The sequence below is a fragment of the Malaclemys terrapin genome, chromosome 1, assembly GCF_027887155.1.
Source record: "Malaclemys terrapin pileata isolate rMalTer1 chromosome 1, rMalTer1.hap1, whole genome shotgun sequence".
Classification (NCBI taxonomy): domain Eukaryota; kingdom Metazoa; phylum Chordata; order Testudines; family Emydidae; genus Malaclemys; species Malaclemys terrapin.
Genome location: NC_071505.1, coordinates 331,112,389 through 331,170,797, shown reverse-complemented (window position 1 = coordinate 331,170,797; position 58,409 = coordinate 331,112,389). Strand labels below are relative to the sequence as shown.

At 46.8% G+C, this 58,409-nt stretch overlaps 1 protein-coding gene across 5 annotated transcripts; it reads left to right on the top strand.

The window, feature by feature from the left end:
* Positions 1-14,770: 14,770 nt before the first annotated feature.
* Positions 14,771-58,043, top strand: CCDC83 (coiled-coil domain containing 83). 5 transcript variants are annotated; one of them, XM_054015715.1, is made up of 11 exons: positions 14,771-14,849; positions 27,676-27,798; positions 37,365-37,449; positions 40,999-41,167; positions 43,211-43,378; positions 46,676-46,767; positions 52,481-52,549; positions 53,905-54,026; positions 55,110-55,204; positions 55,903-56,090; positions 57,622-58,043. In XM_054015715.1, exons 2-11 carry the CDS (start codon positions 27,713-27,715, stop codon positions 57,796-57,798), a joined length of 1,251 nt encoding a protein of 416 aa, XP_053871690.1. In that variant the 5' UTR covers positions 14,771-14,849; positions 27,676-27,712; the 3' UTR covers positions 57,799-58,043. The 5 variants fall into 5 exon arrangements, with proteins under 5 accessions (XP_053871690.1, XP_053871694.1, XP_053871693.1 ...); XM_054015716.1 differs by lacking the exon at positions 14,771-14,849 and adding an exon at positions 14,926-14,956; XM_054015717.1 differs by lacking the exon at positions 14,771-14,849 and adding an exon at positions 26,856-27,411.
* The last annotated feature ends 366 nt before the right edge of the window (positions 58,044-58,409 follow it).

Genomic DNA, 58,409 nt, shown 5'->3' with positions numbered 1-58,409 from the left:
CCTCTTCCCTGCCTATCCCTCCATTCCCTTCCCCAGTCACTCTCCCCCTTTCCTTCCCTCTCCCCCTCCCTATCCCTCCCTTCCCTTGTCACCCTCCTACTGCCCTTCTTCCTTCCCCTTGTTCTCTCCATTTGCACAGGGCAGACCCCAAACTCTCTGCACAGGATGCGGGGGGGAAGAGCTCCCTTCAGTGTGTCCTTCTCCTGGAGGGCAGGCCCCAGGATACCAGAGTGGGGGCACTCTGTAGGAGATCAGTGTGGTGCCCTCCTTCTCCATGGGTGTTTCACTGCCCTGTGGCATCCAACTTCTGTAACTAGAAGCGTGGATTGGGGGGAGATCTTGTGTGAGGTGGGTTCTAGGGGTTTCTTCTTTCACTCAGGAATTTTGTTATTTAAAACACCCGCCCTTTGGTGCCATGGCTTATATAGTCCAAAGGCAAGAGATTAGCTTCTCAGATGCATCTTTATGAGCCATGGGGATGATCTGACTGCTCCAGCAGTAGGAGGAATATCCGTTGGGTGTCAGGATTTCAACATGAGCTCTTTTGGCCTGGCCTTCATTAGAGATGTTCAGCTTGGTTCCCACTTCTCAGGGCTAGAACATGCCCATTTTATGCACAGGAGCTCCTCAGTGGCCTTCCAACCATGCTGCTAGTCATGCTGTTATAGGGGTCAACAGCAACTGAGCCTGAGGCTGTGTTTTTCACTCTAGATAACTAGCACGATGTAAAATCTGAGGGGAGATGAGGCACTGTGCTTTTACCTCTTTATAGCTAGTTGAGTTAAACCACAGAATACAGGAAATAGGGTTGATCTTGACTAGCTATATCAAGGTAAAACTGACTTGTGCCTTTTCTCCCCTGAGATTTTACAGCAAGATAGCGATCTCAGTGTAAAAACAGTGAAGACATAGCCAGTGACAACTGAGGCTCAATGACTGTGTACACCTGTGTACTGAGCTCATTAGTGCACACAGTTAAAATAGTCCTCCCACCAAATGTAAGCAGAGCTCCTCTCTCTTCTCTTCCAAGAGCTACTCAGCCAGGAAACTTTCTATCATTTGCTGGCTGAGAGTCCTTTGCCTTCCCACCCTGCTCCCTCCATGGCATCCATAGTACATCTGCCATCCCATTATACTTCCCCAGCCATGCTCTCCAGGGAGTTCTCCCATCCCACCATAAGTGCCTTCCCAGGATCCACAAATAGGTTGCCACCAGTTCTCCTTCCCTAATTTTCACCACCACTGCATTACTTCAGGTAGCAAGGCAAGATGAGCAGCTGAGTCTTTGGGCATTGTGAATGCTGCTGTGCATGCTTAACAGGTGTCATTCAACAGGCATGCAGCTGCATGACTGGCATGTTTCTCTTGGTGCTCAGGGAATCTCATTTATAACATCACAACTGAAGGTCATTCCTGAACGTGTAGTCTCCCACATGGGCTGCGCAACAGCACTGGCCCTTTGCCCCATAGAGAGTTTTCAGGTGGCATGTTCAGGTTATGTACATTCTTCTCTGGAGTTTATAATAATTCAATGATTTTATTTAACCTTATATTTTAATTTTCTGTACAGTGCCCAAAACAGCTTATGCGAGTATTCTTATAGTCAAATGTTAGCAGGAGTGAGGCCAAAATTTTTAACTAGGTGAATTAATTCACAGTGTTTAAGTGCAGAAGGGACCATTAGATCATCTAGTCTGACCTCTATATCACAGGCCAGAGAATTTCACCCCATTATCCCTGTATTGAGACCAATAACTTGTGATGGGCTAAAGCAGGGATCGGCAACCTTTGGCACGCGACCTGTCAGGGAAATCTGCTGGCAGGCCGGGCCATTTTGTTTACCTGCAGCGTCCGCAGTTTCGGCCGATCGCAGCTCCCACTGCCCCGGTTTGCTGTTCCAGGCCAATGTGGGCTGCGGGAAGCGGCGGCCAACACATCCCTCAGCCCGTGCTTGATTAAGCACTGAAATGTGTCCTTAAAAACAATGAGAACATTTTCAATTTGTTTATCTGTGTTGCATTCTGGAAGGATGAGAGCTAACAGTATTAAGAAGAGAATTTTTCTCTACCCAGACTAGATATGATCAATGCAGCTACAATTTTCATTTTCTATTCCTTTAACACCACCCTCATTCTTGACTCATTCAAAGCAAATTTTTGAATGAGTTCATTTTGTTTAGATGAACAAAAGAGAACTGATTTCACCTCTGTGCTATGTCCCTGTTGGACTTTCCTTTGAACAAAGAGAGTGAATCTTGGTGAAACATTGCAAAGCTAGGTTTGGCTGTGTGACATGGTCAGATGATTCCTATCAGAACACACCAAATTTCAACTGTAAATCAGGCAGAATTAGGTCACCTAATATGAATGTAAGATATATTATGCTATTCAGTACACAAAACCATTCACTTTAATAATTTGTAAAGAGGGATTGTAATCTGAAAAGTTATTTTGTAGAAACATATATTATTTGTTTAGCACCAACAGTGTATTTGGTCTTTAAATAACCAGAAATTGACTCCTGGGATCTAATTGTAATCTAAATTACATTAGTCTAAATAAGAAATAATCTCAACGAAGCCTGCAGTGTAACCAAGATTAGAATTTGGCCCTCTGTATTTAATACATTATTTGCAGAGTTGAGAAGCTATGGATTTGTGTGCATAGTATATAATGTTTTGTTACACATGGAGGACCCAAATGGATTCTCCATCTCTAGCAATTTTAAAATGAAGATTAGATATTTTTCTAAAATATATGCACTAATTCAAATACAAATTAATTCAGGGAAGTCCTATGGCCTGTGCTATAAAGGTCAAACTAGATGATCACAGTGTTCCTTTCTGGTTTTATAATCTAGGAATCTCTGAAAAGCAACACCTTTTAGGAAGGGGGAATTGTTTTTCTTTAACTCTGTGTGTGGGGGCACATTATTATGGTAGATAAATGAGTGCTATGGTATGGTTACAGATCAGCTGGAAGGAGAAGAACAAACTCATAACTCCCTCAGAAGCAAATAAAGCTATCGGAAGTAGCTTCCTGTGCTCCAGCTTGATGAAGAAAAAATTGGGATCTCCTTTTAAACTTACTTCCTGGTAAGTGCTGACATTAGGCTCTAGTTAGCCCAGCTGCTACTAATTTCACCATGGTAAAGAATTTTTCTGGCTCATCACTTTGACCACAAAGGGTCCTGTGGCACCTTTAAGACTAACAGAAGTATTGGGAGCATAAGCTTTCGTGGGTAAGAACCTCACTTCTTGCATCTGAAGAAGTGAGGTTCTTACCCACGAAAGCTTATGGTCCCAATACTTCTGTTAGTCCTAAAGGTGCCACAGGACCCTCTGTTGCTTTTTACAGATTCAGACTAACACGGCTACCCCTCTGATACTTGACACTTTGACCACATCACCCTCACTTTGCATCCCTTCTTCACAGCAAACACAAGTACTTGTCTTCTCTTTTAAGGCCCTTCATGGCCTATCACTGTGTCGACAAGTCCCAGGGTCTGATCTATGCCACATCCTTTAACCAGTCTCCTGGGTGCTGGACCCCAACAATTCCCACTGTTTTACAGGAGCAGGCCTGTGGCCTCCATAACTCTCAGGCCTTCAGGCCCCAGCAATCCCTGTTGCTCGCCTTGGCTCTCTGCAGCTGGTCCAGCCAAGCCAGACTCCTGTGATAGAATTTTTCCTCCCTTCGGGGCACGGTGTTCTTCAGTCTGTAACTGCAGTGACACAGGCAGCCCTTTAAAACAAGGGAACAATTTATTAACCACCTGGAATACAAAATCTGAAAGCCTTTGGGTTAGTGTGAGAAAGGCAGACTTCAGATAGAGTTCCTGTGGGTGGAAGCCAGGGCTTCGCTATGCCCTACTTTCCTGAGCTCCATCCTCACTCTACATCCCCCCACAAGTCTCTCAGTCCCCAGAGAGCTGCAGTGAGTCTGCAAACTCTGTTTTTATCACAGGTTCCTGACACCTCCAATCCATTTTCCTCCCACTGCAAAACCATGCTGAGTTCACATGTTCAGCCTGCCTGAACAGCCCCTGCTAATCATTTGATCATTGGGGTTCCTATTGTCTTCTGATCCTCCACTGATTTGACAGCTCACATTCATACCACCCCAGACAGCTATGTGACCCAAACATCTCATGCCTTCCCTCTGTCCTAGAAGAAGGATTTTAACCCATCTGCACCCACTGGGTAGCACTACCAAGCCAAATGGGTCAAGTAACATATTGTCAAATATCAGGGGGTAGCTGTGTTAGTCTGTATCCACAAATACAACAAGGAGTCTGGTGGCACATTAAAGACTAACCGATTTATTTGGGCATAAGCTTTCGTGGGTAAAAAACCCACTTCTTCAGATGCATGGAGACATTCATATTGTTCATAAAAATGTTACCAAAAATGTCCTCTTTCATCGAACCCCACCCTACCTTTCCTATAATTTCGAATAAGCTATAGAGACATAGACTTCTGCTTCGGTTGTGCCAGTGATGCCAATCTTTCTCACCGCTTTGTGAAATTCTGGAACAAGCACCTTCATACTTTCTTCAGTGCTGCCCCACTCGCTTTGGAGGAGCTGCCTGTAAATCCCTGCCAAGTCACCACATTGTCCTCCTTCAAATTTCTCCTTAAGACTCTCTTCTGTTGTTATACCTACCAAAAATAAAATCAGAAAAACCTAGCCAGTGGTTAGGCAGCTTATCATGCTGACTACAGTTGGTCAGAATTTTTTACCACAAAATGTTCCAGTTAAAAATGTGGTTTTGCCATTTTGATTAAGTGTTTTGATTTTCCAACTGGAACATTTAAAATGGAAAAAATTGTTTCTGATCAACATGTTGAAATGAAGTGCAATTGTCCATTTCACTTCTACTTAAAATTGTGGTTTTGGAAAAGGAAAAATTGTTTTTGATTTTCTTGTTTCTGGATTTCTTCATCTCTCTCTTTTTTTACTTCCTCCTCTGCACCTATTGTAAAAAAAGGAATTGGTATAGTGTGGGTAATTTTGTTGCATGATAGGGAAGAGATAAGACTGGATAATGAATATAAAAGGGATTCTTTATTGAATGTACCGAACACAGACAAGGGACAGGGCCTTATACTTTTCCCTGACTCTCTTGCTCCCATATAAGCCAAACATATAGTACCTATTGCCAACACGCAGGGTTTCTCTACATTTTGGCTTTAATTCAGCAGTCCTGGGAAGGACTATTGAATATACAGTAGTGCTTTGTGTAAAAGACCCGAAGCCCTAACTTTATGCTGACATTTGCTAGGAGCTGAAGAGGAATATGAGGAAAAAGCCCTAGTGTTGCCTCAAGGGCAAATCAAATGTCCTAGATTCTGGTTGCTCTTGTGATTTCTAGGAGGCTGTAACTCATGTTTAATTTATCATTTCTTTGTCAGTAAATGTTTTATTTTTACACCTTGAATCAACTTGTTCTGAGTCATCTGTTTCTAGGCCCTACCCAAATCACCTGGCTGGTGACACATGCTGTTGTGTCAGTAGCGCTGCAATTATGGTGCTTCCTCACTTGCATTTGTTAGGAATTCAGATCTTTTCAGATAAATTTTTATGTTGTCAAAAATGGTGTGTGTGTGTGTGTTTGTATAATGATTTATTCTGAAGTGCTCAGAATATGGCAGAATAAAGAGTGGTGGGGAATGATACACATTAAAATTGTTTCAATTTTTTTTTTTTGCACTCATACTTTCAAACTTTCTATAGTATCAATCCTCAGTTAGGATGGTAGGGAACTTTAAAGAAATGTGATTTTAAAAATCACTGTACAGGTTGTAGCTCAGAACAGTGACACCTCTTGTTTTCTGTATACTGTATCTTTATATTTCTAAGCCATGCCTGTCTGCAGAGACAGCCACCATTTTATTCTTTTACAGTTGCTAAATTACATAGGAAACAGGGTCACTGTGCTATATGATAGAGACTTTTCTTTTATTCTTTCTTGTTGATATTTTTCTTAATCTAAAAGGAAGTCTCTAGACTGAAATGCCTGTTTTGCTATTTTTGTATGAAAACATAACAGAAATAACTAACCATTTTCAAGCACAACTTTGTGTACTTGGTAAAGAGTTCCTGACTCTGTTACAGGTATAGAAGCAAGATCCAAAAATAGGTCATTTGTCTATCATACCTTAGACCAGATAAAAAGTAGATTGGCTACTTATCTAGCCCCTACTTATATTGTAAGCAAGTACCCCATCATGCTTAATGTATCTCTTGTCACAACACCCCTGTGAGGTAGGGAAGACCCCATTTTTCAGATGGGGCAGTGATACACAGAAAGGTTAAGTGACTTGCCTAAGGTCACACAGCAAGTCTGTGGCAGAACAGGGACTTGAAACCAGGTATCTTAAGTCCTAAGCTAGTGCCTTAATCACAGGACCATCCTTTCTCTGGCTTTCTGGAAGTACTCACTTACTGGAAGGTGAGACAATCCTACCGAAAGCAGAACATGCTCCTTAACAGGTGTTAGCTTTGGATAGCTAGGGGTTTTCCAGTTTGGCACAGGAAGGTGGAGTTTATTGGGAATCAACTCCATTAAGACCTTGTTATTTAAATTATGACACATGACATAGTTATTTTTAAGGGTGAGGAAAGAGAAATAATTTATGTACAGTTTTTATGGGCCCTAACTTATAAAAGCCAATAAAAATTAATAGCATTATTCCACAATTCTTAGTGTTGCAATGCAACAGAAGGAGAGTGGCTCTGATATGCTGTTGACACTACTGTATTTATCTATATATTTTATTCTGTCTAGGGCTGCTTCCCCTGCTGGTATTCTTCCCCCATCTCTTCAAAGGGACGCTCAGCACTTTTAAAAAACAGGTTACTTACTCAGGTCCTAAATATGGATTTAGGAGTCTAACTTTAGGCACCCATTCTTGGAAATCATGGCCTGTATCTTTGGTCTACTACATGGGCACTCACCTGAATAACTTAGCAGGGTATCCCCAGTTGAAACCTAGTCAGACTAAACACACGCTTTGAACTAACATCAGCCTGAACAACCATCTGAAAACTCACAGGGCTCTGTTTTCTCTGAAAAAACAAACAAACAAACTTGGATACTCTGTTAAACCTACTGCACGAGCTTCTGGCTCTCCACTCAGACACAGAATTCCATCCTGAAGAAAAAGAAACCCCACACCTCCTCAAATAGAACAAAAGGCCTCATGCCAGAGGAGTGTGGACTAACCTCCACCCTCATCTGTGCATTGGGGCACTTCAGAACAAAACTCAATTCAGGGAAAGAGAGTGGTCTGTGTTAGACTGCCTGCATAGGACATAAATACTCCCCTGTGACTCTAAGGGGAGGAGGAGAGGGAGAGAGACCTTGGGTATCATGCTGTTAATACCTTCACTTCCCCACAGGGGCAGCTCTATGTTTTTTGCTGCCCCAAGCACAGCAGTCAGGCAGCCTTCGGCGGCGTTTCTGCGGGTGGTCCGCTGGTCACGCGGATTCAGCGGTGTTTCTGCGGGTGATCTGCTGGTCCCGCGCCTTTGGCATACCCACTGCCAAATTGCCGCCAAAGCCGCGGGACCGGCGGACCTCCCAAAGGATGCCGCCGAACACTGCCGGACTGCTGCCCTCACAGCGACTGGCACGCCATCCCCTGCGGCTTGCCGCCCCAGGCATGCGCTTGCTGTGCTGGTGCCTGGAGCCGCCCCTGCTTCCCCAGCACACATGAAAGGACCAAGTCTGCCCTGACTTAAACTCTTGAAATCATGTTAAAATCAGTGGGGTTGCTGGGGGTGGTGTTACATCAGGGGCAGAACTTGGCTCTGGTTCTTGCGGGCTGACACTGCGTTCCCCTCTACTCAATCTTCTTGCACCCAGTGTGGGAAAGAGGGTATCCATAGGGAAAATGCCAAGTTCTTAACCCTGATGCCCAGTCTCTGGAGGCATTGAGGGCTGAGGGCAAGATAGAACCTCAAAACATCCATCCCATTGTTAGCTTAAGAGACATACTTTCATGGAAACCACAATAGCCCAATTAATGGCAAATATATTAATTCTTTCAAGGCTCTGCCCATCCTCAGTTCTGAGAGGCTGTATAAATAGTTTCCCTCTGTACGACTAAAGTGTAATTAACCCTTGGCAAATATTGATATTGTAGGAGTGGAACCTTGTAGAGAATGCGGCAGTGCTAGCCAAGATGCAATGCAGATTTTTAAATGAATGGGCAGCTTAAATAAATAGCAAGCAAACATTCAAACTGGGAGAAAAGGAGCCAAAGCCATCCCATGGATTATGCAATTTTAATTTTTTTAAATTAAGCAATAGAGCAAATTTCTACATCATAGTAAATGTTTTCACTGGCTTCTTATGGCTGCTTTTCAAGTAATCAAGCTTGCAATTATACTATATTATCTAAGTTAGCCACATAGGCCTTTGTAGCAGGCCCTTCAGTATAGTATCTAGAACAGGGGTCGGCAATGTTCGGCACGCGGCTCGCCAGGGTAAGCACCCTAGCGGGCCGGGCCAGTTTATTTACCTGCTGACGTGGCAGGTTTGGCCGATCACGGCCCCCACTTGCCGTGGTTCGCCGTCCTGGGCCAATGGGAGCGGCAGGAAGCGGCGCGGGCCGAGGGATGTGCTGGCCGCGGCTTCCCGCCGCCCCCATTGGCCCAGGATGGCGAACCGCGGCAAGTGGGGGCCACGATCCGCCGAACCTGCCGCGTCAGCAGGTAAATAAACTGGCCCGGCCCGCTAGGGTGCTTACCCTGGCGAGCTGCGTGCCGAACGTTGCCGACCCCTGATCTAGAATCAGGCCAGGCCAGAACTTGGAAGTGAGACCACCAACGAAAACTTAGCTGCTGCAGACAATGGTGCTGGAGATATAGGAAATGACCCTGTGCCCCACATGCTGTGAGGGGGCTCTGTGACGTTTTTCAAAAGGGATGTGAAACAGAGGTTCTGATCTCTTGTGGTCATTAAAAATACTAGAGCACTTTGCGCAAGAGTAGTGTTCTGCTCTCCAGGTCCCATTGTAATTTGGATGACTACATTTGACCCACCTAAATCTCCTCTGGAGTCTCACTTGCTTATGTGGCATTCTTCTCTACTTCCTGTCCTAAATTGTTGGGTAGTTTTGCTCCTGCGCTTCATGCCAGAAGCACTTGCATTTCAGAGGTGAGTGAAACCATTTTAAAAAGTATATTAGGAACAAAAAGAATTTTAACAATGGTATTGCTCCATTACTAGGTAGAAATGGTAGAATTGTCAAAAATAATTGAAAAAAGGCGGAAGTGTTCAATAAATATTTCTGTTCTGTATTTGGAAAAAATTAGATGATGTACTCATATCGTATGATGATAAAACACTTTCCATTACACTAGTATCTCAGGAGGCTATTAAACAGGAGTTACTCAAGTTAGACATTTTAAAATCAACAAGTCTAGGTAACTTGCATCCAAGAGTTTTAAAAGAAATGGTGATGAGCTTGCTGGACTGTTAATGTTGATTTTCAATAACTCTTGGAACATGGGGCAAGTTCCAGAGGACTGGAAGAAAGCTAATGTTGTACCTATATTTTAAAAAGGCAAACAGAATGATCTGGGTAATTATAGGCCTGTCATACTGTCATTGATCCCAGACAAAAAAAATTCATGGTTGGTACATGATTTGATTAATAAAGAACTAAAGGAGGCTATATAATGAATGCCAATCAACATGGGCTTATAGATAGATCCTGTCAAACTAACACAATATCTTTTTTTTATAAGATTACAAGTTTGGTTGATAAAGATAATAGTGTTGATACTTAGACTTCTGTAAGGTGTTTGATTTGGTACCTCATGACATTTTGATTAAGAAACTAAAATGATATAAAATTCATGATATGGATTAAGAACTGGTTAAATAATAGGCCTCAAAATGTAATTGTGAATCAGAATCAAATGGGTGTGTTTCTAGTGGGATCTCACAGGGATATTATTGGCCCTCGGCTATTTAACATTTTCATCAATGAGCTGGAAAAGAGCATATAATCAGTGATGAAGTTTGCAGATGACACAAAGAATGGGAGAGTGGTAAATAATGAAGAGGACAGGTCACTGATACAGAATAATTTGGATCTCTTGGTAAAATGGGTGCAAGCAACCAATATGTGTTCTAATATTGCCAAATGGAAAGTTATATATCTAGGAACAAAGAATGTAGGCCATACTTACAAAATGGAGGACTGTATCCAGGAAGGCAGCAACTCCAAAAAAGATTTGGGGGTTGTGGTGGATAATCAACTGAACACGAGTTCCCAGTGTGATGCTATGGCCAGAAGGGTTAATGGGATCTTTGGATGTGTAAACAAGGGGATATTAAGTAGGAGCAGAGGCATTATATTACCTCTGTATTTGGCACTGGCACAACTGCTGCTGGAATATTGTATCCAGTTCTGGTGCCCACAATTCAAGAAGGATGTTGATAAATTGGAAAGGATTCAGAGAAGAGCCACAAGAATGACTAAAGAATTGGAAAATATGCCTTATAGTGATAGACTCAAGGAGTTCAATCTAATTATCTTCATGAAGAGAAGGTTAAGGGGTGACTTAATTACAGTCTACACGTATATACATGGGGAACAAATATTTAATAATGGGCTCTTCAGTCTAGCAGAGAATAGTAACTTCCAATGGCTGGAAGTTGAAGCTAGACAAATACAAACAGGAAATAAGGGTAAGTTTATAAAAGTGAGGATAATTAACCCTTGGAACAACGTATCAAGGGCTATGGTGAGAAAAGGTGGGTGAGGTAATATCTTTTATCGGACCAACTTCTGGTGGTGAGGGAGACAATCTTTCAAGCCACACAGAGCTCTTCTTCATGTCTGGTAAAAGAACTCCCAGTGTCACAGCAAAATGCAAGGTAGAACAGATTGTTTAGCATAAGTAATTAGCACATATTGTAAGGGAACATTCAAGGTAGAGTGACCTGTTAACACCTCTAAAGTCATAGGACAAAAAGAGGAGGGTTACAGATTTTTGTAATAAACCATAAATCCAGTGTCTCTGTTTAGCCTAGCAGAGTAATTAATTTAAGTTCCCAGGCTCACCTTTTGAAAGTGTTGTGCAGGTTTCATTTGAGGATGAGGAATGAAAGGTCAGATATAGAGTGATTGCTTTCAGGGGTGCTGAAACAATTTTTATAGTGGGGGTGCTGAACCACACTGTAAACCCTGTATATAATGGAAACCCCTTCAAGCCAGGAGGTCCAGCAGCACTTTGTGAAAAGTGTTCACAATGATAGAGGTATTTTTGTCTTTTGTCATTTTCCTGTGTGAGTTCATTCAATAGCATAGTGATTGTCTGGTTTCACCCACATAATTCAAGTATCAGAGGGGTAGCCGTGTTAGTCTGAATCTGTAAAAAGCAACAGAGGGTCCTGTGGCACCTTTGAGACTAACAGAAGTACTGGGAGCATAAGCTTTCGTGGGTAAGAACCTCACTTCTTCTTCTACCCACGAAAGCTTATGCTCCCAGTACTTCTGTTAGTCTCAAAGGTGCCACAGGACCCTCTGTTGCCACCCACATAATTGTTATTGGGGCATTTAGTGCACTGGATGAGGTACACCACATGTTGTGGTAGGTATGTGTAGGATCAATGGATCTTGAAAGGTGTGTTGTGGGAGGTGTTGATCGTTGTAGCAGTGGAGAGATGTCTGCAAGTTTTGCATCTGTTATTCTGGCAGGGTCTGATGCCACTTTGAGTTTGTGTGTCCTGGTCAGTGAGAAGCTTGCTTCTGATTATGACTATGAGGTTGGGGGGTTGTTTGAAGGCCAGAAATGGGGAGTTGGGAAAGATTTATTTCAGAATGGGGTCCCCATCGACTATGGGTTGTAGTTGTTTGATGATACCCTATATGGGTCCCAATGTGGGCTGGGAGATGACAACTAGGGGTGTGTGGTTGAAGGAGGTTTTATTTCTGTATTGAAGCAGGTTCTGTTGGGTTATTTTGGTGGCTCATTTCATTATGTGATCTACTTCTCTAGTGGACTGTCTTTGGTGAAGGTGGTTTTGAGTGTGTTAAGGTTTATATCCTGGACTTTCTCCTTAGAGCATATTCTGTGGTATCTGAGTGCCTGGCTGCCGATAACAGATTTCTTGATGTGTTTGGGGTGGTTACTGGATCTGTGAAGGTAGGTGTGGTGAGCCATGCGTTTCTTGTATATGGCTGTCTGTAAGGTTCCATTATTGAAGCTGATTGTGGTGTCTAGGAAGTTCAGGCTGGTGTGGGAGTGTTCCAGAGAGAGTTTAATGGAGGGGTGGTGGTTATTGAAGTTGTGGTGGAACTCTATGAGGAAGTTTAAGCTGTCTGTCCAGCTTCAAGGTGGCCCATGAAGAGGTTGGCATGTTAGGAAGCCATCCTAGTACTTATGGCTGTTCCCATGGTTTGGACAAAGTGTTTGTTGTTGAACGTAAATTGTTATGGGTGAGGATGAAATGGATGAGTTTGGCGATGTGTTTAGGGTAGATATCTGAGAGTTGTCCATTGACTTGTAAATATTTGAGGCAGGCAGCTATGCCGTCATTGTGAAGGATGTTGGTGTCTAGGGAAGTGACATCCATGGTGGCGAGGATGGTGTTCTGAGGGAAGTTGTTAGTATCATGGAGTTTGTGGAGGAAGTCATTTGTGTCCTGGAGGAAGCTGGCCCTTTTTGTGGTGAGTGGTTTGAGGATGGTTTCTATGAGTCCCCATATTCCTTCAGTAAGAGTGCTGTGGCCAGATATGATGGGTCTGCCTGGGTTCCCTTGCTTGTGTATCTTGGGAATCATGTCCCTGTGTGGTGGGTTCATGAGGAATGAGTTTGTAGACAAAAACACCCCATCACCTGTGTGTGTAAACACTTTTCACAAAATGATCACTCTATATGTGATCTTTCAGTCCTCATCCTTAGGGCCTGATCTATACTACAGTTATGCTGACGCAAGGCAATTTCCGTTGACCTAACTGTGTAAATGTCTCCACTAAAATTTCGCACATGCTGCCATAACTGCCCCACTACACCGACTTAATAACTCCATCTTCACATGAGGCATAGAATCAATGTTGATGTAGTTAGGTCAACACAGTGTCAGTGTAGACACCACATTCCTCACATCAAATGTTACTGACTTTGAGAAGCTGTCCCACAATGCCCCAAACTGACAGTGCAATCGGTACAAATGCTCCTGGTGAGGACACGCACCGCCGACACAAGAAGCATAGAGTGCACATGCAAAAGCGATTTAATTACTCAAGCGTCTATATGGCAATGTAACTTAGTTGATACAATTTTGTAGTGTAGACATGCACAAAGGAAACCTGCACAACACTTTCAAAAGATGAGCCTGGGAACATATTTGTTCTATGACTGTAGAAGTGTTAACGGGCCACTCTATCTTGAATGGTCTCTTACAATATGTGCCAATGACTTATGCTAAACAATCTGTTCCACCTGGTATTTTGCTGTGATGTTGGGAGTTCTTTCCCCAGAATTGAAGAAGAGCTTTTTTTGGCTCAAAAGCTTGTCTCCCTCACCAACAAAAGTTGGTCCAAAAAAAGATATCACCTCATCCACCTCCTCTCTAATAATATCCTGAGACCAACACAGCTACAAGTACGCTGCATACAAGGGTTGTGGTGTGGTGGATTTTCTATCATGACTGGATGTTTTTCTCATAGATTTGCTCTAGTTCAAACAGGAATTAATTCAGCACAGCCCTATGGCCTGTGTTATACAGGAGGGCAGACTACATGGTAACAAAGCCCTTCTGACTTTGTAATCTATTAATTTGTTAGTGTGAATCCAAAGAGAGTTTGTAAAGCACTTTGGGATCATTTGAACTGAAAGGTGCTACCAGAATCTATCATCTATGTAGATAGAAGGTATAAAAGTATAATTCTCTCATTATAAACGAGGCCTTTACGTGTCTAAATATTTGCCATTCAACTTTACCATTTGTCCATTTTGTGTTTCATCTCATATGTATTATATTATTAATCATGTGTGTTACAGTAGTGGCTAGGGGCCAGCTGAGAACAGCCCCCCATTGTGCTAAGCAGTGTACAAACACAGAATAGAAGCTCTTTGGGGCAGGGACTGTCTTTTTGTTCTGTGTTTGTACAGCAGTAACGACAGTGGGACCCTGCTTTGTGCCCTGGGGCTACTAGGCACGACAACAATACAAATAATAAAAAGTTCCAACGCTCCAATACTGGCACAAGAGTTGGGTTGGGTCTTCCCTCACCCTCACCAATTCCTCTTGAGCATCTCGGCTTTGAACTTGGCCAAGAGATTCCTACCCAGGGGACAATTCTTCCTTCCTGAGAGGTGTCTGCAGCCCTTTCTGTTGCTGACCTTCAGCAAATCACAGAAGAGTCTGAAAGCAATTTTGGCAGGGGCTCCTTTTTGGCCCCAACCCTGCTGCCTCCTTGATGGGTACAGAGGGCCCTTCCCAGGGAGCAGGTACTGAGGTAGGGATTTGGAGAGATGCATGCTCCATGCACAGCAAGGTAGACACCCCTGCAGATGCCATTGTCCTCCATACAAAGAGTGTGTGTGGGTGTGTGTGGGTGGCCGGGGTGCTGCAGAGCTGCCTAGGGCCCGGCTACTCCAATGCGGAGGGGATTGTCCCCCCGCTTTGCGCTGGAAGCTGCAACTCCCACACGGGCCCACCAGGGGGCGCTGCTTGAACGCGGACACCAGAGCAGCGCCGCCGCAAAGGGCGGGGAGGGGCTGAGGTTGCCGGAGTTACGGGAGGAAGTTTGGGCTGAGAAGCCCGAGCGAGGCCGGCCGCGGAGCGCGGGAAGTGGGGGCGTCACAGCCGGCCAGGCCCTGGTAACAGCCCCGCCGCCCGCCTGGGCCCGCGGCAGCTGGGGAGGGGGCGGGAGTCGGAGGGTCGGGAAGCGCCAGGGTGGTAGTGGCGATAGTGGCTGAGGGTGCAGGTGAGTGACAGCATTGATGGTGGGGGTGCAGGTGGGTGTTGGTGATAGTGGCTGAGGGTGACAGCATTGATGGTGGGGGTGCAGGTGGTTGTTGGTGACAGTGGCTGGGTGTGCAGGTGGGTGACAACAATGATGGTGGGGGTGCAGGTGGGTGTTGGTGACAGTGGCTGGGGGTGCAGGTGGGTGACAGCAGTGATGGCGGGGGTGCAGGTGGGTGTTGGCAACAGTGGCTGGGTGACAACAATGATGGTGGGGGTGCAGGTGGGTGTTGGTGATAGTGGCTGAGGGTGACAGCATTGATGGTGGGGGTGCAGGTGGGTGTTGGTGACAGTGGCTGAGGGTGCAGGAGGGTGACAACAGTGATGGTGGGGGTGCAGGTGGGTGTTGGTGATAGTGGCTGAGGGTGCAGGTGGGTGACAGCAGTGATGGCGGGGGTGCAGGTGGGTGTTGGCAACAGTGGCTGGGTGACAACAATGATGGTGGGGGTGCAGGTGGGTGTTGGTGATAGTGGCTGAGGGTGACAGCATTGATGGTGGGGGTGCAGATGGTTGTTGGTGACAGTGGCTGGGTGTGCAGGTGGGTGACAACAATGATGGTGGGGGCGCAGGTGGGTGTTGGTGATAGTGGCTGAGGGTGCAGGAGGGTGACAACAGTGATGGTGGGGGTGCAGGTGGGTGTTGGTGACAGTGGCTGGGGGTGCAGGTGGGTGACAGCAGTGATGGCGGGGGTGCAGGTGGGTGATGGCAACAGTGGCTGGGGGTGTGGGTGGGTGACAACAATGATGGTGGGGTGCAGGTGGGTGTTGGTGATAGTGGCTGAGGGTGACAGCATTGATGGTGGGGGTGCAGGTGGTTGTTGGTGACAGTGGCTGGGTGTGCAGGTGGGTGACAACAATGATGGTGGGGGTGCAGGTGGGTGTTGGTGACAGTGGCTGGGGGTGCAGGAGGGTGACAACAGTGATGGTGGGGGTGCAGGTGGGTGTTGGTGATAGTGGCTGAGGGTGCAGGTGGGTGACAGCAGTGATGGCGGGGGTGCAGGTGGGTGTTGGCAACAGTGGCTGGGTGACAACAATGATGGTGGGGGTGCAGGTGGGTGTTGGTGATAGTGGCTGAGGGTGACAGCATTGATGGTGGGGGTGCAGGTGGTTGTTGGTGACAGTGGCTGGGTGTGCAGGTGGGTGACAACAATGATGGTGGGGGTGCAGGTGGGTGTTGGTGATAGTGGCTGAGGGTGCAGGAGGGTGACAACAGTGATGGCGGGGGTGCAGGTGGGTGTTGGCAACAGTGGCTGGGGGTGTGGGTGGGTGACAACAATGATGGTGGGGGTGCAGGTGGGTGTTGGTGATAGTGGCTGAGGGTGACAGCATTGATGGTGGGGGTGCAGGTGGTTGTTGGTGACAGTGGCTGGGTGTGCAGGTGGGTGACAACAATGATGGTGGGGGCGCAGGTGGGTGTTGGTGATAGTGGCTGAGGGTGCAGGAGGGTGACAACAGTGATGGTGGGGGTGCAGGTGGGTGTTGGTGACAGTGGCTGGGGGTGCAGGTGGGTGACAGCAGTGATGGCGGGGGTGCAGGTGGGTGTTGGCAACAGTGGCTGGGGGTGTGGGTGGGTGACAGCATTGATGGTGGGGGTGCAGGTGGGTGTTGGTGATAGTGGCTGAGGGTAACAGCATTGATGGTGGGGGTGCAGGTGGGTGTTGGTGATAGTGGCTGAGGGTGCAGGAGGGTGACAGCATTGATGGTGGGGGTGCAGGTGGGTGTTGGTGATAGTGGCTGGGTGTGCAGGTGAGTGACAACAATGATGGTGGGGGTGCAGGTAGGTGTTGGTGATAGTGGCTGAGGGTGCAGGAGGGTGACAACAATGATGGTGGGGGTGCAGGTGGGTGTTGGTGATAGTGGCTGAGGGTGACAGCATTGATGGTGGGTGTGCAGGTGGTTGTTGGTGACAGTGGCTGGGTGTGCAGGTGGGTGACAACAATGATGGTGGGGGTGCAGGTGGGTGTTGGTGATAGTGGCTGAGGGTGCAGGAGGGTGACAACAGTGATGGTGGGGGTGCAGGTGGGTGTTGGTGACAGTGGCTGGGGGTGCAGGTGGGTGACAGCAGTGATGGCGGGGGTGCAGGTGGGTGTTGGCAACAGTGGCTGGGGGTGTGGGTGGGTGACAACAATGATGGTGGGGTGCAGGTGGGTGTTGGTGATAGTGGCTGAGGGTGACAGCATTGATGGTGGGGGTGCAGGTGGTTGTTGGTGACAGTGGCTGGGTGTGCAGGTGGGTGACAACAATGATGGTGGGGGTGCAGGTGGGTGTTGGTGACAGTGGCTGGGGGTGCAGGAGGGTGACAACAGTGATGGTGGGGGTGCAGGTGGGTGTTGGTGATAGTGGCTGAGGGTGCAGGTGGGTGACAGCAGTGATGGCGGGGGTGCAGGTGGGTGTTGGCAACAGTGGCTGGGTGACAACAATGATGGTGGGGGTGCAGGTGGGTGTTGGTGATAGTGGCTGAGGGTGACAGCATTGATGGTGGGTGTGCAGGTGGTTGTTGGTGACAGTGGCTGGGTGTGCAGGTGGGTGACAACAATGATGGTGGGGGTGCAGGTGGGTGTTGGTGATAGTGGCTGAGGGTGCAGGAGGGTGACAACAGTGATGGTGGGGGTGCAGGTGGGTGTTGGTGACAGTGGCTGGGGGTGCAGGTGGGTGACAGCAGTGATGGCGGGGGTGCAGGTGGGTGTTGGCAACAGTGGCTGGGGGTGTGGGTGGGTGACAACAATGATGGTGGGGTGCAGGTGGGTGTTGGTGATAGTGGCTGAGGGTGACAGCATTGATGGTGGGGGTGCAGGTGGTTGTTGGTGACAGTGGCTGGGTGTGCAGGTGGGTGACAACAATGATGGTGGGGGTGCAGGTGGGTGTTGGTGACAGTGGCTGGGGGTGCAGGAGGGTGACAACAGTGATGGTGGGGGTGCAGGTGGGTGTTGGTGATAGTGGCTGAGGGTGCAGGTGGGTGACAGCAGTGATGGCGGGGGTGCAGGTGGGTGTTGGCAACAGTGGCTGGGTGACAACAATGATGGTGGGGGTGCAGGTGGGTGTTGGTGATAGTGGCTGAGGGTGACAGCATTGATGGTGGGGGTGCAGGTGGTTGTTGGTGACAGTGGCTGGGTGTGCAGGTGGGTGACAACAGTGATGGTGGGGGTGCAGGTGGGTGTTGGTGACAGTGGCTGGGGGTGCAGGTGGGTGACAGCAGTGATGGCGGGGGTGCAGGTGGGTGTTGGCAACAGTGGCTGGGGGTGTGGGTGGGTGACAACAATGATGGTGGGGGTGCAGGTGGGTGTTGGTGATAGTGGCTGAGGGTGACAGCATTGATGGTGGGGGTGCAGGTGGGTGTTGGTGATAGTGGCTGGGTGTGCAGGTGAGTGACAACAATGATGGTGGGGGTGCAGGTAGGTGTTGGTGATAGTGGCTGAGGGTGCAGGTGGGTGACAACAGTGATGGTGGGGGTGCAGGTGGTTGTTGGTGACAGTGGCTGAGGGTGCAGGTGGGTGACAACAGTGATGGTGGGGGTGCAGGTGGGTGTTGGTGATAGTGGCTGAGGGTGCAGGAGGGTGACAACAGTGATGGTGGGGGTGCAGGTGGGTGTTGGTGACAGTGGCTGGGGGTGCAGGTGGGTGACAGCAGTGATGGAGGGGGTGCAGGTGGGTGTTGGCAACAGTGGCTGGGGGTGTGGGTGGGTGACAACAATGATGGTGGGGGTGCAGGTGGTTGTTGGTGACAGTGGCTGGGTGTGCAGGTGAGTGACAGCATTGATGGTGGGGATGCAGGTGGGTGTTGGTGATAGTGGCTGAGGGTGCAGGTGGGTGACAACAGTGATGGTGGGGGTGCAGGTGGTTGTTGGTGACAGTGGCTGAGGGTGCAGGTGGGTGACAACAGTGATGGTGGGGGTGCAGGTGGTTGTTGGTGACAGTGGCTGGGTGTGCAGGTGGGTGACAACAATGATGGTGGGGGTGCAGGTGGGTGTTGGTGACAGTGGCTGAGGGTGCAGGAGGGTGACAACAGTGATGGTGGGGGTGCAGGTGGGTGTTGGTGATAGTGGCTGAGGGTGCAGGTGGGTGACAGCAGTGATGGCGGGGGTGCAGGTGGGTGTTGGCAACAGTGGCTGGGTGACAACAATGATGGTGGGGGTGCAGGTGGGTGTTGGTGATAGTGGCTGAGGGTGACAGCATTGATGGTGGGGGTGCAGGTGGTTGTTGGTGACAGTGGCTGGGTGTGCAGGTGGGTGACAACAATGATGGTGGGGGTGCAGGTGGGTGTTGGTGATAGTGGCTGAGGGTGCAGGAGGGTGACAACAGTGATGGTGGGGGTGCAGGTGGGTGTTGGTGACAGTGGCTGGGGGTGCAGGTGGGTGACAGCAGTGATGGCGGGGGTGCAGGTGGGTGTTGGCAACAGTGGCTGGGGGTGTGGGTGGGTGACAACAATGATGGTGGGGGTGCAGGTGGGTGTTGGTGATAGTGGCTGAGGGTGACAGCATTGATGGTGGGGGTGCAGGTGGTTGTTGGTGACAGTGGCTGGGTGTGCAGGTGGGTGACAACAATGATGGTGGGGGTGCAGGTGGGTGTTGGTGACAGTGGCTGGGGGTGCAGGTGGGTGACAGCAGTGATGGCGGGGGTGCAGGTGGGTGTTGGCAACAGTGGCTGGGTGACAACAATGATGGTGGGGGTGCAGGTGGGTGTTGGTGATAGTGGCTGAGGGTGACAGCATTGATGGTGGGGGTGCAGGTGGGTGTTGGTGACAGTGGCTGAGGGTGCAGGTGGGTGACAGCAGTGATGGCGGGGGTGCAGGTGGGTGTTGGCAACAGTGGCTGGGTGACAACAATGATGGTGGGGGTGCAGGTGGGTGTTGGTGATAGTGGCTGAGGGTGACAGCATTGATGGTGGGGGTGCAGATGGTTGTTGGTGACAGTGGCTGGGTGTGCAGGTGGGTGACAACAATGATGGTGGGGGCGCAGGTGGGTGTTGGTGATAGTGGCTGAGGGTGCAGGAGGGTGACAACAGTGATGGTGGGGGTGCAGGTGGGTGTTGGTGACAGTGGCTGGGGGTGCAGGTGGGTGACAGCAGTGATGGCGGGGGTGCAGGTGGGTGATGGCAACAGTGGCTGGGGGTGTGGGTGGGTGACAACAATGATGGTGGGGTGCAGGTGGGTGTTGGTGATAGTGGCTGAGGGTGACAGCATTGATGGTGGGGGTGCAGGTGGTTGTTGGTGACAGTGGCTGGGTGTGCAGGTGGGTGACAACAATGATGGTGGGGGTGCAGGTGGGTGTTGGTGACAGTGGCTGGGGGTGCAGGAGGGTGACAACAGTGATGGTGGGGGTGCAGGTGGGTGTTGGTGATAGTGGCTGAGGGTGCAGGTGGGTGACAGCAGTGATGGCGGGGGTGCAGGTGGGTGTTGGCAACAGTGGCTGGGTGACAACAATGATGGTGGGGGTGCAGGTGGGTGTTGGTGATAGTGGCTGAGGGTGACAGCATTGATGGTGGGGGTGCAGGTGGTTGTTGGTGACAGTGGCTGGGTGTGCAGGTGGGTGACAACAATGATGGTGGGGGTGCAGGTGGGTGTTGGTGATAGTGGCTGAGGGTGCAGGAGGGTGACAACAGTGATGGCGGGGGTGCAGGTGGGTGTTGGCAACAGTGGCTGGGGGTGTGGGTGGGTGACAACAATGATGGTGGGGGTGCAGGTGGGTGTTGGTGATAGTGGCTGAGGGTGACAGCATTGATGGTGGGGGTGCAGGTGGTTGTTGGTGACAGTGGCTGGGTGTGCAGGTGGGTGACAACAATGATGGTGGGGGCGCAGGTGGGTGTTGGTGATAGTCGCTGAGGGTGCAGGAGGGTGACAACAGTGATGGTGGGGGTGCAGGTGGGTGTTGGTGACAGTGGCTGGGGGTGCAGGTGGGTGACAGCAGTGATGGCGGGGGTGCAGGTGGGTGTTGGCAACAGTGGCTGGGGGTGTGGGTGGGTGACAGCATTGATGGTGGGGGTGCAGGTGGGTGTTGGTGATAGTGGCTGAGGGTAACAGCATTGATGGTGGGGGTGCAGGTGGGTGTTGGTGATAGTGGCTGAGGGTGCAGGAGGGTGACAGCATTGATGGTGGGGGTGCAGGTGGGTGTTGGTGACAGTGGCTGGGTGTGCAGGTGAGTGACAACAATGATGGTGGGGGTGCAGGTAGGTGTTGGTGATAGTGGCTGAGGGTGCAGGAGGGTGACAACAATGATGGTGGGGGTGCAGGTGGGTGTTGGTGATAGTGGCTGAGGGTGACAGCATTGATGGTGGGGGTGCAGGTGGTTGTTGGTGACAGTGGCTGGGTGTGCAGGTGGGTGACAACAATGATGGTGGGGGTGCAGGTGGGTGTTGGTGACAGTGGCTGGGGGTGCAGGAGGGTGACAACAGTGATGGTGGGGGTGCAGGTGGGTGTTGGTGATAGTGGCTGAGGGTGCAGGTGGGTGACAGCAGTGATGGCGGGGGTGCAGGTGGGTGTTGGCAACAGTGGCTGGGTGACAACAATGATGGTGGGGGTGCAGGTGGGTGTTGGTGATAGTGGCTGAGGGTGACAGCATTGATGGTGGGGGTGCAGGTGGTTGTTGGTGACAGTGGCTGGGTGTGCAGGTGGGTGACAACAATGATGGTGGGGGTGCAGGTGGGTGTTGGTGATAGTGGCTGAGGGTGCAGGAGGGTGACAACAGTGATGGTGGGGGTGCAGGTGGGTGTTGGTGACAGTGGCTGGGGGTGCAGGTGGGTGACAGCAGTGATGGCGGGGGTGCAGGTGGGTGTTGGCAACAGTTGCTGGGGGTGTGGGTGGGTGACAACAATGATGGTGGGGGTGCAGGTGGGTGTTGGTGATAGTGGCTGAGGGTGACAGCATTGATGGTGGGGGTGCAGGTGGTTGTTGGTGACAGTGGCTGGGTGTGCAGGTGGGTGACAACAATGATGGTGGGGGCGCAGGTGGGTGTTGGTGATAGTGGCTGAGGGTGCAGGAGGGTGACAACAGTGATGGTGGGGGTGCAGGTGGGTGTTGGCAACAGTGGCTGGGGGTGTGGGTGGGTGACAACAATGATGGTGGGGGTGCAGGTGGGTGTTGGTGATAGTGGCTGAGGGTGCAGGAGGGTGACAACAATGATGGTGGGGGTGCAGGTGGGTGTTGGTGATAGTGGCTGAGGGTGCAGGCTGATAGCAGTGATGGCGGGGGTGCAGGTGGTTGTTGGTGACAGTGTCTGGGGTGCAGGAGGGTGACAGCAGTGATGGCGGGGGTGCAGGTGGGTGTTGGCAACAGTGGCTGGGGGTGTGGGTGGGTGACAACAATGATGGTGGGGGTGCAGGTGGGTGTTGGTGATAGTGGCTGAGGGTGCAGGAGGGTGACAACAATGATGGTGGGGGTGCAGGTGGGTGTTGGTGATAGTGGCTGAGGGTGCAGGAGGGTGACAACAATGATGGTGGGGGTGCAGGTGGTTGTTGGTGACAGTGGCTGGGGTGCAGGAGGGTGACAGCAGTGATGGCGGGGGTGCAGGTGGGTGTTGGCGACAGTGGCTGGGGGTGTGGGTGGGTGACAATGATGATGGGGGTGCAGGTGGGTGTTGGTGATAGTGGCTGAGGGTGACAGCATTGATGGTGGGGATGCGGGTGGGTGTTGGTGATAGTGGCTCAGGGTGCAGGTGGATGACAGCATTGATGGCAGGGGTGCAGGTGGGTGTTGCTGATAGTGGCTGAGGATGCAGGAGAGTGACAGTGATGGTGGGGCTGCAGATGGGTGTTGGTTATGGTGGCTGGGATATGAGTGGGTGAGAGAAATGGTGTCTGAGGTGCAAGTGGGTGTTGATGGCAGCTGAGAGTGCGGGTGTGTGACAGCAGTGATGGCTGCGTGTTGATGATGGTGACTGGGAGTGTGGTGATAGCAATGATGGGTTCAGATGGGTGATAGCACTGATGATGTGGGTTGGTGCGTGTGGCTGGGGGTGCAGGTGGGTGGTGTGATAGTGGTGGTGATGCTGGTGGGTGACAAGAAGGATGGGTGGGGGTGCAGGTAAGTGTTGCTAGTGGCTGAGGTTGCAGGAAGTGGTCCGCAGTGATGGTAGAGGTTTAGGAAATAACAGTGGAGACAGTACGGGACTATGGTGGGGGCACAGTTGTGTATGACAGGTGGGAGATGCAGAGCATGTGATGTGATAGGAGAGTGTGAGAGTAACTGACAGTAGTTGGGGGAGCAGGTTGTGTGTGACACTGTTTGAAGTGTAGGGTTAGTAGTAGGGGGCACAGTTGATAGGGATGGTGGCAGTGATGGTTAACAAACAATTTGGATGTGGGTGGTAATCATGCTGGTGGTCACGGTGATGGGGTGTGTCATGACTGTGATGGTAACAGTAGTTTGGCTGTGGTGGAAGAATGAGTATTGCTGATCGGTGGGGAGATCACAGCAGCAGGGGTGCTGATTGTAATGGTGGTGGTGGTGTTAGAGCTGTGACTGAGGGTATGTCTTCACTACCAACGTTAAAGCACTGCCACAGCAGCGCTTTAATGTGGCTGTGTAGTTGCAGCCCCAGTGCTGGGAGCGAGCGGCACCAGTGCTGTAAAAAACCCACCCTCACGAGGGGAGTAGCTCCCAGCACCGGTGCACTGTCCACAATGCTACTTTATAGTGCTGAAACTTGCATCACTCAGGGGTGTGTTTTTTCACACCCCTGAGCAAGAAAGTTTCAGCATTGTAAAGTGGCAGTGTAGACAAGGCGTGACAGTAGTTTGGGAGGAGATAAATAAATCATCCTTCTGTAAATTGTTTCTTGTTGGCTTAAATCTGTAATCAATTCTCAGCCCCCAGAAATGTATCCTGCTCCCTCTCGTCTATGTATTTTTCTTTGTTTTGCATTATCTATTAAATGTGTTACTACAGTATGTTGTTCACCTTGGTCCGGCTTGGAGGCTTGTGTGATGTTTGCCTCACTGAAAGAATTTCACAGATAAATCACTCGAGCTCAGCTGTGGCTTGAGCTTCAGAAACAAGCGCTGCCAAAAACTTGCTGCTTGAAATACTTTCTTGATCCCTGTATTCTGCACTAAGCATGGATGCATGGAATCCATTTAGAGCAAGACCCAGAGACCATAAATATGGAAGAGCCAGGGAGGAGGTGTGGGGTCAGGGGGAGAGAATGATCCACCATTTTCTATTTCTTAGGAAAATCACTACAGTAGATGCACAGATGGAAAAGGCAAATGGTTATTTTCCCCCCCCCCTTTGATTCTGTATTCTGATATGAGGTTGCCCAGAACCTAACCTGATCCTGCCTGCATTTCAAAACATGTTGTGCACCCCTGTGCTTGGGCTGGAAGTTTCAGAGAAGCCTAAGGGAGTCAGGCACCCACCTCCCATTGAATTTCAGTAGGATTTGAGCACCTAACTCAGTTAAGCCCCTTGGAAAATTCCAGCTTTAAAATCAGCATCCACCCCTCTCTTTATTTTTTAAATCTCTGCCTGTGGCCAACATTGAATTTGATCAATAAAAATGAACTTAACAAGTAATTGCTGGGGGGCTGTAGGCATATTAAGGACAGGTCTGCTGATCAGGGCCTTATACCCAAATGGGTTCCTGGGGCATGGTGGTTTCTTCATGTATGGCAAATATTATGATGCGGCAGCAGACACATCACAATATGGTTACATAATGCAAATATTTACTACTGTAAAAAGAACAGGAGTACTTGTGACACCTTAGAGACTAACAAATTTAAATGTGTTAGTCTCTAAGGTGCCACAAGTACTCCTGTTCTTTTTGCGGATACAGACTAACATAGCTGCTACTCTGAAACCTGTCATTTACTACTGTGATACAAACATGGAAATGTTGATCTAGGCCCCTTTGCATCTGGCTGCGAGGATCCCAGGTCAGGTCACGTGTCCCTGCTGGGAGTTTGAAGTTTCCAGGACTAGACTCTTATGATGAGAATTAGCTGTCACTGTTAAATAATTAGCTGGGGGAGTGGGGGACACGGGTGGCTGCCTGGTCTAAGCATCAGATTTGAAACAATCAGCCCTTTCCTAGAACCACGTAATCATAACGAGCAAAATTGACTCAGTCCTTCAGGGCAGGTAGATTTCCTATATGCAGCTTACTTGGAGTGGTGAAGATGCCTTTGAATAAAACATCAAGGAGAAGATTTTTCAAAGGCATAAATGATAGGTTCCTAGCTCCCATTTTCTTGTCCAACCCTAAATCTGCCTCTCTAGGATTGCCAGCCTTCTATCACTCCCTTTAAACTGCCCTTTTGCACCTGCCCTTTACCAATCTACCTTCTGCCAACGCAACCAACTACTATGCCAAACAATAGCCACTCATGTTGGACAAAAAATAACCTTATAAAAGCTGGGATGTAGACTGGCAGGTTGCATGGTCTGTGGTAGATGGTTTTTGTAGTAATAGTAAGCTTGGGTACTATGGGTGGAGGACTAGACTGTGTCTAGAATTAGATGGCTTAAGTTCATTTCCTTGTTTTAATGGACTTGTGTCAGGTATGCTGTGCTGCTGCCCAACAATTTTCATGTGTGTTAATTTTAATAGGAAACAGCCTGTCCTATTGTGGAGGTGGTGGTTGTGACTCAGAGTTAAGGCTGTATGTAAGGAGCTGGTGTGGGTTAGAGAAGCCCTAATGCTTAAGCCACCTGTTTTACCCTTCTGGGTCCGGGAGAGCTCTGTCCACTGCAAGACGAAATAATCTAGCCTGCTGTGTATAATGACATTAGTTCTGTGGACTAGTAGCAACCTTTGTTTAAGTTTTGTGTGTGTTAATTAATTAACATTTGGAACTCAAGCAGCTGGGTAGTTTCATATTAAAATGAAAATACAGCTGAAATGTAATAATGAAGAAACTCTATAGATGCCCTTTCATTGTGATTTGTTTTTCATATATGTATGCTACCAGCCTGTCAGCAGAATCACTGTCACTTTATTCCTGAGGTTGGCATTGCAATACATGTAGGGTTACTGTTGACATACATATCCCTTCCGAAAGCAGTTTTATTCCCAGCCCTGACAATCAAAACCCATGTCAGAGCTACAGCAAGCATTCATAGTTCTGGGAGAATATAAAGAAGGGGAAGAGAGATGCATACTAAGAAGTGAGCTAGAGCTGGCCTGATAAAGATGGACCTGAAACAGAAGAAAAATGGCTAGAAAAGAAACAACTGCTGGTTGGATTTGTGAGAATGAAATAATTCCAATCCTAAGGAATGCAATTACTAGTTGCTACATAGGCCCCAGTTCAGGACAGCATTGAGTACATGTCACTAGAACATAAGCATGTGCTTAAGTGCCTTCCCGAGCTTATGAATTTTCCTGAATTGGCGGCCATAGCTCCCCACTAGCATGAAGGGCCTGATCCTGGAAGCATTTACAATTGGGTCTAGTGCTTACTGCCATAATTTGTCCTGCTGAAGTCAATGCAACCACTCATGTTACAAAGCACTACTAGTAGTATATATTTGCAGGATTTGGCCCTTATTTAGCAATGGGACAGTGGGCCCAGTTTTGTAAGCCCTTCTGTATGGATTGACTAAATAACCTCTTGAGGTTCCTTTGAGCCCTACTTTCCCATGATTCTATGACTGAACTGAGGTCCTAAATTTAAACTTTTTCAAAACCTAAAATCAATAGAAATATTTTGATATAATTATTGTTTAAAATTTCCAGTCAACATTTTCAAACAACACATTTTTTTTGGAGTGTTTGAAACTCAAATCCTAAAATATTGGACTAGAATGTGAGATTCTGACAGTGAAACCGAATAGAAAAATAAGGTGAAATGGGCTCATTTTTGTTGTCCAAGTTGAAATAAATGTAAAAAGTATGTCTGTGTGGGAAGCATAAACAATAAAAAGTATATTAGATATTTAATCACACAATCACAGAATCATAGAAGTGTAGGACTGGAAGAGATCTCGAGAAGTCATCTAGTTCAGTTCCCTGCACTCAAGACAGGGCTACATAATAACTAGACCATTCCTGACAGATGTTTGTCTAACCTGTTCTTAAAAACTTCCAATCATGGAGATTCCACAACCTCCCAGGGCAATTTGTTCCAGTGCTTAACTACCCTGACAGGAAGTTTTCCCTAATGTCCAGGCTAAGTCTCCCTGGCTGCAATTTAAGCCCATTGCTTCTTGTCCTATCCTCAGAGGCTAACAAGAACAATTTTTCACCCTCCTCCTTGTAATGTATTTTAAAACGGTTTTTTTGCAGCATTATTACACTGTTGTCTCATATTTAGCTTGTGATCCACTATAATCCCCAGATCCCTTTCTGCAGTACACCTTCCTAGGCAGTCAATTCCCTTCTTGTATGTGTGCAATTGATTGTTCCTTCCTAAGTGGAGTACTTTGCATTTGTCCTTATTGAATTTCACCAGTTTACTTCAGACCACGCTGCTGTTTGTAAACATAGGTAAGGAAATTTGTTTTCTAAACTATTATTTTTATCTCCCCAAGTAACTTTTTAATATTAGGTTTTTGAAAAAATAACCTATCTGAAATTGAAAAGATTTTTGGAAAAGTAATTTGTTTTAGCCTGTGATTTAATATTATTTCACTATTTCTGTTTTTGCTGATAAAACATCCACTTTTTGAGAGCTGTTTGTTGCAGGTGCCACAGCCAGGTAAGACTGTGAAGTTATATAGATCAATAATTTCCATTGTTTGTTTTTCTTAGATATGTTCTAAATTCCAGTACACATGCAGCATAAAACATGGGAAAGAAGAAGAAAAAAGAAAATCCGGTTGGGCAGTTTAAAGAAGCTAGATCATCTTTCCCAGAAGCTCTGCTGGCCTTTCAGTATGTTTCATAAATTTAAATTCTTGAGTTGTATAAAACATATGTCACTTGTAAAACAGACAGCAAATAGCACTTACCTCAGTCAGTTGAAATATTTGCTGTTTTAACACGGAGAAATGTGATGATTGTGATTTTTTAATATTATTTTGTGATACAATGTACAGATTGTAAACCTGTGAATATGGGAAAAAACATTTAAAATGGGGCAAACATTTTCTTTTTTCCTCAGGTTAGAAATTAGGAATTTCGCTTGCTTGAATTTCCTCAAAGTTTTTTTTTAAGCAACATATCTATACACTTGTACCTAATGGGCTTTTTGTCTGTTAATAGTAAATATTTGATAAAAAAAAATCTTGAAGTTGACATCTGGTTCTGGTAATTGTACATTTCTAGGATTTCCTAGACTTCACATGGATATGAAGTCACTAGGCCAGATTCTCAGGGCAGGCAGTTTGGTCCCCTGGTGCAGCGCAGGGTGGGGCACAAAGGAGGCTGTGAGATATCTTTACATCCCCCAGATCCTCATGCTGCCAGGTACCAGTCTGGTCTGAAGAAGTAACAGAGCAGCTTTAGGGGTACTTACAGTTGTGCCACTGCCCAAGACCCTACGGGGGCCGTTCTGGCAGCTGGGAATCACATGAGCTCAAAATGGCACTCTCCCTGTGTCATCCTTAGGCTCCTCATGGAAAATCCCATAAAATAAAGAGCAGCCTTAATGGGATAAATATCCAGCCCACAGACATTCTTCAGTGAATATAAAGGACCTAATTCTGATCTCACTTACAGCAGTGTAAATCAGAAGTTATTTCATGTAAAATCAATAGTTATGCTGGTGTAAAACCGATGCGAGTGAGAGCAGAATGAGGGTCAGAGATTCCTCTTTTAAAGCTCAGTGATAAAGTTTTCTGAAAAGTTTCCAGTGCCAACAAAAACCCTGATGGATCCTGTTGAATCTCACAAATATACCTCCTAAAATAGATAATCTAGAAATGATCTTCCCCAAATCATAGACTCCTTCCTTTCTCTCTTGTGCTCCTCCTGGATTTTTTTTCAAAGACAGATTCGAATTACGGTTGCCTTGCAGTTAATGAGTCGTCATTGCTTTGAAGTATTAACAAAGATCAAAAACAGCAACAAAATAATTCTTAGTAGTCAGTGTTATTTAGCATCCTAAGTAGAACTAGAGCCCAGGGCAAAATTGCAGCCTTAACAGCTCTGTCTACGCATCATTGGACTACAGATAAATCACTCCAGGATTTGAGAAACAGATGGAAAGTTGGTTACAAAGAGACAGCATCTTTGGCCCTGCCTACACAGGAACCTTCTGTCAGGTTACTAACTGGTTAGTGGCACATGTGGCTAAAGGCATTATTTATTTGCATTCATCACACTGATAATAATTTGTTACTGACTGGTTAATCTTAAGCATGCGAATCCCCTGCTACAAATAATGTTCAGTTCCTGTAACTGGTTGGGAGCACATATTTTACTGTGTGGCTGGACACCCCAACTGTGCCTCTGTAACTAAGTTTAGTCCTCCCTCTTCCCATAGCTATGCAATCAGATATCCCACAAAATCATGTCAAAATGTACAATCCCTGGTTATTATGGTTAACATCATCTGATGGCGGCACAGAATCCATCAAGACCCATAGCAGATTAAAGGCCTGTTCATGCTACAACTTTGAATTGAATCTATCACTGGCAGGGTTGGCTCTGAAGACAGTTTGTAGCTCCACACTTCCTGCTTGGTTAATCAGCATAACAGTTAACAGTATTTTTTCCCTGCTAGAGGCATATTTGGAACTTGGTTGCTTTCTTGTAACCAGTTCAGCACACTATTCCCGTTTTCAGTGGAGATAGGCCTCCCAAACCGTGTTTGTGTAACCAATGTGACTGATCTTACTTCCTAGGGAAGGCATCCCAGCATGCCTTGCTCCCTGCATCTGTCTGCATGTCCTTGAGGCATTCTGTTCTTTGTTGAGGCAATAAAAGATAGCTGAACGGATTTCTCCAGCATGCACTTGTCTGGATTCAGGTAACCTGCCTGGTAGGTGTGGCCACACAAACACAGATGTCATGATGGCAGAAAAAGCTGCTGTGTGAACACAAACTAAACAGTGTTACTTGCAACCAACCAGTTATAGTGACTGTACCTCTAAGTTACACGGTCATGGTTAAAGATTGTAGTTGTGGCCATGGCCACATGGAACGTTCCTTCATTGTAAGCTACTTGCACTGGGAAAAGCTGCATGTTTGGCAGCCCTCTGTTGACTTTGAAAATGATGGCGGGAAAGCCTTAAAGTGAAAAATGTTAAAGCAGAAGAGAAGAAGGGAGGAAAGAGGAGAATATACCAATATATTATTAAATAACCTGACTTACTAGCTGTCTGATTTTTTTGGAAGATGAATGACAGGAGAACAAGTTAATATTTAGCTCTGACTTTTATCAGATTTAATTTGAAAGGAAAACCCCCCAGCAGCGGGCAAACATTCAACAGTTCACATCAACATTTGAAGAATAACAAGTACTAGTTCAATGTCTGGAAAAGGAACACAAGGCCAGACAGCAGAATAGCAGATGCCTACAGATAGAGTGTATTTTGCCAGAGTTTGCAGGACTTTGTGTAGGGTTTCTGTAGAACTGTATGAACTTTATTTAGCATTTTGCAAGGAGCACACTGGGAGCTCCCATAGAGTAACAGACCAGATTCAGCTGAGTTAAGATAGGGATGAATATGGCCCAATAAATCAACAAACAAAGCAATATATCATCCCACTAAAAAACAGCCAAATATGTTATTAGGATGAGAAAAACAATAGCTTTCTTGTCCGTTCACAGTTTTGGCAGTTCCAACATCCAAATAGATGACTCATTTGTCAGGAGAGTCTTCCACTGACATGGGAATTGCACTAATTTATTTTTTAATCTCCTAATACCGTAGTGGGAGATATGCACATCTTATTTTTTTCCTCAGTACCTCTGTAAATCAGAGCCTTAACATCTGCCTCAGTTTTCTTATTTGTACAAATGAGCATAATGATACGTATGAACCTACCTCTCAGGTGTATCTTGAGGATTAATTTGTCAAGTTTTAAAAAACTTCCACATCTGCTTTTTCTCCCTTGGGTTGAAATTTCCTAGTGTTGCTGTTCATAGATTTTTGCTATTCTTTGCATCATTAATAGAGTTTCCTAATTCAATGATAGTAGCAACTCACTTGTGAACTAGTGGGGCCTGGTGAGGTGCCACAGGTGAGTTACCAGACCATTTTGGTGGTGGATTTTAGTGTGGTTTAATACTGTTCTCTACGTATTATAAAATATTGCATGCAATATACATTATTCCAGAAAAACAGTACCAAAGAGATTGTTAATCAAGCATGTTCACTAGCGCTTTGAATCTGACATTTTAATAGACAGCATTTTCAGGGTAAGAAAGTTACGTATAGTAACAAAAAACCCTGAAAATGTATTATACATCTACATATTTTTGATACTGAAAAAACAAAAACAGAGACATTAATACCATCCGATTGGCCAGTCTTGAGGTCCCATTGAAGTTTCCTTCCCCCATTATGATGGAAATTAAGATCAGCATCAATGTTCAGAATAGCAAAATAGACCAGAAGAATTTTGATAAAATGAATGTAATTTAAATAGTAAATTAGTAAACAGTGGGCATATGCTGCCGAACCATAATCTCTTTGATCTGTAGTACATTTTTACTGTAGCCAAAGACTCCTCCATGTCTTCAATATATACTTTCCTCTTAAAATCCTTAAAAAGAGGATCTGAAGAATGCCTTGGAGCAGATACTCAGAGTGGCATATTGATAGCAGATGATGCAACACTGATAACTTGTAACTTACATGACTAAATCCAGATCAAACTTATTAAGGAAAAAGAAATCTCTTTTTGACTCAATACACACTAGTAGGAATGGGGAAAAAAAAAGAGAACGATACTTTTTGGAACAGTAGAGGATCTAATTGTAATTGGTTACACATGCCTTTATTGGGCCCCAGGGTAAGACAGTTCTGGAAAGAGGTATGACATAGATTAAATATGGTTTTGGAAATTGACATAACTAGTAACCTAATATATCTAATGTTAGGAGATTTCAGAGCTTGAGAGAATTGGCTGTGTCTACACTACAGATTTCTGCTGGTGTAGCTATATTGGTCAGGAATATGAAGAGGTGAGATCCCTGACCAACACAGATGTGCTGAAAAAAGGCAGTAGTATGGACACAGCATATACTGGCAAAACTGCACTTTTACCGTTATGGCTTGTTTCACGCAGGGTTGTGTGCATGGGGTGCGTGGAATAAGCTGTACTGACAAGAGCACAGCTTTGCTGGTGTAAGCTATGTTCACACCCGGTAGTGTTTTATGGGTATAGTATATCAGTATTCCTATATACTTGTAAAGCACTCTTACTGTAGACATAGGCTATATGGACCACTGGAAAAAGTTGCCTTTATGAGATCAGTGGATAACCAAAACAAAAAAACAAAATAAAAAAAGAAGTCATCCAGCAGGAGGGATGAATGTTGTGAGCTGGTTCACTGGGCTAGGTTTATCAGCAAATTCAGAATAAATTACTTTTCAGGTCTGAGCCTGCATTTCTTACTTACTCAGCGCTCCCCTGGAAGCTAACAGAAGTGTGGATGAGCAAGAAATACTGCATTAGGCTCACTGGGCCAGATTGTCAGAAAAGTTCTGCTCCCATTTAGGCACCCGAGCAAGTGGCCAGATTTTCAGAGTTCAGAATGTTGCATGCAGCGCTCTCTTGAAAAGCTAGCCAGAAGCATAACAGTGGGAGCTGCTGGGTGTAAAGCATTTTTGAAAATCTGGCCCCAGCTATGGAAACAGCCCTTGAAAATGTGTCCCAGTGTTTGCATGATAAACTAGATAACTGGACTACTATGGTACAATCCTATATCAGCACAGTCAATACAACAGAATGTTATACATCAGCATACCAAGGTGCTTTGCTGTTAGACCTGCAGTCAGTATGGTTTATTTATACTCCTAATCCCTCCCCTTTATTTCCTGTAGAAATAAAATTGTAAAATAGGAAATGCAGTTTCTTAGGCCAGTGCCACAGGGAGACTCATGGAAGCAGCTCATCAAGGTTTGGGAAGTTCTTCTTTCAGTGATTGCACATTTCATTACACTGTAGGCTTGTGTGCACCCTGTGAACAGTTCACCATGCACCCCTGCATATGGTATAAGAGGGCGAGGCCCTGAACACCCTCAGTTCCGTCTTACCACCAGTGGCGGTTGTTGGAGCAATTCCAGGCTTGTTAAGACAAGTGCTTCCCTCGTTTGTTTCTGTATAGATCCTATCTGTGGTAAACTACTACTACGTTTTTTAGTGCTAGGTTTGCGTTCTAAGTCTTTTTTGACCACTTTTTATCATTTGGTACTGGGATTGGTACCGGAACGATGCCTCGTTTGCCGGGGTTTAAGTTCTGCCAGACCTGTGTTAAACCCATGCCGGTCAGCAACCCACTCCCACCCTGCTTGAAATATCTGGGAGAATCCCACATTAGTGACAGAGGTCACATCTGCAAAGGATTCAAGCCCTGCTCCAAAAAGAGGAACAAGACTCAAATGCTTGCTCATGGAGGCAGCGTTTTGCCCCCCACCAGAATCTTCACGCAGGGAAAGCACCCCAAGTTCATCAGCTTCACTATGGAGCACTCAACAAGAGATGTCTGTGGCTCCTCATTCCCATTGCCAGTCCCGAAGAAAAGACTTGGGCCTTCCTCAGGTTTGGTATCTCTCTTGACTATGTCGGTACTGAAGTCAGACAGAGGCGGAGACTCTACAGAGCATTCAGGGAAGTGGCTGTTCCAGGAACACTTGTCATCTCCCAAAAGGGGACTGCTGCCTCCCGAGTCTCTGCCAGGTCTGCCGAGGCCAGCCCCTGAAGACTTTTGCGGAACCATCAAATAGTGCCACTCCCAACCATGCCGGAGGCATATGCAGCTGCAAGGGACCTGCTTAACCTCTCAGTACTGGTATCATTGGCAGGTAGAAGGTCTGCAGCTCATACTGATGTCTATGGCTCATACCTCACTGCATCGAGATTCTGTAGTACCGCTACCCAAGCTTCCACAAAGGCCCATGGTGTGGAGAGGAAAGCCTCCAGTGATTTTCCTGGTCCCACCATCCCCAGGCTCGGACTACCTCTCACAGTCCCACCTAGATCTGCCCCTAAATTGTCAAAAGTATCTGACTTTTCTTCTTCAGACTCAGAGGTGAGGTCATTTGTATGCCATCCAGGATGGAGAAAATACCCCCCATATGAGACTTTGGGACCATAGGCCGTGCAGCAACCTCAGCATTGGCCTCCTTCTAAAGGTCAATTGCCCAGGCAAAGATGGGTTCCAGGCCCATACCAGTGGCTGTATTGGACAACATGGGAGATCCCCACTCCAGCTAGGACCTCCCCTCAGCCATCTCACTCGTTATCATGCACCGAAGATACCCGCATTGAGTGCACCATTCTCCAGGAAGTGGTACTGAGACTGGTACCAAGCAGCCAGAAATCACTTGGGCGGCTTCTCCACCGCAGGTCGTAGACCAATCACCACCTCAGATGCCTATTGCTTCCTCGTCCTCATCACCAGACGAAGCTATTGAGCAGTCAAGTGTCTCACCACTGACAGGGCTCATCAAGATCTTTTAAAAAGAGTGGCCTCTGTACTTAACATTCAGGCAGAAGAGGTGAATGAAAGCCCTCACAAGTTGGTGAACATTTTGGTGTCAACTATCCTGGCCAGGGTGGCTTTACCAATTAATGAAACCACCCTGGAGCCAGTCAGGGTTCTTTGGTAGACATTCTCCTCCTTGCACCCCAAAGCAAAATGAGCTGAGAGGACATGTTTTGTCCCCTCTAAAGCCTATGAATATTTTCACTCTCATCCTCCCACCCCTGCCAATGAGCAGGAAAAACAGCACAACAAGCTTCCACACTGAAAGGCAAAGACTCAGAGACTGTATTTGTTTGGTCAGAAACTTTATTCCTCAGAAAGTCTGTGATTTAGGATTGTAAACCAACAGACACTCCTGAGTTGCTATGACTTGACCCTCAGGGAGAACGTTATAAAATTTAAAAACAAGTTAACAGAGGACTGTAGACAGGAGTTTGCAATAATGGCTGATGAGGGAAGCTGGTTTCCAGGTCTGGTCTCCAGGACCATTTGGATAGCACAGACTCAGATGCTCGAACCCTGGCATCAGCTATTCCTATGAGAAGAGTGCATCTGGCAGCTATTTCGGCCTTCCATGTCTCAGTGGATAGTAGATATCTTTCCTCCAACCACATGGTCACCCAGTTCCTAACAAGCTTAGTCAGATTGTACTCCCACATACAAGATCCGTCTTTGGGATCTGAACTTAGTCCTAACAAAGTTGATGGGACCAGCCTTTGAGTTCGTTGCAACTTGCTTTCTCCTTCACCTCTCTATAAAGATAGTATTTCTTGTGGCAGTTACCTCTGCCAGAAGGCTGGACGAGTTGAGAGCCCTGGTTTCAGAGCCCATCTCTCCCCTCATCCAAAATTCCCCCGAAAGTAGTCTCTAATTTTCATGTTAACCAGGCAGTCTATCTGCTGACTTTCTTCCAAAACCCCATGTGCACAGAGATGAGGAAAAACTTCATTCATTGCCTGTGAGAAGGGCTTTAGTTTTCTACCTAGGGTACTGTTCTTTAGATCCTCCACGCAGTTCATTGTGATTGCAGACAGAGTTAAGGGCCTACCAGTTTCCATGCAGAGAATCTCATCCTAGATCTCTTCTTGCATTTGTTTGTTACCAACTGTCTAATAAACCCCACCAGTTAGAGTATTGGTGCATTTTACTTGAGCACAGGCAACTTCGGTGGCTTTCCTGGCACAATTGCCGATTGTAGACATTTGTAAAGTAGCGACTTGGTCATCAGTCCACACTCCTATGCCATTTCCCATCAGACCAGAGAGTCCCAGTTTCAGACAGATTGTCTTATAATCACTGTTCAGTTAGACTCCCGGCCGACCTCCATGCGAGTTTGCTTGTGAGTCGCCTACAGTGGAATGGACATGTGCAATCACTCAAAGAAGAAAAAGTGTTACCTACCTTTCTGTAACTGTTGTTCTTTGAAATGTGTTGCACATGTCCATTCCACAGCCCACCTGCCTTTCCTCTCCTTCAGAGTCTATCTGATCTGAAGAAACTCAGGGGGTTTAGGGCAGCCCTGCCCATCTATACCAGCATGCCGGGGTGTGTGGCACTAGCGGGAGCTCAAGCCACCCTGACAGATATTGCTGAGGGAAAAAAATCTCTGACAACTGTGCCTGGGGCATGTGCACACCTACCGTGGAATGGACATGTGCAACATATCTTGAAGAACCACAGTTACAGAAAGATAGGTCACTATTTTTTTATCTAGCAATCAGTGGCCAGGGCCGGCTCCAGGCAACCAAGCACATGCCTGGGGCGGCACCTGGTAAGGGGCAGCGGGGGGAGCGCCGTGCGGCATTCCGCGGGGAGGGTGGGCGTTCTGGCGGCGCGGCGCTGGGGGGGCGGGCTCCGGTTGCGCGGGGCTCAGTGAGGGGGCGGCACGGGCGTGGGGCTGGAAGGGGGTTCCGGCGGCGCTCGGCGCTGGGGGGGGTGGGCTCCGGTGCGCGGCGCTTGGCGCGGGAGCGGCGCAGGGGGTGGCACTCTGGGGGGGGGTCGGCGGGGGGGGCGGCGTGGCGCTCAGCTGGGGGGGGCGGCGCGGCGCTCGGCGGGGGGGAGCTGGGGGGCGGCGCTTTTTTTTGCTGCTTGGGGCAGCAAAAAAGCTAGAGCCGGCCCTGTCAGTGGCCACATGCTAACCTCTGCTGTGCAAATTGTGACAGAGCTGGTGAGAACAGCAAGCTTGCTGTGTACTCTCCAGAGCCTCCTGTCCCCCAAACAGCAAGGAAGCCTTCCACACAGTTGGGGTAACAGCCTTTCTGCATGATCACGTCTGGTCTGACCAAATATCTGCACAGAAAGTTACTGCAGGCCAAACCATTAAATAATTCCCTCTTTTGCAGTTACAAGTTGTGTGTGTATATGCACAAGCATATGTTTGCGTGTTTCAGTGCAGCCCACCAGCAGGGAATGCATAGTTTGTAAGGTGTTCAGGAAGCCGAATCCCCAGCTGTTTCTGCAGGGAGCAAACTCCAACCCTTGACAGGACACCCATGGAGTTTCCCACCTCTCACTCAAAATTCTGCATTGAAGAGGCATTGGCCTATTAGGGAGACAGCATGATCCTGGGAATAGGGAAGCTGACAGACTCAAGAGACCCGGGTCCTACTCTTGACTATGTCATTTGCTCACTGTGTGATGCTGAGGAAGTCACTTAACTGCTCTGTGGTCCAGTAATATGGGGATAACCATGCTTACCCACCTTAGCAAAGCAATTTAAGATCTACAGGCAAAGAGCACTAACTAGTATTTGTATCTAACTTACTTTAAAATAACTACTCGCTCCCTCTCTCTTCTCTAGCTGTGTTATGACTCTTCATACATGCTTCTTTCTCCTCAGAATTCAGATAAAAGAAGAGGCAATTGATCAGCTTCTATTTGAACTAAAGCAACTGAAAGAAAAGAACAAAAAATATCATGAAAGAGTAAGTAAACATGCATCTCTCTCCCATCTCATGCTCCCTAGTGTATTTTAGCTAGTAAAGCTAAATCATTTGTCATTGTAAACTAAATACACTTATTGTAACTACAGTATTGGTAGCAATTAATATTTTGCAAAGCCTATTTTGAAAACAAGGTTAGTGAATCACTTTATATGCTTAAGGAGATATAATTTTGTCATTCTAAATTATATGTAACAAAGTGCAGTTCTGCTCTAAAAATAACTGTAAAAATGGGTTGCAGGGTATAATGATTTTGAACTTAGTAAACAATTCTGTGGCTGTTGCACAAGAAGAAATAGAATCCAACTCCCTCTCTATTACCCATGCTGGCTGTGCAGGGTTAAGAGGAATAAAAATCAGTATGATCTTATTTCTGTCATTTAAGTGAGCAGATAATGACTCTGAATACAGATCTGTTGAATAAGAAGGTGCCATTTTTATAATCACTTCTGGTGTAGTGGAGTTGCACAAGTGAAAATAAGGGACTAGTGTGGCCTTCAGAACCTCAAATATAGTGAAAAATGAGGAAAAGAGCTCAGCTCAACTCTCCAGGCTAGGGTTACCATACCTCATAAATAAAAAAAGAGGACCCTCCACGGGCCATGGCCCCGCCCATTTCCCCACCCCTAGCCCTGCCCCAACTCCGCCCCTTCCCCCACCCTAACTCCGCCCCCTCCTCCCTCCCACTCCCAGCCAGGGAGAAAGGGCTGCCCCAGTGCTACCAGCATCACGGTTTCCCGGGCAGCCCCCAGACCCTGCGCCCCCAGCCGGCGCTTCCCCAGCGCAGCTGGTGCCCGGGAGGGGAAGTGCCCGGCTGGGGGCGCAGGGTCCGGAGGCAAGGGGGCTGCCCGAAGCCGGTAGCTCTCGGGCAGCCCGGTTCTTAAACAGAGCCTCCAGGGGCTGGGGCGCTGTGTAACTGACACTGTGTCAGTTACACACAGCCCCTGCGGCTGGAGGCTTTTCTCCTCTTTGGCGCTGTGTAACTGACACTGGGTCAGTTACACACAGCCCCGGCGGCTGGAGGCTCCAGCCCCCGCGGCTCTATTTAAGAGCCGGGCTGCCCGAGCGCTACCGGCTTCGGGCAGCCCCGTGCCTCCAGACCCTGCGCCGCCGGAGCCCGGGAGGGGAAGTGCCCGGCTGGGGGCGCAGGGTCTGGAGGCACGGGGCTGCCCGAAGCCGGTAGCGCTTGGGCAGCCCAGCTTTTAAACAGAGCGGGGGCGGCTGGAGCCTCCAGCTCCCGGGGCTCTGTGTAACTGACCCAGTGTCAGTTACACAGCGCCAAAGAGGAGAAAAGCCTCCAGCCGCAGGGGCTGTGTGTAACTGACACTATGTCAGTTACACAGAGCCAAAGAGGAGAAAAGCCTCCAGCCGCAGGGGCTGTGTGTAACCCAGCCCCTGGAGGCTCTGTTTAAGAACCGGGCTGCCCGAGAGCTACCGGCTTTGGGCAGCCCCCTTGCCTCCAGACCCTGTGCCCCCAGCCGGGCACTTCCCCTCCCGGGCTCCGGCGGCGCAGGGTCCGGAGGCACGGGGGCTGCCCAAAGCCGGTAGCGCTGGGGCAGCCCGGCTCTTAAACAGAGCCTAAGAGGAGCAGAGCCTCCAGCTGCGGAGGCTCTGCTCCTCTTCAGCTCTGTGTAACTTACACAGTGTAAGTTACGCAGAGCCGCCGGAGCCCCGGAGGGGAAGTGCCCGGCTGGGGGCGCAGGGTCTGGAGGCACGGGGCTGCCCGAAGCCGGTAGCGCTCCGGCAGCCCGGCTCTTAAACAGAGCCTCCAGCGGCTGGGGCTCTGTGTAACTGACACTGTGTCAGTTACACACAGCCCCGGCGGCTGGAGGCTCCAGTCCCGGCGGCTCTATTTAAGAGCCGGGCTGCCCGAGCGCTACCGGCTTCGGGCAGCCCCGTGTCTCCAGACCCTGCGCCCCCAGCTGGGCACTTCCCCTCCCGGGCTCCGGCGGCGCAGGGTCTCCAGGCACGGGGCTGCCCGAAGCCGGTAGCGTTCAGGCAGCCGGGCTCTTAAACAGAGCTGCCATTTTCCCGGACATGTTCCGCTTTTTGGCAATTCCCCCCGGATGGGGGTTTGACTGCCGAAAAGCCGGACATGTCCGGGAAAAAGAGGACGTATGGTAAACCTACTCCAGGCTGAGTTTGCAGCATTGCCAGATAGAGAAATAACTTACTTGTAAATTAACCACATTGAGTCACTTTAGAAACAAAGAAACATGGAACCCCAGGGTACTAATTTTACATGGTCACTGTTCACACTTCAAAGAGAAATTTAGTACAAGGCCCAATTAGGTTGATACCAGAGCACAGTGAACTTTGAACTCCAGAAATATATATGATGTATTGATCAAGAAAGACTGCCTCTCTCAATGACATGAAAGAGTTGGACCTTAGCAATCAAACAGTTTTGCAGACTAGGCTTCTTCCAGAAGGTGAAGTGGACAATAAGGTCCCTATGCTCCCCTTGCCCTGTGTTTGTAGCGTTTTACTAAGTGATAGAGTGTGATTAGGCCACTGATTTTAAGTCTCCTCTTAGGAGAGCTGTAGCTGCATGTGGCTGGTATTTCCCAAATTCCTGCAGCATCTATTCTCTTCCAGCTGTGGACTGCTGACATCACTGGGAGCAGCTAATTTGGCTCTGCTCTCCACCAACAGCTGTAGTCTCTTGTGATTTTTTCCCCCTAGTTAGCAGCCAACTCAGAGTCTCTCATGGGACTCCTTTCACTTTTTACTTCTTGGAGGATATTTTAGAGTATGCTGCAGTACCATTTGTTTCAGTTAGCCTACTTTTGACAGCTCTTTGGGCTCCCTCTTTTTTCCACCCCATTTCTCTGGTCAGTTGGGCATTGATCCTTTGAGAAGCAGAGTGTCTCTGATGCTTTCTGGCTGTGTATTTTATTGGCTGTGTATTTTACCCCATTGTTATGTATTTGGCTTGTATAGTACTTGGATCTCTCATGGTGTGGCATTGGGAGCAAACTCACTAAATTAGTAGCTGTAGACTGTTTCCAACTAGAATTTGGGCGACATGATAGAGAGACATGGTGTAGTGATCTGAGTATAGACACGGGAACCAGAAAACCCCAGAATTCTAATATTGACTGTGATGCTAATTTTCTTCTGTGGCTGTAAGCAAGTCATTTAACCTTTCACTGTCTTAGTTCATCATGTGTAAAACAAAGGTGATAGAACTTATGTGGTATGTTGTTATAAGGAATGTTTGTATGGTGCCCAGAATTCTGCTGAATCTAAGCAAATAAGTCAGTAATAAGTATTATTGTTAAAACACAACATGCAGCCTATATTCTCAGCAATGGGAATATTGAGCAGACTAACAGTCATTTGTTTCCCTTTTCCTGGTGGTAACAGGCTTGTGCTTAGTTAGAAACTTCTGGGACTTACAAAACACCTTCAACTCTGCTTTTTGCAAGGGACCATGTTGTCACAGATCCAAGTGATATTTCAATTTGTTACTCAGGAAGAGATTTTAAACCCCTTTTATTATGTATCTTACTCTTGTTCCTCTCGTAGAATGACTATCTGAAGGAAGAACAGCTGGGACACATCCGCAGTCTGCTAAGCAACTTGAAAACACAGGACAAAGAACTAGAGCAAAAGGAGGTTGTAACCAGGGATGATGTAGAGGCAGCAATGAGGGAGAAATGGCAGTATGTTAAGGACCAAGAACTGCTTCTGAAAGGTGAGTAGTAAATTAGTTATGGAAGTGCTGTTTGCAGTTTTCCATAGTTAGGATTGAGTTGAATTTTGTACTAAAGCAGAACCACCTAACCCCAGTCTGGTGTCAGGCTAGCATTTTCCTCAGTTTCCCCTCACTCAAGTTGCATCTCCCAACCTTCCAGCCTGGTTTGATTGCTACAGTGTTTTGGCCAGCAAAGTCAGTAAAGAAAAATTGCCTGAAGGGTATCCACATTGAAAAAACATGACACGGCCTTTCACCCTCAGTCTCCAACTGGGCACAGCCCCCTCCTTCCTGAGGGCTTTGTCTTTTCATCTGATTTCAGAACTCTTCAGCTTGCCCTCTGGAATCAGCTTTCCACCTTCCCTGGCTCTGCTCAGTCTCTTCCCTCAGACCAGGGCCATCCCTATGGGGGAGCAGGGCCCGGACATAGGCGCTGAGTTTCTAATCTGCTGGGGAGTGCTCCCCCCAGCTCTGCTCCCATTCCACCACTTCCCCCCAGGCCCTGTCCCGCCTCTTCCCACCTTGCCTCTTCCTTGCCTCTTTCCACCCTGCCTCTTCACTGGCAAGTTCCACCCCTTCCCCCAAGGCTCTGCCCCCCTGCCCCGGCTCTTCCCCGCCCAGTTCCGCCCCCTCCCGCAAGCACGCTGCACCCTCGCTCCTCTCTCTTCCCCCTACCAGCGCCTCCTGATGCTGCGAAACAGCTGATCCGTGGCAGGTGGTAGGTGCTGGAAGGGGGAGGGGAAACGCTGATTGGCGGAGCCCGCCAGTGGGAAGGAGGGGCTGCGGGGAGGGGGAGGTTCTGATAGGAGGGCTCTTCCTTGCCCTCCCCCCGTCACTCGCCTCCCCATTTGCCTCCTCACCCCGCTCGTCTGCCTGCCTTCCTCCCCTCCTGCATGGGGCCTCAGACCCTCCTTTGGGGGGTTCGTTTGGGTCTCTTCCCGGTCTCCAACAAGCATCAATTCCCAGCACTGGCTCTCCACAATCCTCTGCCTTATCTCCACTTCAGAAAGCTTGATTTAGCCTCATGACCTGCCTCTCATGTAACTTTGCTCATTTTCTCCACATGGGAAAGTGAGTGAAGTGTGTTACTGCTGGGACTGGACCCCTCATCTTCACTTAAGGGCCAGTCACCATGTGACACAGAGATTCAACCTATTGGTTACATAGAAAGAATACAGCTTTTCCTCCCAAAATTACAGAACTTACTCTTTGAGTATAGAATTAATTGCCTGGGAATTTACAAATAAATCAGTAAATCCGTTTATTGGTTTGAGTTATAATTAATTTTAAATGATTCCTGTAAGAAATTAGGCACCCTGTGTTGGTCCTTTTATGTCTCAAGTTATAATGGAATAATACAAACTCTTCAAATTTTCCATGTAGTTAAAATTCATTGAAATGTTGTGCATTGACTACATGCAGAGATTTTTTGTTAAGATTAGTAGCCATTTATTGCTGTTATGCTTCACAGCTGAAAGTTTCTTTTTCCTCAGAGGCTGAGGAATAATGTTCTACTACAGAAATTCCCAGCACTGCCCTCTTTCAAAGTGGCTGCCGTTTCCTATTGTTCTTAGTAGGACTGGTGCCCTCAGTTTAAAATGGTCTCTTTCAAAATGGCCATGGTCACTTATTGTTCCCAACCAGGTGAGACCAAGCTGGAAAATGGTGGCCCCTGAGAATGTAGAGGGCCAGGATTTTGTAATAAGTTGTAGGATATGAGATTTCCTCCTCCACTCCCATTGAAAGTTCCCTAACTGAAAAAACAACAAGGAGTCTGGTGGCACCTTAAAGACTAACAGATTTATTTGGGCAAGAGCTTTCGTGAGTAAAAACCTCACTTCTTCGGATGCATGCATGCAGGTTTTTACTCACGAAAGCTCTTGCCCAAATAAATCTGTTAGTCTTTAAGGTGCCACCAGACTCCTTGTTGTTTTTGTAGATACAGACTAACACGGCTACCCCCAATACCTAACTGAAAAAAAAATTGATACAAAAAATTGATAGAAAAAAGGATTCACCTTTCAGGTTTTGTTATTTTAATAGAGCTACACTCCAGGATAAATGAAGTTGAGCATAAACTACTGGTAAAACAGGCTGAGAAGGATTACTGGTTAGAGTACAAAAATGTGGGAAGTGGAGAACATGCCAAACAGATCAAGCTCCTAGAAAATGATATCCACGGACTCAAAGATGACCTTGAGCAAATGACAGGTCAGTTACGGCAAGGTCAATACAAGTACAGAGAGTGCATAAATAAGCTACAGTCTTCATTTGCAGAAGGTAGTTTGTGCTCAGACTAATTACATCCATTTAAGCCAAAATATTTAAACCTATATACTGTTTGTAGGCAACTAAATAAAAGCAACATACTTTTCCGAGGTACTCCACTGAAGTCCAGGGAGTGTTGCAGGTGTGCAATACCTTTGAAAATCAGGCTGCTTTTACATAGGTGGCTAAAAACAGATTATGGAGCCTAATTTTAGGTACCTTAGTTTGAAAGTGTTGGTTTGTGCTACTGTGCTGAGTGCTTCTCATCGTGTACCATGCTTCACAGGTTTCCATTTGAAAGCTTCTTTAACACAGGAGAAATTTTAGATCATTTTGGGGATTGGTGAAATTCAGATCTAGCATAATCAGGTGCCCATGGATCTTCACCAGGTTATGTAAGAACTGAATTTAGCCTACTGGTAACAAAGTCCTGTGTCTGCAGCTTTGCAAAATCCCCAACATGAATTTGTGCAAATTCAAGGCACAGTTTAAGTTCTGATGTAGCATATGTAAGAGCTTAGATATAGTGGTGTGTGCTCTATAAAACCATTATATAGATTCATTTGTATAGAGGACTTTTAAATAATATGCCAGTTATTTAGGTGTTATGTAACTCTTATTATTTAAAAAAAAAGTCCTGATTTTTTTCCCCCTTGTAACACTCTTAGTATTCATTACCACAGCCAAGCAGCTGGTAGTGACAGGCAGCGACACCACTGTGAGAATGGTCCCCGTACAGTCGGTGCCAGCCATTACCAAGCATCAAGTGCTGCAGATAAGAACCATTCAGTTATTCTCTTTGTCTTCCCCAGGGTAATTGTTCTGAAAACATACTTTATCTTGATAAAGATCTGAACTGTTTTTCCTATTGCATATTAGCCTGTCAGTTAGTATTTTAAGTAACTACCAAGGAAAGACTGATATTTTGCACTCTGTCTTTTCCCTGTTTTAAATCACTTCAAAATGTTATTGCACCAAGATGTAAAGCAGAAAATAGAGTGAACATTTATATAGATTCATAGATCTTTATGGCCAGAAGAGACCATTATGATAATCTAGTCTCTTTCATACAGTGATTCTTGCATCTAATCCAATAATGTGTTTGAACTAAAGCATATTTATAGAAAGATTTATTATTATTTATATTGCTGTAGCATTTAGGAGCCCTAGTCATGCACCAAGTTCCCATTTTTCTGGGTGCCATGCAAACACAGAACACAAAGACAGTCCCTGCCCGAAGGAGCTTACAGTCAAAAGATAAGATAAGAGACAAAAGATGGTGGTTCTTTGGGTGACTGCACATGTCCATTCCACTTCAGATGTGTGTATGCCCAATGCACAGTTGTCAGAGATTTTTACTTCAATGGTACCCATCAAGGTGGCGCATATGCCCTTGCACTGCTGGACCATGGGAGAAATGGCCGAGCTGCCCTCAACATTCCTCAGTTCCTTCTTATTGCCTGTGATGGAGGTTGTAGCATTCACCATGCTACTACAAGCTTTCCCTTGCTTCTAGCATTGTATATAGTTGCTACTTGATTAACAGCTAATAGTTTTAGTGTTAGGATAGTTTAATAGTAGCTTTCCTTTTATTGGGGTACTTTTTTGTACTCTTAAGTTCCTGCCATTTGGGAACAATGATCCACACTCCAGGTGCCTGAAGTGCCTAGGAAAATCTCATGTCCAAGACAAGTACCAAATATGCACGGACTTTAAATCCAAAACTACAAAAAGGAGAGGAAAGTCAGACTAAAATACTTTCTGGTGGAGGCAGCCGTATGCCCATCCTCAGAGCTTCCCCATTCACAGCGAGTACTGAGCACATCTGCCTTCAGACGTTTTATTCTGGCCCTCAAGCTCCTTCCAGGGAGTGGGGTCTGGGGCTTGCCATGCTCTGGCACTCCAGCCGGGGGCTTGCCCCACGCCATATGTGCTGTGGCTTTGTGTGGCTCCCGGAAGCAGCAGCATGTCCCCCCTCCGGCTCCTATGCATAGGGTCAGCCAAGGGCCTCCGCAGCTCCTATTGACTGGGAACCTTGTCTAAGGGGTCCGCGAAAGGTTGTTATTATCATAGAACATTGATTTTCAACCATGGTCCATGGACCACTACTAGGGGTCCGCAGACTATGCCTAAGATTTCCAAAGAGGTTCACACCTCCATTCAAAATTTTTTAGGTGTTTGCAAATGAAAAAAGTTGAAAACCACTGGTCTAGGCTATATTTCCCTAGTTTATGAGATGGTCATGAGAGAGAGTATCAAAAGCCTTATTAAAGTCGAGATATCACCTCTATTGCTCCCCACCCCCAGTATCCAGAAGGCTTGGCAGCCTGTCAGAGAAGGATATTAAGTTGTTTCGACATGATTTGTTCTAGACAAATTGATGTTGACCGTCACTTATCATCTTATTATCTTCTAGGTGCTTACAAATTGCTTGCTTGTTTATTTGCTCCATTAGCTTTCTGGGAACCAAAGTTAAGATTTTGATGATTCCCCAATGACTATTACTTTTTGAGATTTGTCAGTTGGCCAGTTCTTAATCCATTTAACGTGTGCTCTATTAATATTGTATAGTGCCAATTCTTTAATCAGAATGTCGGGCAATATGAAGTGAAAGCCTTACAAAAGTCTAACACTATATCTACACTACAAGCTAAGGGTGTGATTCCCTTGTTCATATACATATACTAATCCTAGCTTTCATTGACCTAGTGTGAGTATACACAGCGGAGGCATGGTTGAGCAGTGCCAAGTACGTACTCACCATTTTCAGTTGGGTTTGCACGCCTTCGCTGCTGTTGTCTGTGAGACCAGGGCTACACTGGTATATATACTTGCACTCTCTCTCACAAGTCTGTGTACATGAGCAGAGGAAGCAAGTTCCTAGCTCATAGTGTAGATATAGCCTATCGATATAGGATATAAAATCATACAAAGCACAGGACTTGGTGGTGATGGGGGCTTGGAATACTCTGACTCCCTCTCGGGTTTGTACTTGCGTTGCTCACCCAAGCTGAAGCCTGTGCCTCTACATCTACACTACTCCTTTTACCCATGCTAGCTAGAGTAAACCTAGCATGGTACACTTCCCTGTGCTACAGTCACATCCTCACTGCAATATCGACATGCTCTAAAGAGATGCTGGCTGTAGAGTCCCATGAGCTCAGTAACACCAAGTCAGTTATCTCATCATCTGCAGAGGGAATCAGTGTCACCTAATGATTTCTGCTTTGCTTTTGAAAGAATATTATAGACATACTCTGGAAACGACAAAAGAAAAAATGGACAGATTGGTTGAGAAACAAATGAACGAAAAGAAGGAATGGGCTACTGAGGTACTTTTTCTGCTTTTATACTGAATGCTAATCATGTCTTGATTACAAATACTCATTCTCTTATTGATTTTAAACTGGATTTAAAAAAAAAAGACTGACTTGGGCCTTCATTAGTGGAATGACAGGGTATCTTATGGACTGGAACAGAATAAAATGAACTGTAAAATACTTCGTTGACCAATATTGTCATGCTCTTTATTCAAAGAGCTTTTACAAAGGTCAGTAGCATCATCCCTATTTTACAGTTGGGGAAACCGAGGCACAGAGGCTCACTCAAGAACTTGACATTTTACTGGGAATTTAATTTTGAAAAATAAAAATTAGTGAAAATTTCTGAGTGTGGGATTTACAATAAAATGTCGAATATGTAATAAAAAAATACAGAAAGTGGCATGTTTTACATTTACAGACAAATGTTAATGTCCAAATATTGATATTTCTCGCAATTTAAAAAAGTCTCAAAAAATAAATGTAAACATGAACATGCGGAACAAAAAAAGGCAAATACAGAGTTTCAGTTTAGAATTTCAACTTAAATAACTTTTGACATTTCAAAAAATCATGAATAAGTATTTTCCGAATGCTGTCTTTGCAGAAACAAAACTGGCAATGAACAAAGCCCTGTTCCTGCAAACACATATTCTTAGTTTCAAACATGGGTGTAGTCCCACTGAAGTTAAACATGTGCATAAGAGTTTGCAAGTCTGAAGCCTTAGTATGTTCTTTTCTTGAAGTTTTATATCATATTGTTTTCTCACTCAATAATTAAGATTGATCCAAGAGTGGACCAAAATGGTCAGAAAGTTAGAAAAACATACTTCAGTTTTCTGTAGTCTAACGACAAACTGTTAGATTTCATCAATATATGTGGGATCTGATTCTTCTCTCATTTATACCAGTGTTAGTATCCAATCAACAAAGTGATCTATGCTGATGGATCTGTATGTCCATCAGTAGGATCCCACACTTCATGAGATCCCTTTGAAGATTAGAAGTTTAGCTTCACTGGGTATGTCTACACTATGGGATTAATCCGAATGTACAGAATTCGAATTTTGGAAACAGATTGTATAAAGTCGAATGTATGCGGCCACACTAAGCACATTAATTCGGCGGTGTGCTTCCATGTACCAGGGCTAGCGTCGATTTCCGGAGCGTTACACTGTGGGTAGATATCCCATAGTTCCCACAGTCTCCTCCGCCCATTGGAATTCTGGGTTGAGATCCCAATGCCTGATGGGGCCAAAAACATTGTCATGGGTGGTTCTGGGTACATCCTCCCCCTCTCTCCAGGAAAGCAATGGCAGACAACCATTTCGTGCCTTTTTCCTGGGTGAACAATGCAGATGCCATATCACGGCAAGCATGGAGCCCGCTCAGCTCAAGGCAGCAGTCATGAACATTGTAAACACCTTGCACGTTATCATACAGTTTATGCTGAACCAGAACCTGCAAAACCAGGCAGCGAGGAGTAGGCTACGGCAGCGTGGCGGCAAGAATGATGAGGACATGGAATTCTATCAAACTGCGGGCCCCGGCACTTTGGAGATCATGCTGTTAATGGGGCAGGTTATAGCCGTGGAACGGCGATTCTGGGCCCGGGAAACAAGCACAGACTGGTGGGACTGCATAGTGTTGCAGGTGTGGGACGATTCCCAGTGGCTGCGAAACTTTCACATGCGTAAAGGCACTTTCATGGAACTTTGTGACTTGCTTTCCCCTGCCCTGAAGCGCCAGAATACCAAGATGAGAGCAGCTCTCACAGTTGAGAAGCAAGTGGCGATAGCCCTGTGGAAGCTTGCAACGCCAGACAGCTACCGGTCAGTCGGGAATCCATTTGGAGTGGGCAAATCTACTGTGGGGGCTGTTGTGATGCAAGTATCCAAAGCAATCGTTGAGCTGCTGCTACGAAAGGTAGTGACTCTGGGAAATGTGCAGGTCATAGTGGATGGCTTTGCTGCAATGGGATTCCCTAACTGTGGTGGGGCAATAGATGGAACCCATATCCCTATCTTGGCACCGGAGCACCAGGGTACCCAGTACATAAACCGCAAGTGGTACTTTTCAATGGTGCTGCAAGCACTGGTGGATCACAAGGGACGTTTCACCAACATCAACGTGGGATGGCCGGCAAGGGTTCATGACGCTTGCGTCTTCAGGAACACTACTCTGTTTAAACAGCCGCAGCAAGGGACTTACTTCCCATACCAGAAAATAACCGTTGGGGATGTTGAAATGCCTATAGTAATCCTTGGGGACCCAGCCTACCCCTTAATGCCATAGCTCATGAAGCCATACACAGGCAGCCTGGACAGTAGTCAGGAGCTGTTCAACTATAGGCTGAGCAAGTGCAGAATGGTGGTAGAATGTGTATTTGGACGTTTAAAAGGTTGCTGGCGCTCGTTACTGACTTGGTCAGACCTCAGCCAAACCAATATCCCCATTGTTATTGCTGCTTGCTGTGTGCTCCACAATCTTTGTGAGAGTAAGGGGGAGACCTTTATGGCGGGGTGGGAGGCTGAGGCAAATTGCCTGGCTGCTGATTATGCGCAGCCAGACACCAGGGCGATTAGACGATCATACCAGGAAGCGCTGCGCATCAGAGAAGCTTTGAAAACCAGTTTTGTGACTGGCCAGGTTACGGTGTGAAAGTTCTTTGTTGAAAACCCGCCCCCTTGATTGACTCATTCCCTGAAAGCAAACCACCCTCCCCCCTTAAATCACAGCTTGCTTTTAAAGGAAATAAAGTCACTACCATTTAAAAATCATGTATTTTTTATTAATTGATTATAAACATAGGGAGAGAACTGACAAAGTAGCCTGGGTGGGGTTTGGGAGGAGGATAGGAAAAGGCCACAGAAAAAATTCAATATAATGACAGCCTTTTGGTTGGGCTGTCCACGGGGGTGGACTGGGAGGGTGCACGGAACCTCCCCACGTTCTTACACATCTGGGTGAGGAGGCTGTGGAACATGGGGAGGGAGGTTATAAAGCGGCTGCAGCAGCACTCTGTTATCCTGCTGCCGTTCCTGAAGCTCCACCAGACGCCGGAGCATGTCCGTTTGATCACGCAGCAGCCCCAGCATTGCAGCCTGCCACCTCTCATCTCGAGCGTCCCTCATGACCTCACATTTACTGGCATCTTTCCTGTACTTAGATACCGTGTCCTTCCACTCATTCAAATGAGCTCTTTCATTGCGGGTGCATTCCATTATTTCCAAGAACATCTCATCTCGCATCCTCTCTCTCCACCGCCTTATCTGAGATAGCCTTCGGGACGGAGGAGGGAGGCTTGAAAAATTCGCAGCTGCTGGAGGGATGGAAAAACAGAGAAGTTTTTAAAAAGATAACATTTTACAGAACAATGCTATACTCTTTCACGGTGAACAACACTATTCACATTACATAGCACATGTGATTTCAGTACAAGGTCGCATTTTGTATCTTAATGTTGAGTGCCTGTGGCTTTGGTGTTAGAGATCACGGACGCAGGTCCGGGCAACAGAATTCGGCTTGCATGCGGCCATGATAAGCCATTGTCTTTTGGCTTCTACGCCCTCCTTTCCCACATACCAAGTAAAGCCCATTGAGTGCTGTGGTTTTCCTGTTAACCTTCAGCAGCAGAAAACAAACTAACCCCGCCCCCCCCCTCCAGTTCTCTGGGATGATCGCTCTACCCTTCCCCCCACTGCATGGCTGGTATCAGGGAAGATCCCTGCTAGCCAAACATGAAAAGCTCATCGCCAATTCCCCCTCCCCGCGCTTGGCTAACTGCAGGGAAGGATTTCTTTTCAGCCACAGGCAAACAGCCCAGTAGGAACAGCTACCTCTGTCCCCTTAATTAAATTCCCGTATTTCAACCATGAGCGATATCACTCTCCTGAGGATTACACACCGAGATAAAGAATAGATGTTGCTTGAATGCCAGCAAACACTGGGACCATACGCTGCCAGGCTTTGTCGTGCAATGATACCAGATTATTTGCTACTAGCATGGCGTGGTCAAGTGTCCTACCATGGAGGACGGAATAAGGCTGCACTGCCCAGAAACCTTCTGTAAAGGCTTTTGGAGTACCTCCAGGAGAGCTTCATGGAGATGTCCCTGGAGGATTTCCGCTCCATCCCCAGACACGTTAACAGACTTTTCCAGTAGCTGTTCTGGCCGCGAATGCATCCTAAATCCTCAGGGCAAATTAATCATTAAAAACGCTTGCTTTTAAACCATGTTTTATATTTTAAAAGGTAAACTCACCTGAGGTCCTTTCCATGGGGTCATGGTCTTGGGTACTGGCTTGGGAGGGTACTTCAGTCAAGGTGAGAAAAAGATCCTGGCTGTTAGGGAGAACGGAGTGCTGTGTGCTCTCCGCAAGCTCGTTGTCCTTCTCCTTCTCCTCCTCTTCCCCGTCCGCAGAATCCTCAGGTGTGGCTGATAAGATTACCCCCGCCTCGGAATCCACAGTCAGAGGTGGGGTAGTGGTGGCAGCTCCCCCTAGAATTGCATGCAGCTCAGCGTAGAAGCGGCATGTCTGCAGCTCTGACCCAGAGAGACTGTTTGCCTCCTTTGTTTTCTGATAGGCTTGTCTGAGCTCCTTGACTTTCACGCGGCACTGCTCTGAGTCCCTATTGTGGCCTCTCTCCATCATGCCCTTGGAGATTTTTTCAAAAGTTTTGGCATTTCGTCTTTTCGAATCCTCTCCCCATATAGCAATCCATGCTGGTTCTCTTTTTCAATTATCGGACTGCATGGTCACCTGTGCTCTCCTGTGCTGGAGAAACAGGAAATGAAATTCAAATGTTCGCGGGGCTTTTCCTGTCTACCTGGCTAGTGCATCCGAGTTCAGATTGCTGTCTAGAGCAGTCACAATGGTGCACTGTGGGATAGCTCCCGGAGGTCAATACCATTGAATTGCGGCCACACTAACCCTAATTCGAAATGACAATATTGATTTTGGCGCTACTCTGCTCGTCGGGGAGGAGTACAGAAAACGATTTTAAGAGCCCTTTATTTCGAAATAAATGGCTTCATTGTGTGGACGGGTGCAGGGTTAATTCGATTTAACGCTGCTAAATTCGATTTAAACTCATAGTGTAGACCAGGCCACTGACTTCAATTAAGTTACTCCTGATTTGCAATGGTATGAGAAGAGAATCAGACCCATGGATTGTAAACATGTGATGCTAAACAAGGGATTCCTGGTAGTTCATTTCGTATAGGAGTCAATAATGAAGACAAATCTCTGATCCTGCAATCAAATTCACTAGTACGGACCTCTGTACCTGAAAGGAGCCCCAAAGGATCAGGGTCACAACACTGAATTTGTGGTATTGCCTTCCTTCCGTTGCAAAAGTCTGATTTTACAGGGATAAGATTATGACTTCAGTGCAGGATAAATCAGAAATGGCAGATATGGAGGGAGGGAGAAAGCTCTTATTTAGGGAAACTCATATCAGAAATAACTGGTCACAAATTGCATTAGATTGGAACATCTGTGAGGAATAGCAGATTTGAGGGCTAACCGTCCTGCCTACCCCAAGCCGAGCCTCTTCAGATCTCCCAAGAAAATGGTATAGGGGAACCTTGCACAGTTTCTAGTTCTCTGTGTGGATGTTTCCTGCCTCCAGGACTAAACTGCCCATTAAAAATGTTTTCCTCAAGTATGTGCCTTTGTCAAAGTTCTGTCTTCAGAGAAGATCTGAAATTCTGTTTTCTCAGAATGCTGTAAAGCACATTGACAAAACCAGTCACAGGGAGATTGAAGAAAACGAATGGCTGAAGGAAGAGGTAAAAGGAGTATCTGGTTTTTCACGACATGATAATTAGGGTTTGAATTTAGTGGTGGTCTGTAGTCATCACTTTGCTTCTTATTGTAGGCCTCTAAGGACTTCAGCGAGAAAGGTGAGCAGGATGTTGTTTTAAGTAAGCCAGAGTTGTGAGGGAAAGACAGGTTCTCTGTTTGTGACATCAAGACGTCAAGATGCATATCCTGTCACAATTGTAGTGACAGCCAGAATCATGGCCCTGCTAGTGACTACATCACTCCATACAAGCAACTGTTTAATAAGTAGAAATGTACAAGATCATCCAGGATACAATTTTAGGGCTCAGTCCTTCAGACATTTACAGAATGTAGTTTAAATTTGTATTAAAAGCCTGGTGCTGCAATAAAATAGGCACATGCTAATTTTTTTCCGTGGGTGCTCCACATTCCAGATGAGGTCTAACCAGTGCCTTAACACTTCCGTGTCTCTACTGGAAATACCTAGTCTGATGCATCCTAGGACTGCATTAGCCTTTTTCACAGCTGCATCACATTGATGGCTCATAGTTAAGGCTACATTTTAGTCATGGGTATTTTTAGTAAAAGTCATGGACCGGTCACAAGCAGTAAACAAAAATTCATGGCCTGTGGCCTGTCCATAACTTTTACTATATATCCCTAACTAAAACTTGGGCAGGGGGGCTGCAGGTGCTCTGGAGGAAGGGGGTGGACCGGGGATGCCACTGGTGCTAGGGGAGGTGGCCTGGGACCCCTGCTGGTGCTGGGGGGGGAAGGGTTGGCAGGACTGGCTCCCTACCTGGCTCCGCGTGTTCCTGCAGCTCCTAGGCAGCAGAGTGGCCAGGGGGCTCCGCATGCTGCTCCTGCCACAAGTGCCGGCTGTGCAGCTCCATTGGCCAGGAACCGCAGTCAATGGGAGCTGTGGGGGTGGGGGCTGCGGTCACGGGCAGCGTGCAGAGCCCCTTGGCCCTTCTGCCTAGGAGTAGCTACAAGACCATGCCGGTGGGAGCCGGGGAGTCCCCCACGGAGGTAAGTGCCCCCTCATGTTCCACCAACCCCTAGCCCCCTCCCACACACCCAAACTGCTGCTGCTGCCCTACGGGCTGCCTGGCTCTGGCAGCCCCTGAGCCAGCACCGGCCACTGCAGAAGTCCGTGACAGACTTGCAGCCTTACTCATAGTCATCCTGTGATCAACCAATACATCCAGGTCATTCTCCTCTTGACCTTCTGTGTTGTCTAAGGCAACAGAGGGAGCTAGTGTGAGACAGGATAAGAACTCAGGAAGCTCCAGGATCGTGACCCTTTGTGCAGGTCCTCCTCTCTTTCAAGATTGCCTCATGTTTTTCTCATCTGCGACAGGTTGAAATGTACCGAAAGGAAGTAAGTGACTTGGAAGCATCTGCTCAGCTACTAGAAGAAGAAAATATATATATGATTAGGAGCCTGTTTAACTGCAGACTTCAAAATCTTAAAATATCGGGGTAAGAATGGTTCCATTTACAGACCTAGGCCCAGATCCTCAAAGGTATATAGACACCTAACTTCCATTGATTTCAGTGGGCATTTGAAGCCTAAATACCTTTGAGAATCTGGGCCCTAGAAACTACTTCTGCTGCCTCCACAGCTATTCAGTGTCCCTGGGCAGCAGAACCAATGCAGCTTTCCTATTCAAAAGAAGGCAGGATTTGAGGATGTTGGGGGCATGATTTGAAGCTCAGCTACCTTGTGACTCTGTATGCACCAGCACATGGGATCAGGATGTGTGGGTGGCAGAGCTGGATTATCTCCTGCTGTACAGATCTCCCTTCTCTCCCCCCCCCCCCCCCCAGGCTCACAATTTAGGGTTGCAGTCCTATGGTGCTGGGAGGAAGAATTCCTTCTTGCCACACCTCCCCCTATATCTAGCTGTGCAGGCTGGACAGCTCCTTATTGTTGGTTCAAATATTTGGGGGCGTGAAGGCTAATGCTCTAATTCCGTTTTTTCAGTCCCAAGTACCGCAGATGACAGGCCGTACTAAGCAGAAATAAGGGAAGAGGCTCTTGCATGGCACTGTGAGGGTACATTGCACAGCATGAAGTTCCTTCACATCTAATGGCGCTAACTTATTCCCCAAAAGAGAATTAATTTAGCACATGTGGTATGATAACCTCTGGTGTTACACACTTTGTTTATCAGTCATCTCTTTACTGCCCCTGCCCCGGGATTTCAGCCCTGCTGTAGCAGTCACATTTTAACCACAAAAGGGGGTCTCTAACTCTCCTTGCTAGAAGAACCTTGGACTGCTTCTAAGTGAAAACTTTCAGCTCTGGTTTGGACCGTGTACTGATCCGAGACGGCATTTGTTTTCTTTGAATTTTATGGCAGACTTGAATTAGGGATACAACAGAGCATAGTCATTAAGCTACCTGGCTGCCTCAATCACATTTTTAAACCATTGCATTATTCTGAGCTTGCGGTTAAATGTCAGCTGTCTTTTCTGAAAACAAGGCATCGTTAATTGTTCCAGTTTTTAGGGAAATGTGTTCAGAGCTCTAATGTCATGTGTTTTTTTTAAATTTCATAGGCATTTATTTCTTACCCAGGGAGCTGGCCTGCAAGTTCAAGGAGAGGAATTGCTTAGTGAGGACTTGGAAGGACTACAGTGTAGAGATTATGCAGGTAATGCACATGTCAAAAAGTCATGGAACTTTATAAGTAATCTTACATTAAGTACTTTTTGTCTGCAAAGTCCTTTGAAAACATTCTAATGTACATGGTGATCATTTAATCTACCACTGAAATGCAGTTATCTCGGGTTTAGCAGCCTGCACAGCAGTTCTACATCACAGTGCAGGACAGGAAGAAAATAATACACTATTGTATTAAGTGAAATAGATATTTAGGTCAGTAGGATGTAGTTTCCCAAAATGGAATTGGGCCAGGCCAGGATGCTAGGATCAAAAGATGCCTTGGATTTTTACTGCCCACGAATCATCATATACTGTCTTACATCTCATCTCAAAGATGGCCCCTCCAGCAGTACAGTGGCCCATGGTCTAAGAGGATGGTCTCAGTGTGTCTGTCCAAGACACATGCAAAATTAACTGTCAATTTGAGAGATTTTCCACTGGATTGTGCGATATACAGTGGTGCTATGGGTAGAGCAGCAGTATCTCAGCGGCTTGCATGTGCATTTGGCATAAAACTATTTACTCTTGTCCATTGCTCTTTTTTTACCTGTCCATAGTGTATATTTGGGAGTCTCCCTGGCAACCTCGTAGTAAAGATTACAAAATTACAATTTCCATGATAAGCCTTATTTCTAACCTTCACAAAGTATAACCCCATTAACATCTCATTGGACTTCCCCCAAAAAGCAAAGACAGATGCTGGAGATGAAAGCACCAAGAGCACAGCACCCCTAGCCATAGAGAAGGAAGTGTTTTCAGATACTCAGTCTGAGACAGAGGCCGAGAAGCAGGAAGACAGCTATGAGGATCTGTGGGGAGAGCCAATGGCTCCTGCTCTCAACTACCTATTGTATGAAGATGAAAAAGATATCCAGGTAAAGGATAAAATCAATGGGGCTTCTTTCACTTACTGTGGCACTAGCTTTTTTAAAATCAGGAAATGAGCTACCAGCAGCACTGTTATGGCGAAAGGTGCTGTTGGCTTCCACATCTGGGATTATAGATTGTGACAAAGTTCCTCCTCTATCTTGGTGGGTCCTGTGCTTATTGGCGGATTTTCTTGCCTCAGAGATTCACCATGTGGGTTGGGGAACAGCCCAGAGACCTTCCCCTCTGGAAGAACTCACAGTCCAGGTCAATTGGGAGGTTTGGGGGGAACCCAGGCCCGCCGTCTACTCCGGGTTCCAGCCCAGGGCCCTGTGGACTGCAGCTGTCTATAGTGCCTCCTGTAACAGCTGCATGACAGCTACAACTCCCTGGGCTACTTTCCCATGGCCTCCTCCAAACACCTTCCTTATTCTTACCACAGGACCTTCCTCCTGGTGTCTGATAACGCTTGTGCTCCTCAGTCCTCCAGCAGCTCACTCTCAGCTCCTTGCACCTCTTGCTCCCAGCTCCTCACACTCACACCACAAACTGAAATGAGCTCCTTTTTAAGACCCAGGTGCCCTGATTAGCCTGCCTTAATTGATTCTAGCAGCTTCTTAATTGGCTCCATGTGTCCTAATTAGCCAGCCAGCCTTAACTGGTTCTAGCAGGTTCCTGATTACTCTAGTGCAGCCCCTGCTCTGGTCACTCAGGGAACAGAAAACTACTCATCCAGTGACCAGTATATTTGCCCTCTACCAGACTCCTGTACCCCACTGGTCTGGGTCTGTCACAAGATATACTGTATAAGTAGCCAGGGTGACACTCCCCATGAAAAGAGTTGGAGATGCTGCCATAGAGACACTGCACCCCAAGTGCCATTAAGGGTAATGTGTGGGTTCAAGTGCTCTCCTTTGTCTGGGCCTTAGACCTTTCTGAAGTTGGGGTTGGGAAGGGTAAATGGCAAGGCCACCTCTTCCAGACCTCACTGTCTGCGGGGAAGCTTGGGCTATGTCTACATCGCACTTTTCTCATTAAAACTTTTGTTGGTCAGGGGTGTGGAAAAAAACAACAACACCTTGTCGGTGGGAGACGCCCTCCCGCTGACAAAGCTACCACCCCCCACTGGGGCTGGTTTGATTTTGTCGGCAGGAGAGCTCTCTGCTACCGACAAAGAGCGGCTACACAGCACACCTTATGGTGGCAAGACTTGAGTGGCACAGCTGTGCCGCTGTAAACTGCACAGTGTAGACATAGCCTTGGACTAGGGCTTCCCAGGTGTAAGTGCAAAGGGGCACAGAGTGTATTTAAGGCTATTGAATCCCAGACTGAGTTGGCAGGGCTGGCAGTTGGAATGGGAACCTTTTTTTACTTGTAAACTAAGCACATTTGATATGGAAATTATTGAACATGGAATCCCTTGAGGACATCTTTACCGAGTCTCTTTAAAAAGAAAAACAGTAGTCTTCTGAAGTGCCTCTCTTTTGCCATGCAATTGCTGATGAACAATAATATTCCCTGTCTCTTCTGCAACTCCAGGAACACTCAAAATTGGGTCCCCTGGGGACGAAACTGATGAGTGCAGTGGGAAGAGCCATGCCTATTCATGAAGAATTGAGAGAAATGTCAAGCAAATGCCAGTTTGAAGACAGTTTTGATACCTATAAATCAGAGGGCCACATCACATACCGCATGATCAAATCTGTATTTACTTAGGAACAAAAGGTCCTGGTTGGTTAAAAATAGACTAATTTATATTGCTCATTTAGAAATGTAATTTGAAGTTCATTAAATCTTTGATCTGTTTTCCAGGTAATCTGTGACACAATGCTTTATGGACGCTCTTTTCTTAAGTACCTAAAGCATTAGATTTAAATATTAGACAATTGAAATAGCTGGCTGCATTAACAGGAGTGTCTCTAGATGGCGAATATAAAGGTTTCTTTCCATAGTACTATAGACGGTGGGCATGAACCTGCACATTCCTTGTGCAATGTAAACTCCCACTAATGTAGATGGGGTGTAGCTAATGCAGGATCAGGGTCAATATTTGACTTCTATGGTCCCTACTTGCAGTCTTCCAGATACAGAATTCTAGTTTGATTAGACATTACAAACAGATAAACGTAGGCTGACATAAAAAGTGGAAGCTGCTAAGTATTTACTACCGGGTTTAAGCAAAGTACAGTATGTTGAGAATAATCCAAACTATTGCCAAAATATTTGGTTGAATGATTTTCTTTTCACCTCCATAAATTGAAGGATCAGATACATTTTAATAAATGGCATGAAATTAAACTGCAACACCAGAAAGTGGATTTAAAAAT

What these genes read in the sequence shown, in the direction of transcription:
- CCDC83 (XM_054015715.1), top strand. Translation starts at nt 27,713, where the DNA reads ATGGGAAAGAAGAAGAAAAAAGAAAATCCGGTTGGGCAGTTTAAAGAA. An exon ending in AGAAGGAATGGGCTACTGAG is followed by an intron (nt 46,768 to 52,480) that starts GTACTTTTTCTG and finishes CTGTTTTCTCAG; the next exon opens with AATGCTGTAAAGCACATTGA. An exon ending in CAAAATCTTAAAATATCGGG is followed by an intron (nt 54,027 to 55,109) that starts GTAAGAATGGTT and finishes TAAATTTCATAG; the next exon opens with GCATTTATTTCTTACCCAGG.